Consider the following 71,819-nt stretch of genomic DNA (forward strand, 5'->3'; position numbering starts at 1 on the left):
ACTGCTGTCTGGCTTTGGGACACTGCTGCGGTAGTTGGGCCGTTGTTGGGCTGTGGCTGGGGTGGCACAGTGCTATGGGGCTGTCCTACCGTGTCCCAGGTTGTCGTTCCCCGCGGCGTCCACGGTGCAGAGGAGTAGGCTTCCATGCCCCGGTAGGCTGCGTCCAGCGTTAGTGCGATTTCGGAGGCTTTGTCGAGGGTGAGGTCACTCTGCTCCAGCAGTCGCTGTCGGGTGTAGTTGGACCTGTGGCCCGCTACGAAGGCATCCCAGATCAGTTCCTCCGTGTACTTAGCGGGCGTTACCGCCTTACACCCACAGGCCCGGCCAAGCACGGACAGTGCTTGGAGGTATTCCTCAGTCGATTCCCCAGGTTGTTGCTTGCGACTCCCCAGAAGGTGCCTGGCGTATACTTCGTTCACAGGGTGCGTGTACTGGGTCTTGAGGAGCTGGAGGGCGGCTGTGTACGAGGTCGCTTCCCGGATGACTGAGTACACTCGGTGGTTCACCTTGGAGATCAGGACAGACAGTTTGTCCGCATCCGTTACGACCGCAGTGGAGGCAGTCAGGAATGTCTCGAAGCACGTGAGCCAGTGAGCAAACTTGGTGGAAGCGTCCGCTTCCCGACTGTCCAGGTCCAGGCATGCTGGTGTGAGGATCTTCTCCATTATAAAAAATTTAGTTAATAAAATTGATGCGCCATCAATTACTCAAAAGACTGAGGTTAATCGAGTAACAACCAGGCTTTTATTAACTAAAGAATGAAGGTCTTGTCTCGAGTGGTCGACCCGTCCAGAATACTAAGGGACTGGGAGGTAGTCACTTATATACCTGGAATAGTGGGAGGAGTCAGCCGAGGCATGTCCAGACCTGTACCCAGTGGATTACACATATACATACAGACAGGTATAACAGTGGTTTACCACACAGTGTGAACATCTGTGAGGGATGCACACTCAGTGCTTATGATCCCGATCATTGCGTGCCATAGCAGTTGGCACTTGCTGCCCGTAGACTAGAGAAGCGTTCTTCATTACCCTGTCATTCAGGCTGCACAAGATGCTACACATGGACCATTCACAGCATCCAGACCATGACACATCCCAATCGAGCACCTGTCCCCAGTGGACAACCGATTGTTATAATGTTATTGTGCAGTTGTCAGTACACACTGTAAGGATCTTTCTTTACTGCCTGGGTGTCGAGATAGTTCCCACACAGATGTAACATGTTCAGCACATGACAAGTGAGTCGACATGCACATACCCTCTGCGGTTGTGGCTGTCTAACTTCTGGAAGAGCCTTACGGCCAATTAGCTAAACTAGATGGCTCTCCCAAGGCAGCAGGGTCTTCTCCCATAACCTTCCCCTTTCAGTGCTATTTTTCATTCTAACATGTTAAGTCAGCTTGTCTAGAAGAAGCAAAATATTCCATTTTGATAAAGGAAGGTGCACAGATGGAGCTGTTTTATCTGCATGGGTGAGTCAAGAATGCTACTTTCAAAAACAAGCACAATATGCATTAATTCCCAGTGCATCAAAACACATGAGGTGCATTCCAATTCATTCATTCCAGTTCAAGCACCGCGCATTAATGAACGCTGATGTATATATTTCTTGCTCAAGTAAGACCTCCCTCTCCATTTTCAAAGAGCTACCTGCCTTTAATAAACTGTCTTTCTTTCTTTATAAATATGAATTGATATTAACAGCTAGGTTGTTTCCCACATGTAGGGAGGGGTCTGCACAATCTGTTGCTCATTTGCACATTCATTTCAACTGTTGACATATTTGCCTTATGTTGTGATGGCAACATGCCACTTGCACTACAAACAACTTGCCATAGGTGGTATCACAATTCATATCTATCCTTGCCCCTTCTTTTATATATTAGCGCTGGCTCACCTTGAAGCTTCTCCTGACTTCATCCATGGCACAGGCAGGTCGGGGATTTACCCTGCTGGTCATCTCCTGCCAGGCATGTTGACACCAGGCCTTGGCGGTGTTAACACTCTCAGAGTGAAGCGGGTCTCTTTTGTCTCTCGGACCATACCTACAAATTTGGACAGAATTCCTCCTGTGTGTGGTTGCGATACAGTAGCCCTGGAATCACACGCTCCGCTGCCTGGTTTGATATTGCCAGGTGTTACACATACAGTTATGAGCCCGCTAAACCATTTCTGAAGTGCGAGACCAGTACCAGTTGCGATTGGCCCAATTTGCTACATTAACACTAACACCAAAGATTAATCCCTCAGGCAAACAACAACAACTTGCATTTATACAGAACCTTTAACATAGTAAGACGTCCCAAGGTGTTTCACAGGGGCGTTATCAAACACATTTCGCACCGAGCCACACAAGGAGATATTATTACAGGTGACACATCGGATTTGTCATGGACGAATGTCAGCATGAGTAAATCCCAGAATTAGCAAGATGAATGCACCAAGAATTAAAAATCATCTAACTTTGTCTTCTTTCAGTGTGCACAATGGAACTACTTGTGTTATTATTTGCCCCACCAGAGATGTTCCCAGAGATGTGTTTTCCATCATCTAGTCACTTCAAACACTGCCATTCTGTGGCTGTTCTAATACAGATTGCAAAGTAGAATTCCAGCAATGTGCAGAAGTAAAGCTGTTATCAGCAGTGGTTCCCTGACTGAAATGTAGAATTTTTGACATAAATAAATCTACCAAGGAACTCTGAACATTTTGTTCAGTAAGATTTCTGTTGGAGCCATTATAAGTAACATGATTTATATTACACCACTCTGTCAGGCGAAGACATTATCAGACCACAGAGACAAGCCTGGAAACAGCACATCGAGAAAGCCTCACATTCAATCTATTCATATAGATCCAATGTAAAGAAATATTGCTTGGAAGAGTTTAATCAAAAGTGCATTGGTTGGTGAGATGGCGGGGGTGGGGGGGGGGGTACGATGGGGGATGGGGTGGAGAAGCCTTCCTCATTCAACCTCCTCCCAATACAGGTGCACTATCACACAGAATCACACAGAAACCCCACAGTGCAGATAGAGGCCATTTCGGCCCATCGAGCCTGCACCGACACATATCCCACCCGATCCCCGTAACCCCTACACCAACACATATCCCACTCTATCCCCGTAACCCCACGTATTTAATCCCCCTAACACTAAGGGTCAATTTATCATAGCCAATCAACCTAACCCACACATCTTTGGACTTATCCGAAACCCTTGGGGCCAGATGTGTTTCGGAATTCGGAATTTTTCAGATTTCAGAACGGATGATGCTAATAAATGGACAAGAGGCAGCCGTCGGGTTTACCCTACAACTACACCACTAGTGATGGATGCAAACCTGGCTAGGTAACCAGATTACTATAAAGAAATAGTTAACAGCAATGTTTCCTCAAAGTTGCACACGGCCACGCAGTGATCTGCAAACTCCCGTGCAAGCTGCTCAAGCTTTTACACTGGAAATACCGCGCATTGAAAGAAACAAGCCACATCGAACAAAATATACAATATTTCAGTGCAACAATTTATACAAAGTATGAATACAACAAGTATTGTGAACATTTAAGGGTCAGTTTTTTTAAAGCACAAGAAATCTCAACCATTTTCCTATCCGTTTAAGTATCTCCCCACTGAGTGACGCTCCACGAAAAAACTTTCGGTTTTCAGAGCTTTTCGAATTTCAGAATTGCGGATAAGGGATAGTTGACCTGTACATAAAGTTGCTGATTCAACACCTCATAGTTCAAAAACTTAGATTGTCACAAAAGGGAAGAAATAATTTTAATATTTAGTACAAAAACAAAAGGAAAGTGCTGAATTACTGATATATATATATAGGGGTAGAAATTGGACCTCATTGCACTCGTTTTACAGGCATAAGGTCCAGTTTTGGGGTCCAACAATCTCCGAAATTGCATGGCCACTTTTCAGGCATCTGGGCAGTTACCTAAAACAGACATTAGGCCCCTTGCCGATGTTAATGATGGGCCTGATGCCTGATTTAGGACACCTCTGCCAAATTTGGCTGCCCTGAGGGGGCGAGCTTGCGGCTTAGCCAGTGCTCACCACCGAAAAGGTAAGTTTAATTAGTATTTTTTTTAATTGATGTAGAGCCAGGAGGAGCAGGAATGCTCCTCCCATCACACAGCACGCCTGCCAGCCATCTCCCGCTGTCATCCCTCCCACCCCAGGAATTATCTGAGAGGTGCTGTCAGCAAGGACCGCAACCTGAAATTAAATTCTTTAGCTGGGCGAGCTGCCTTTCAAAGGTGCAACAGACATCGGCAGCCCGCCACAATTATGCAGATGAGGCCCGAGGAGCAATTTAGCTCTATCCTTGGGCCGCCATCTTCGGGTACGGGAATCTTTTCCAGTGCCCACTTAGCGCTTCAAAACTGGCCTAAACTAATTTCTAGGCCATAGAGTCTTAAGTTGGTTTAGGTCCAGAATGGCAAAACCACTCATGCACCAACAAGCCTTGAACCAATAAGAAGCACTGGCATAGATGTAGAATTTACCGCCTCACTATCTGGGCGTGGTTCTACACACAAGGAGTTTGAGTAATATGGCCAAAAGGGAATCAAGGAAAAAGTGACCAAGGTGACGTCATTGGTAATGAACAACAATGGGCTTGTGATATTGGAAATACTACATTTACAGAATAATCTGCATCTTCTGATGTTTGAATGTTCTGCTTACAACTAGATCTTCGCAAAATATCTAAAATCACTTATACCACAGCATAGTACAGTGGATGAGAGCTAATTGAATTAAATTGTTGAAGCAAGTTGCATAGCCAAAATCACATGTAACTTATTCTCCTTGCTCTCAATGGTCATTTTCATTTAGATCCTCGGTTAAACATCACTGAGTAGAATGTTATGCAAAAAAGAGAACAGCATCTTTTCGGCAAAACTCAGAAGTATGGATTCAATATTTTGAACATCTGGGCACTTGGTTTGAGTCGGAGTAACTATTATGAGAACGGAGTGACGCAGTGGTTTAGATAATGGCCTTTCACCTCTAAGGCCTGGGTTCAAATCCAGTTCAAAATGGTGGGATGACTTCAATGGGAAAGAAATATGGGATGCTGATTCGCAATCGCCTGTTTTGCGCTACCATCCAAGATTAATTTTTACCCCAATATCTCGTCTGAAGGACCACATCTCTGACACTGCAAGCACTGTACTCATCTGTCAGCCTGGTTCACGTGCTCAGATCCTGGAGTGGGGCTACAGCTCATACCTTCCTGACCTAGAGGCACGTGTGTTACCAACTGAGCCAAGTCGAGGGAAATTATTTGTGCACGCTAAAACTAGCACAGAAAAAGTGGCTCAAATACTCACAGTTGTGGCATATTGAATATCCTTCCAGATGGAGGTATCCCTGGAGAGATCTGAAACCTCAAACAGGTTCTCTAAAATCACCTCCCCAATCATGTCATGTCTAGAAAACCTGTCAAAGTCATACACACTTAAGTGTAGCTTCCTGTTGGTGAGTTCATCATATGATACAGGAAATTGGAAGCTTTCATCGAACGTAGGATTGAGTGTCTTTCTGTGCACTCGGGTCTGAAACTTTCTTTTCCGATCGGGGAGAAGGTAGATTTTTACATATGGGTCCGAGCTTCCACAAAAGTCTTTCGCAGGCAGGTCAAAAGCCTTGAGGATTGTAACAATCAACATTTCGTTCTCATAGTCGTATTTTAGCATGAAGTTGATTTTCCCACACGTTTTCCCGGCTTCCTTCTTTGTGTCTTCCGAATCCACGGATTTCTGTTTGTAGAGCTCTGGTTTGATCCGCCCGATGCTCGTGGCTTGTTCTTTGTGCAGTAAGGAGTCTGTGCTGAAGTCAACACTCGACACGTGCATCTGCCTTGGCAAGTGTCTCTTAAAAGAGCTGTGCCTAGAGCAAATAATTAAAAGAAAATTAAATCGAGATGTGCACTCAGTGGTTTCAGGAATGGATGGCACTTGGGAAGAAAAGAGAAAAGAATGATGAATGAATTGCATTTATATAGCACCTTTCATGACCCAAAGTGTTTTACAACCAATGAAGTACTTTTGAAGTGTAGTTACTGTTATACTGTAGGAAAAACAGCAGCCAATTTGAGCACAGCAAGGTCTCAGAAACAGCAGCGAGATAATAACCAGATAATCTGTTTTACTGATGTTGGTTGAGGAATAAATATTGGCCAGGACATTGGGGAGAACTTCGCTGCTCTTCGAAATAATGCCATAAGATCTTTTATGTCCACCTGAGAGGAGACATCTCATAACGACGGTTTAACATCTCACCTGAAACACAGCATCACTGACAGTGCGGCACTCCCTCAGTACTGTACTGGAGTGTCAGCCTGGGTTATGTGCTCAAGTCTCTGGAGTGGGACTTGAACCCACAACCTTCTGACTCAGAGATGAGAGTGCTACCACTGAACCAAGGCTGACACCTAAAGTGAATGGCAGTAACTACTTTCTTGCATACTTTTAGACATTTTGATTTAAAATGTCAACTGAGTGACTGAGAACCAGATGTTTGGAATGTAATAGACATTACCCACTGGAACATCCCATTAACTGCTCAATGTTACTGTCATGCGGTCTATTGAAAGCTGAGGGTTTCATTGATCTCTGAATTCGCTGACCTACATTGACTCCCGGTCCGTCAATGCCTCAATTTTAAAATTCTCATCCTTATTTTCAATTCTCTCCCTGGCCTCGCCATTCCCTATCTCTGTACCCTCCTCCAATCCTACAACCCTCATGAGATCTCTGCGCTCTTCCAATTCTGGTTTCTTGAGCATCCCTGATTTTCATCGTTCCACCATTGGTGGCCGTGCCTTCAGCTGTCTAGGCCCTAAGTTCTGGAATTCCCTCCCTAAACTATTCTGCCTCGCTACATTTCTCTCCCTCTTTAAGACACTCCTTAAAACTTACCTCATTGACTAAGCTTTTAGTCACCTTGCATAATAACTCTTTACATGGCTCGGTGTCAAATTTTGTCTGATAACGCTCCTATGAAGTGCCTTGGGATGTTTTACTACATTAAAGTCATTATATAACTGCAAGTTGTTGTTGAACTGACCTACAAAAGTGTTTTTATTCTATAAAATGTTCTCCCTTCTGTCTCATGAAGGCAAATAGAAGAATGTTCATTAATAATATTTCAGGAAATGCAACCTGAGAGATGTCATTAAGTGGCTGAACTGTGTAACCTTTATAGAGCGAGATCAAATGTGCAGTAAGGTATGCCAGCTTCTCTCTCTCTCTACTTTTCTGAATCATTCATTCTAAGCATGCTACAGAAGAAAATGGGCTTGGTCAATAATAACGACTCTTAGATTTATATGGCACCTTACCACACAAAACATCTTAAAGCACTTCACACATAATTAATTACTTCTGAAGTGCAGGAAATGTTTATAGACAAATGTGCACACAGCAATATCCCACTAATAGCCATAAGATGAATGGACAGTTAATCTGTTTTTGGTGGGATTGGCTGAGGCAGAAATGCCGGCCAGAACACAAGGGGAGCTCCTGAGCCTTCTTCGAATACTGGCTGGGTGGGAGGACATTCACGACCACCTGCTAATCCCTGTCACCAGAGATCCAGCTAACCAGCACATCCTTGGAGTAGAAGATTCTGAGAGTGTTTATGGGTTGCTGTTTGCACAGGTTAGAACTGGCAGACAAGTTTTCATTAGTTGTTGCTATTCATCACCCTCTTTAACAATCAACACAGAATTAAATCACAAAATCCTGGCCAAAAGAAAACATTGCGCTTTACTTTAAATTAAAGTATTGGTTTAAATGAATGTTAATTCCAAAGCTCAGACCCATCCATAAGCTCAGATTCCAAAGCGTCCAGTGCAACCTCCATATGTGCATACTCATTACCTGCTGTCCTCATTAGCTGCCAGAACTCTGCTAGAATAATGAATTGCTAAAACCACATTTCTTTTTATTTGTACTTGACCTCCTTTTCTTGGTGGATAAAACTACACCTACTGGTCTCCATCTAATGATGCACCGTAAAAATAAGAAAAATATCTGGAGCTTCTCGCTTCTCCGCCACCCTCCGTTATCCACCGGGAAGGAGGGGTGGAGAGGCTCCCATTGTAGACGACAGTGGAGCTTCCATGTAAGGACTTGCTTTTAAAACACTGCTGGCATTTGCCTTGTAACACAGATTGATCATTTCTGACAGCAGGAATAGACTTTCAATTCTCAGTTATGAGAAACCACCCACCATCCACGCAACATTTTCATGCCAGCAGTGTTCAAAATGGGTCAGAATTTCTCTCCTGGCTGGAAGAAATCCAATCTGTGACACTCCAGACAAGCTTGGCAAACTGTAATAACTTAAATCAAAATGGATCTCATAAAATGCATTTCATTTTTTTCTTTTTCTCTTTAAAATGATTTCAGTGGAAAAGAATTGACAGAGCAAGGGCACAGAAAATGTTTTTGCCAAATTTTTGTGCGTGAAGTTGAGAATGATATTCTGAACTAATAATGTAGGGGGTGATTTTCTCAGCCCCAAGGAGGCGGGTTTGGAGGCGGGAAAGGCAGGAAAATCGGAAAAAATGTGTGTGGGTTCACAAACTGCCTCCACGGGATTTTGCCGGTGCCGGTTTGCAGGGTGGGAAATGGTTCCGCCTCCAGCTGGCCAGAGAAGTTGTTTAGAGGCTTAAATGGTCGTTAAGGGCCTCTCTAATCCTATTCTGAGAGGCCCTCGTTATTTTTTGACCATTTCAGCGTGTTCCACGACCCACCTAAACCACGCCAGCTAAACCTGGCAGGTTGACAAGTGGGTGGCCTCCTCACAGCTGCAGCTCCACCGTTAAATCGGAGATTTCATCAGGGATTAGTTGCAGGCAGCAGAACTTTGCTTTAAAAGGTCTTATGAGCACTTTTAACAGGCCTTCCAAAGTTGGAGGTGCTGCAGCTTGAATCTATCAACTGTGGGACCTTCTTGGAAGACCCTCTCCCCGCTTGCAATGAGCGCTTCCCCAATGGAGGCATCTGCCAGCAGCATGGGAACCGTTAATTTTCTTTCACCATGGACCTCAGATTCGGATGAGGAGCATCCACGGCAGCAGCAGAACCAGGCAGTTCAGCAGCAACAGCAGCAGGAGCCCAACCTCCTGCTCAGGGCAGAAGGCGCCAGCACATCGAGGCACCTCGCCGCAGGAGATACCCCCGACAGAAGGTTTACAGACAGAGGATGAGCTATTTCAACATGAGTGAGCAGCAGTGCCAAAGGAGGCTGAAACTTTCGTGAGAGATCTGTGGACTGCTGCAGCAAGACCTGGTGCCCAGAGGAATGGGTGGACACCCCTTACCAGTGGCTGTCAAAGTCACCACTGCACTCAACTTCTTTGCTTCAGGCTCCTTCTAGGGATCATCAGCAGACATCAGCAGCATCTCCCAGTCGGCCGCCCACAGTTGCATCACGCAGGTTACCGATGCCCTTTTCACAAAGGCCCACAATTACATCCAGTTCTCAAGGGATCAAGCAAGTATAACCGCCCGTTCGGTTGGCTTTGCAAATATGGCAGACATGCACACTTGTGGCCCTTAGAGCACCCCATCACAACCCAGCTATCTTTGTCAACCGAAAGGGCTTCCACTCCCTCAACATACAGCTGGTGTGTAACCACAAGGAGTTTTTGCATGTTTGCGCCAAGTTCTGTGGTAGTTGCCATGACTCTTTCATCCTGCGGCACTCGTGTTCCTCTGCTCTTCAATCCACCAAACCAACTGAACAGATGGCTCCTTGGTGACAAGGGCTACCCCTGAAGTGGCTAATGACGCTGATCAGGAGGCCAGCTAACGAGGCTGAGGAGCGCTACAACGCCAGCCACATTTTGACCAGGGCCATCACTGAGCAAACCATTGGGTTGCTGAAGATGCGATTCCGATGCCTTGACCGATCAGGTGGAGCCCTGCAGTGTACACCATACAGGGTCTCCAGAATGGTCGTGGTCTGCTGCGCACTGCACAACATGGCACAGTGTCATGGCTTGCAACTTCCTGATGAGGGAGTGGCTCAGTTCCAGGCCTCCGCAGATGAGGATGAGGAGGAGGAGGAGCAGGAGGAGGAGCTGGAGGAGGAGGAGGAGGAGCAGGAGGAGAGAGCGCCGGTCTATCGACCAGCAGTAGCGGCAGCACGCGAGCACATGGCTGCCCGTGATGCAAAGGATGAACTTATCCTGGCCAGATTTGCATAGGTTGCCCAAGTTGGCACATGTCCTTGGCTCCATCTTAAGACAACATAGACAATGGACATGACTCTCTGGCCTCCTTTCGCTCTGGCCACCAACCTGACAACACAAGTGTCATGGAGCCTGCAATGTAGAGCTGCCTAAGGCAAAAGAACAGATGCCATGACGCCAACATTTTGCCATCAAATCATTTTAATGCTTTCCAACAGGGATGGCATTTCATCAATACACAGAAACATTCACCCAATCTGCACACAGATCTGGAGGTTATATCCATTGCCAGCTGGACCCAAACAGCCTTGGTTTTTTTGGGAGGCCTCTTCCTCCCAGATGAGTGGAAGAGCACCTCCCTGCTAGCTCTCACCCCCTCAACCAACATTTGCAGCACTTCATCTGATAACCTCAGGGAGGCTCTTGCCTTGGAATTGGACATAGTGGTTTCTCAAAATATGTTGCAGGTGGTGCAGCATTGGCAGAAATCCAGTGGAATGATCCAAGGCAGCAAGCAGCCCCTAAATGAGGCTGGAAAAGTGATGTCAGCAGAGGCGAGTTTCAGTCCCAAAACACTAATTGACTAAGGGCATCCCACACCTCTGAAATCAAGTGGCCAATCAGGGGAAAATCGTAATTTCATCAAAACTATCAGTGGAGGCGGGTTTCAAACCCACCCAAACCAAAACCCGCCTCCAGTGAGAAAATTGCCCCCTTAGATTCTGAGGACCAAGGTGAGAGAGTATAAACGGCACCGATGCTGATGGAATAGATGGCAGGTCAAGTAGAGATGACAGAAGCAATCTGTCAATGGTGAGAGAGGTTCTTCCAATCAGGTGACACTGGATGGAGACTTTGCTGGAAACACTTGCAGCCTGCAGAAAGTTAAATTTGTGCTGGCAATGTAGTCAGCAACAGCTTCTGCCTGAGGAAAGTGATCAGCTGTGAGGTGGGAGCTTTTAAACTACATTTGATGCTGTCAAGTAATCAGCTGGAGCAATGGCCACTCATCTCCTGCCTCAGGTTGAAAGTGTTTAGCCATGATGCACCAGCCCTCATGAATGTGACTGATGAGATTGATGAACCAGCTGGTCTTTTCCTGCCCATCACTTTTGTATGTTCGTATTATAGCACCTATTGTCTAAACAGTTTACAAGTTAGAGGTGCAGTCTAGAGCAAGAGACACACCTTATCACATCTTGAAAATATTTCAAAGTGCTTCTCATACGATAATATTTGAAGTGTTTATGTAGTTGTGTAGGCAAAAATATCAGCAATTTTGCACACAGGAATCCCATAAACCATAAATGAGTCACAATCATAGAAACACACAGCACAGAAGCCTTCGAGTTCAACAATTTCAGATCATAAGCTCGGCCCCCATTTCATTTTCTCTTGTAATTGTTCCACTCCTTTCCCCCCCCCCTTTTCCTTTTGTTTCTCTCTCACACCTGGCAGCTATCTTTTGCCCTGCCAGTACACTTTACACCTAATCCCAGCCTATTACTATCTCGTCTAGCTTCTAATCTCTTTTACTTCTTTTGTTTCTTTTATTCTTTTGTCCGATCGCAGCCCTGCCTCCGATCTAGTTTCTTTTCTTTCCAGTTTTGAAGAAGGGTCCAACCCGAAACGTCAACTCAAATTTCTCTCCACGGATGTTGCCTGACCTGCTGAGTTTTTCCAGCATTTTCTGTTGTTATTTCGGATTTCCAACATCTGCAGTATTTTGCTATCGCACAGAAGGAGGCCATTCGGCCAATCGTGCCTGTGCCCGCTCTTTGAAAGAGCTCTCCAATTAGTCCCACTCCCCTGCTCTGTCCCATAGCCCTGCAATTTTTCCTTTTCAAGTACTTATCCATTTCCCTTCTGAAAGTCACTATTTAATCTGCTTCCACCACCCTTTCAGGCAGTGCATTCCATATCACAACAACTCACTGCGTAAATTACCTTAAATCTGTGTCATCTGACCCTCCTGCCTGCGGAAAGTTTCTCCCTATCAATACCCCTCATAATTTTGACCCTTCTATTAAATCTCCCCTTAAACTTCTCTGCTCTAAGAAAAGCAATCCCAGCTTCTCCAGAGATGATTGACCAGTTATTGATTTTGTTGGTGCTATTAGTTGAGGAGGACTGTTGACAAGGAACCAGGAGAACTCTCTACTTTTCTTGAAAGAGTGCTATAGAGTCTTTAACCCCCCACCTGAACCACCAGAGCAGGCAGATAAGACTTAAATTTAATGGCCTGGATTTACCTCTTGAGGTTGGCTCAGCTCGCTAGGTCAGGGGTCATTAGTATGCAGGAAGGGGGTTGGGGGGGAGGGGGGTAGGGTCTCCCAATGTGATTGCTACCACCGAGAGCACCACAAGAGGAGGAGCCAGAATGAAAGGGACAGAGGAGCCCCAGAGATCGGCCAGAAAAGTATATTTTAGGACTTGGACTGAGCTGAGGTCTAAAATAAGGTTGAATTTTGAGGGAGAAGTGCCCACTACTGCGCTCCTCAGGCCTTCCACTGCTGCCCCAGGGTCTACTGCCACCCTTCTCCTGGCAGCCCCTGGCACTGGTGGCAATAGCAGCGGAAGGTAGGAAAATTGGGCAGGTTTCTGGAACCTGCCTTCCCACTGCCACTTACATGCAGCAGGGCGGTCAAGCGGTGGCTGGCTGCCTTCCCTGCCGCGGTGAGAGAAGGAAAATCCACAGCAGCGCCAGGAGGGATGGGATACGGGCGGTAGCCCTGTCCGCCTGATTGGCATTGGCCCTCTGCCACTGGACCACCCAATTTCAGGCAGTGGAGGGAAATCCAACCCACTGTCTAATCCAAAAGGACAGGACCTCCATCAATGCAGCACTCCCTTAATGCTGCACCAGCGTGTCATCCTAGATTATACGTGCAAACCCTGATGCAGGAAGGTTTAATTAATTGCAAATCGAAAGACAAAGTTATTCTGTTCTGTGGTGAATGGATAGCAGAAATAAAACAGAACAAAGTTAAAATATTATAAATAGGAGAGAGAGAAAATGTGGAAGGAGAGAATAAAGGAACACAAGAACAGGATTAGGTCATTCAGCCATCAATGTTCTACCAAAGATGAAAATGTGAAAAAATGAGCAAATGTAACTATATAAATGGCATTTTTAGTGTATATTTTAGTCGTACAAGGTTAGTTTTATAGTAGTAAAGCCAACCTCTTAGTAACCTTACCGCTGTAACATGAACAACAACAACGTGCATTTATATAGCGCCTTTAACATAGTAAAATGTCCCAAGGCGCTTCACAGGAGCGATTATCAAACAAAATTTGACACCGAGCCACATAAAGGGATAGTAAGGCAGATGCTTGGTCATAGAGGTAGGTTTTAAGGAGTGTCTTAAAGGAGGAAAGCGAGGTAAAGAGGCAGAAAGGTTTAGGAAGGGAATTCCAGCGCTTAGGGCCACAGCAGCTGAAGGCGCGGCCGCCAACGGTGGAGCAATTAAAATCGGAGATGTGCTGAAAACTTAAAAACAAATGGCTGGGCCAGGAAAACTAAAATTGCCCAGAGTTGCTGGGAGTCAAAGAATTAAGAGATTTAAAATGTTGTCGCTGGAACTAAACTCGGGAAATTATTGCTGTATTTGGATACAGATCTGAAAAGCATGGAGGTTGTCCATGCAATTTCACCCTAATCTGTATCTGTCTCACGTCAACTGAATTGTGAATTTAATTATTTACAGCCAGTGTAGATTTATTGATGCAATGTTCTCATTAGTGAGTGTGGACTGAGTTCTGAAGTAGGACTGGTAGTTCTGCCTTGGGTTCTGCCATTCACACTAAACATCCTTCTAAGGACTGGGGTGGGGTGCGTGGGTGGGAAGCTTCCATGTTAGTCTTGTACTGACAGAACTAATACACGGTGCAGTCAGTGAATATCTACAGTGGCTGGCTGCCTCCTTCAAAGTTTAAACATACTCGCTCGGATTCCTAACCAGTTCCAATTTGAAAGAGCAACCTGGAGGCTAAAATAAATGGGCTTAAGCTGGATTTTCTACCTAAAACTTTTGTTAAAAATGCACTACAGGGAGGACACCGTCTAAGAAGGAGGGGATGGAAATTGCAAAGGGTTGGCCTGCCGGCACGAACTGGGCCACAGGAGACGATCCCCGTGCCTGAAGATGGAGGCTCGAGGATCACAAGAAATTGGTCCACGGGCCTCATCTAAATATTCAGGGCGAGTGCCAGTGTCTGTCGGCCTCCACAGGGAGCTCGTCAGACCGAAGCGTGCAATTTTAGGCTGTCTGCCTCTCAGGCAGCCATCCTCAGGTACGTCCCCAGGAACAACAGTGGAAGGGAGCCACACCTGCTCCATCTGGCGCCACAGAAATTAAAAAAAATAACTTATCTCTTCGGTGGCAGACACTGACTAGGCTGCATTCAGGCTTTGGGCCTGCTCCACCTGGGGCAGCCCAGTTTCTTGTAAGGGTCCATAGTCGGGCGTCAGGCCCCTCATTAGCAAGGGACCGAACGCTAGTTTTATGTGGTTGCCCCGGATGCCTGAAAAAATGGCCCGAACCAATTTCGGGGGTTGGACGTTTTTCAGACGTCCTCGGGGCACAGAACATAGCACCCCAAAATTGGTCCTCTTTGCGCCCATTTTACAAACAGGCAGAAGGACCAATTTCTACCCCAGGATCTTGAAAGGTACACTAAATGGTGAGTGGATAAAAATATCTGCTCTCAGGGGGATGTGGAAGTTGCCAGCATCAAAATGGAATTCAGGTTGCGATTCAAATGAGGTTCCCCTGAATCAATGCAAAGGCCTCTGTGCTGATATGAGTGCAGACCGCACAAGCTCAAAGCATTTATACTGGTCACTATGCACTTGATTAGCACAGATGGTAAACAGGCCCAACTTCTGGCATCTACTGTCACAGGGATCGTCATGTAAGTTTTATTCAGCGTTCATTTATCTTTTTTAATCTTTCCAAGCTGTTAAGTGAGCATGGACCCAGAGCAGAGGGGCATCTTATGTAATACGTTGATCAGCTATTCAGGAACTGGGAGTTGAGGACCATTTTATATCGCGCACAGACCAGTTACTCAGGAGCCCAGGGGGGAATCTTATTCAGTGCAATTGTCAGCTGGTTGCTGCAGGAAGAAGGATGGAGATCACCGGAGCAACAGTCTAAGCACCAGGAGCAGGTACTGAGTGACATGTGAGAAAAATACAGAGAGGGAAAGTAATGAGCACAGAAGAAGACAGAAGCAGAATGAGAACGAGAGAAAGGCAGTGAGTGACTGGGAGCCGGAGGGAGGAGATGGACTGAAATTTCCTGTCACCCTCCAGCAAACAACATTTCGTATTCACAGCTAGAATTCTTGGCCGAAAGGAGAGAACGGAGCAGGAATTGGGATGCAGGCAGAGAGTAAGCGAAAAAGAAACAGAGAGAAAGGGGAGATGTCAGAGATGGGGGGAGAATAGCAGATTATATTGATTTCATTCGGGTGGAAATCGGGCGGGTTCTAAAAGAGGCGGGCGATCCATTCTGCCAGACTACCAACCAGGCGGTGAAGGTGAACATTACACGCGCCACCACCCCCCCGCATCTGACGAAAGGTCATCGACCTGAAACGTTAACTCTGTTTCTCTCTTCACAGATGCTGCCTGACCTGCTGAGTATTTCCAGCATTTTCTGTTTTTATTTCAGATTTTCCAGCATCTGCAACATTTTCTTTTTGTATCAATGTAGAGATTTCCTTGGTTGCACAATGTGAGGTGGCATTGCCATTCTATGAGGCATTACTGGAATCTTGTAGTATGTTCCAAGATAAAAAAAACAAAGGCACATCACCATCATAGGGAAACAGGATATAGGATTTACTGAATATTAATCAGTAACACATAGAGAGGGCAGACTAACATCCCAGAGAATGTCAAAGATAGGGAGAGAACAGGCTACAAGACGCTGCTCATGGCAATAAGATATTTGAAAGGCTTGTCCCAGGAATTACATTTATCTCCTTTTAACAATTAAAACTTCATTTATTTTCACTCTCTTTCTCCTGGAACTCTAACAAAAAACATGAACTAATTTTCCACTTTTCATAAAATTAAAATAAGTCATGTCCCAATCATAATTTGACTGTAAACCAATTTGAGCCTTTACGCCCCCCCCACCGATCCGATCCTAAAGGGGAGAAATGAGTCCTAATTCAGTTTAAAAATTAGAAAGGTCTCGTCCAAAGTATCTAAAGCAATAATCACAATCAAATGCCAAGCACTCAGTCTGCTGGTAGCGCTGCCACAACAATGAAAAGGTTATTTTAATGAGTTCATGTGTATTTGTTTATGGTGAATATTTTATATTGACCTTAACTTGTGTTTTCCTTTCATTGAATTTGTATCTATTGAATTTTTTTCTATGGAAATTGATTATAATTGTAGCTAGTCTGAAGTGGACTCATTGGGGTGGATCTTGCGATAGTGTGAAATGGGCGATAGTAAGTCGGCAGCCTGTTTTACATCTCTCCCAGTTTTTATTTCCATTGAAGTCAACCTGTTTTACACTATTGCACAACGCCAAGATCTGCCCACTGACTGGATTTACAGTGTGAACAGTCGGGTTCACTGAGGCACAAGTGAAACATTGAAACTATGCAGGCAGTGCAGAGAAGGGCGGGCCCCTAGGCCAGAATTTCCCCGGGGGGTCAGTGGGCGAGATAGGTGGCGGGTCAGGTGGGAAAGTGTTTTTTTTGACAGCGGGCCGGGACCCTGCTGTCAACCCGCTGCCACGCACCTTTCCCAATGTCGGGTCTGTCAGCGCTGAGCAGAACCGACAGGCAACGGCGGGCGACTCAATTAATCTCATTAACATCCAGTTGACAGATCATTAACAGGCTTTTTTAACTTACCTTTTCACTTTAGCTTCATGGCCACGGCAACCGCGCTGTTCGGTGACCACGTCTGTCAACTTGAGGCAGGAGTTCAATGGTCATTGCTCCAGCTGATTACTTGACAGCTTCAAATGTACAGTAAAAGCTCCCACCTGACAGATAATCACTTTTCTCAGCCACAAGCTGTTTCTCAGTCCATTTCCAGCACACATTCTGCAGGTTTTCCACTTTCTACTCTCCATCCAGTGTCACGTCATTGGAAGAACTCTCTCACTATTGATGGAATGCTTCTGTCATCTCTACTTCACCTGCTATCTATTCTATCAACATGGGTGCCCTTTATACTGTCTCATCTTGGTCCTCAGAATCTAACCACGATCAGCCCCAACACCAGCAGCACCAGGCACACCAGCAGCACCAATAACACCAACCTTCTCCGCAATCACCTGATGCTACACAGGACATAGGGCATCAGCACCCAAGCACATTGCTACCTGGGAGGCCAGGGATGGCCTCACCATGGACAGACTTACTTCACTTGGTGCTGTACGCCCTGGATGCCCCATGATGCGCCAGGTTGGCACCACCCCACACCAACACAATAAAGCATCCCTGCAATGACCAAGCCATTTCTTTCACACTCATCACCATTGCGGGGTGTACCATTATGTCTCACCAGTCACTGCAACTCACTAAGCCACTTCCAAAGTTGCACACAAATCTGTCTAAGAAGACAAAGTGTTGAAAATAAAGGTTTCAATTTTTGACACCACATTAACAGAAACTTTACATGAACATTGAATAAAACACCCAAGTGCCTACCATTGTGTGTTGTTAGTTGGTATGATTGCACTAGGATGAGGGTGAGTATGAGGGGTGGCTAGTGAGATGGGGATGTGATAATGTAGATAGAGAGCGAGGGATGGGTGGACGTGCAAGGTAAGTTGGTGTGAGTAAAGATGTGCAGGAGTAGGGTAGGGAAGGCAGAGTGATGGGAATGTGATGAGAGGCACAGCAGAATGAAGGTGAGTGTGGCTTTGTCCTAACGTTTTGTGATCTAATGAGATCATTGAAAGGTTTGCGGAGCTGCACCCAGGTCTTCCTGACCACATCCCTGCTTGTGACCTCCTCTGTAATGTGCATCCAAGCTGTGTCGGTGTCCTGGGTGTAGTGTATGTACCCGTCTACCTTTAAGGGAACTATTGAATGTAACCGTTCACCTTTAAGAGGACTACTTTCGGTGTGGCACTATTTGTTTGGCTTCTGTATACTGTAATACCGATAGTGACCACACCAGTATATAAGTGTTGTGGCAGGATTGCTGGGGCAGATTCGCCCGGACCTTCGAATAGTAAAGACCTGTTTGTTTGTTACCTCTGAAGTCTGTGTATTTATTAACTGCACAAACCACAGACTTTACAGTGGCGACGAGTCCGATCGGACCCTGTGGCAAGACTACCAAAAGCAACGAAGAACGTCGAAGAGAGACAACCGCCCTCGTCGTGCTACCAAAAGAAAACACGAGGCTGCAACAACAGAAAGCAGGAAGACTAACAACAAAAGCTGTATCAGCAACAGGCACTGACTACCCTTCTGCCACGGTGCGGAGTGAGCCGACCAGCAAGAAACAAGGCGGCCGAAGGGACTGTGAGTAGGGGAAGGTGTAGAAGTATCCAGAGGGTAAGGGCAGAGCACACGACCTCGGTCGAGGGGGAGCTGTGCCGGCCAAAAGTCGGGTCCAACGGCGTCGGGTGACAGCCGGACCGCGATCGGCGGGAAAAATCCGGGCAGCGACCGCAGCCACGAAGCGCTGAGCCTGCGAGTAGGCGCGGGAAGAGAAACCCAGCCGCAGCCGGGGAGGGAAACACCGGTCTGCGAGAGGGCTGGGGAGGCGAACGGGAACCGTGCGGGTGAGAGCTGGGTGCGGAGAGAGAGACTGCGAGGAGCCAGTCCAGCGGCTGAGCTGTTCTCCACCAACGGGGTACTCAGAGCCGGCAAAACCGAACGTGCGGGAGTGGGAGAGAGACACAGCCGAAAACGGGGTGAGAGACTGCGCGAGAGCCAGTCCAGCGGCTGAACTGTCCTCCGTTAACGGGGTGTACCCAGCGCCGGTAGAGCCGTGCGGGCGGGAGGAAAAGACAGAGCCGGGTAAGGGGAGCTGTGCGGAAGCCAGCCAGCGGCTGAACCTGTCCGCTGTGGGGGAAGCGTACCCCTTCCACCGGGAAGAAACGCGGGAAGCCGCCATTAGGCGGAGAAGACGCCAGAAGCGGGAAACCGCCATTGAAGTGGGCGGGGCGAGAAAGGAAGAGCAGGAAACCGCCGATTTTGCGGGAAACCCGCCATATTAGAAATAAACAAATAAATAAGAATACTAAAGAAATACTGGTGCTGCTCCCAAGGGAAGAAAGATGCCTAAGCGAGGGAATATTAACGACTTTAGTTCTGAAATAGAAGACTGGGCCACGTACGTGGAACGCATAGAGATCTATTGCGAAGCCAACAAAATAGAGGAAGACGACAAGGCGATAACATTGCTAAACTCGATGGGGGCAAAAACATACGGGCTCTTGAAGAATCTAATAGCACCAAATAAACCAGCGGATCAGACCTTCGAAGAGATTGTGGCTGTGCTGAAGGACCACTTGAACCCCACACCGCTGATGCTGGCTGAACGATTCAAATTCTACGCAAGAACGCAGAAGAAAGACGAAAGCAATGCGGAATACTTGGTCGAACTGCGTAGGATAGCGAAATACTGCCAGTTTGGAGGAAATCTGACAGAGGCACTGCGTGACAAGTTCGTATGCGGATTGTCCAAAGAAGGAACGCAGAAACGACTACTGGAAGAAAATTACCTCACACTGGACAGGGCTGTCCTCATAGCTGCATCGCACGAAGCCGCAGTGAAAGGAACGGCGGAAATGCAGCTGAAGGCGGCGGCACTAGGGGTGGACCAAATTACTTCGAGCACAACAAAATGCTACCGTTGTGGGAAGACAACACACGACCAGAATCAATGCTGGGTTAAAAACCAAGAATGCAGGAAATGTGGCAAGATCGGGCACATAGCTAAGGTATGCCGGTCAGGAGCAACGTACAACAATAAGAAGTCACCACAAAAATGGTACGGAAAGGTACAAGAGGTGACTAAGAAGAGTCTGAGGGAACAGAAGTCGGTCTCACACCCCAAATGCAAAGGACTGGACAGTCTGAGAATTCACAACGTGAGCAATGAAGCTGACCGACAAACTATCTGGATAACGCTACAGATTGCAAAGGTCCAAGTAAAAATGGAAGTGGACACCGGATTGGCGTTGACGGTCATGAATAAGCATGACTATAAGAAATTTTTCAAGCATATTCCACTACAGGATACGGAACTAGTACTACAGACATACAAGGGGCACAAAATATTCCCCATCGGAATGATAGAAGTCAAGGTGAGATACAAGGATAAAGATCATCACCGGTTGGACCTGTATGTATTGCCTGAGGGAGGACCACCACTTCTGGGACGGGAGTGGATCTGAAAAATAAAGTTGGACTGGCAGTCACTAAACACCATGACGGTGGATTCTGAAAAAGAGGATGTCAAACCTGAATGGTTGTCCAGAATATTGGACGAAGCTAAGGAGGTATTCCAGCAAGGACTGGGAACACTGCGAGGTATTAAAGCAAAGGTTAAGATTGCAGAAAATGCAAGCCCAAAGTTTTTTAAGGCCAGATCGGTACCTTACGCAATACGACCAGCTGTGGAGGCAGAACTGGAAGAACTTGAACGATCAGGGGTTCTGTCAAAAGTGGACTGGAGTGAGTGGGCCACGCCCATTGTTCCCGTCATGAAGTCCTCACCGAGTAATAAGCCAGGGGGACCGGGGAAGGTCCGTATCTGCGGAGATTTCAAGATTACTGTGAATCCGGTGCTTCGCACGGTACAATACCCGCTTCCGCGGATTGAAGATATCTTTGCTTCGTTGGCTGGAGGGAAGCATTTCACGAAAATAGATCTGGCTCAAGCATATCTACAGATGGAGGTCGAGGAAGAGTCACGCCAGTACCTCACCATCAACACTCACAGAGGCTTGTATCGCTACAATAGACTGGTCTTTGGGGTAGCTTCGGCGCCAGCAATTTGGCAGAGGGCCATGGAACAGGTGTTACAAGGAATTCCAAGCATGCAGTGCTACTTAGATGACATTTTAATCAAGGGAAAAGATGAGGAAGAACACCTCACGAATTTGAAACTGGTGCTCACCAGGTTGAAGGAGTATGGCCTTCGGGTTAATCGCAAGAAGTGTGAGTTCTTCCAAAAACGGATCTCATACTGCGGTCATGTCATTGACCGAGAGGGACTGCATAAGTCGCCTGAAAAGATAGAAGCGGTCGTGAAGGCCCCCGCTCCAGGAAACGTATCACAGTTAAGATCATTCTTGGGGTTGATTAATTACTATCACAAGTTTCTGTCTAATTTATCCACGGTACTGCATCCGCTGAATGACTTGTTGCGGAAAGAAACATCATGGAAGTGGAGTGAAGAATGCAAAGAGGCTTTTCGCAGAAGCAAGGAGTTGATTACCTCTGAAGAAGTGTTGGCTCATTTCAACCCAGCATTACCCCTTCGTCTAGCTTGCGATGCTTCCCCGTACGGAATTGGGGCAGTACTCTCGCACAGGCTACCAAATGGCTCGGAAAGGCCAGTGGCTTTCGCGTCCCGATCATTGACACCCGCGGAGTGAAATTACGCCCAAATTGATAGGGAGGCCCTCAGTCTTGTGTGGGGCGTGAAGAAATTCAACCATTACCTACAATGTAAAAAGTTCACATTGCTGACAGACCACCAGCCGTTGGTGTCCATATTCAACCCAAATAAGGCCGTTTCCACCATGACAGCACAAAGGTTACAAAGGTGGTCCGTGTTACTTGGGGCACACCAATACGAAATTGAGTACAAAAGGTCTAAACAGCATGGAAATGCTGATGGGTTGTCACGCTTGCCATTGCAGATGGTAGAAGAAGCGAGTATAGTGGACCCAGTAGAGTTGTTCCACTCATCCATAGTGGAGTGTCTACCGATAACAAACTCAATGATTGAGAATGAGACAAGGAATGACCCGACTCTTTCACGAGTCTATGATGTAACGGTGGAGGGATGGCCAGCACAGAGCGAACCAACACTGCAAGCATTTGCACAGAGGAAAGAACAACTGTCAGTGTGTCGAGGAACCCTGATGTGTGGATCTAGAGTGGTGATTCCACCCAAACTCCAAAAGAAGGTGCTAAAGGAGCTGCACGAAGGACATCTGGGGGGAGTAAAGATGAAGAATCTAGCAAGAGCGTTTGTGTGGTGGCCAGGCATTGATGGAGACATAGAGGAGATCACGAAGAACTGCCTAGGATGTCAGAGGGTTCAGAACGCGCCACCCCAGGCTCCTCTGCATCCATGGGAGTGGCCCTCATCGCCTTGGCAAAGAGTACACATCAACATTGCTGGTCCATTTATGGACTCGATGTTTCTAATAGCGGTGGATGCCCACTCCAAGTGGCCGGAAGTAATTAAGATGACCACCACCATGACGGAAAAAACCATCACAGTGTTAAGGACTATGTTTGCTCGGAATGGCCTGCCGGAACAGATCTGTTCTGATAATGGACCACAATTTGTGTCCGAAGAATTCAAGAAATTCTTAAAGAGCAATGGGGTTAAACATTACACGTCAGCCCCATACCATTCCGCCTCCAATGGATTGGCTGAAAGGTTTGTCCAGACCTTCAAGAAGGCCGTAAAGGCCATGAGTAATGAAAATATAAGTCTGCAACATAAGGTGGATAGCTTTTTGTTGGCATACCGAAATGCGACACATGCGGTCACAAATCAAACTCCCGCAATGATGTTCTGTAATAGACGCCTAAGATGCCGGCTGGATTTACTAAAACCAAACGTCAGAAGAGACGTAGAGAACCGGCAATTCCAGGGCATGAACGACAGGGTCACTAGATCTTTCCAGATCGGTCAACGAGTTTTGGCCCGGGACTACCGTACTGAGAAATGGCAGCCTGGAACTATTGGGAAAAGGCTGGGGCCATTGATGTACACCGTGGACATTGGAGACAATATAATAAGGCGCCATGTTGACCAAATCATAGGGTCCGCCACAAATGGGCAACCGACTTCACCACCTTATCCGGGTAATGTTGAAACTGAGATACCCAGAACACCTACTTCCGATCTAGTGATACTGGAGTCAGCTGAACCTGACACGGCTTTTCAAGCTGAATCGACCTTGCCAGAAGCACCTCCTAGCCCGCCTGAAATGACGACACCACTGCGGCGTTATCCGGACAGAATCCGGAAACCCCCGGAAAGACTGAATCTATGAACTGTCTTACAGAAACCTGTATATATGTTAGAATGTATGTTCACTATGGACTTAGTAAGTAATAAGCTAAAAAGGGAGGATTGTAGTGTATGTACCCGTCTACCTTTAAGGGAAATATTGAATGTAACCGTTCACCTTTAAGAGGACTACTTTCGGTGTGGCACTATTTGTTTGGCTTCTGTATACTGTAATACCGATAGTGACCACACCAGTATATAAGTGTTGTGGCAGGATTGCTGGGGCAGATTCGCCCGGACCTTCGAATAGTAAAGACCTGTTTGTTTGTTACCTCTAAAGTCTGTGTATTTATTAACTGCACAACCCACAGACTTTACACTGGGGAGGTTTCTTCCACCCATCGGAAGGGAAGAGGACCTCCCTGCATGCTATGACTCCCTCCATAAGCATATGGAGGGAGTCATGGGAGAACCTGGGTGCAGCCATGTACCTCTGTGAAGTCATTGTCAGTGTTTGCAGCACCTCAATGCTGTAGAACACTGACAGCACAAATGTCAAAAGATGGCCATGGTCGCTTTAAGGAAACCGGCTGCTGAGGCATCGTAAATCATGTCACCAGACCCGCTTCCTCTAAATGGACCGGGAAGTGCGCTGGGCAGGCTTAACAAGCCCAATCAAGGGAAAATCATTTTAGACAGCGGGATGGAGCCAGCAGCGGGGCTGCGACCCACCACCAATGTCGCCCGCCCCGGACCTGTCGAGGGGAGCAAAATCCCGGCCTTTGTGTCAGCGGCCTGACCTATGAGGATAGGCTAGAAAAGCTCAGAAAGAAGAGGAATGAGAGATGGGGGGTTATAGAGGAATACAAAGTTCTAAGTGGAATAGATAGGGGTAATATTTTAGGTTAAACCACAATTGTAGGACCAGGGGACACGGGCATTAACTGGTAAAGGGCAAGATTAGGAACCACTGCTTCATGCAAAGAGTGATCAGTACCTGGAATGGTCTTCCTGGTAGAGGAAAAGATATCGCTGGAATCATTCAAAAGGCCTCCCTCAATCTGTACACATCATCATGAGATGGGGAGTAAGCATTCCATTGTACTAGTACATATGGCAAATAAAATTGAATTGAATTGAATTGTAAGGAGACTGTAGCCTTTATTTTTAAAGTGGACATTATACTATGCTACACTTAGAATTTGCTTCCCATTTAGAGAGACTTTATTCCCCTCCTCCCGATAGCTTTTAATAGCACAAAAATCATTCCTCACCAAAAGAGTAAGTAGAACATAGGAACAGGAGTAGGCCTTTCAGTCCCTCAAGCCTGTTACACAAAACAGGCCATTCAGCCCAACTGTTCCATGCCAGTGTTTCTGCTCCACACGAGCCTCCTCCCACCCCTCTTCATCTAACCCCATCAGCATACCCTTCTATTCCTTTCTCTCTCGTGTGCTTATCTAGTTTCTCCTTAAATGCTGCTATGCTATTTGCCTCAACCAATACATGTTGTAGTGAGTTCCACATTCTTACCACTCTTTGGGTAAAGATTATTAATCATTAAAGATTAAAAATTAGATCATGGCTGATCTGTACCTCAACTCCATTTAACCGCCTTTGATTCATATCACTTCATACCTTTATCCAATAAAAATGGAAGAAATGTTCCCAATTCCCTGATTCATTCACGAGTTTGAGGTCAGCCTGCCAATTTCCTTTTCTCATTCACCCCCACTAGGGTTGCTCCTAGACTTGGTTCTAAGTTTTCCTTTGGTAGCACAGTCAAGAATAAGAGCTTGATGTATGAGGAACCAGCTGTCCTACTAGGATATTGGACTACCAATGTGTAACAGCGCTAATCCGCCCCATACGTCAGATCCTTCGGTGAAAAGGATTTTGTCTTGCAGAGGTGCTGATTATCTCTGCTGGCAGCCTTGGAACATGCCAGAGTCTCCGAGGTGGAATCCCAGCTTCTATTATCTTGGAATACTAGAGGGAATGGGCGAACCAAGAGTGGGCCATTTCTGTCCTGCTGAGGAATCCTTCTAATTGGAGATACGGCACTAAGGGTAGCTACAAAAAAGAGACTGCAGTTCAAACCACACCTGCCTATGAGGGAGGGTGTGTGCTGAAGGGAAGCAGCAGTAGGCAAGGAAGCAATTATAATATATGATGATTTTTAAAATTAAAATAAGTTTCATAAATTGCATGCATTTTGCTTCCACCTGCACTTATAAAAACCCGTTTTAGCAGCAGGAAAAACATGGTCACATAAATGACAAACATTTTAACGGGACAACTCGATGCGAGATCTCTCTGCAGAAAGTCTGACTTGTGCTCGTGTCAAACTGACAGCCCAGTCTATCTGACCGCACCTGGATTTTAGAAAGCCAGAGCAAATCTTTTCGGTCCGCGTTTCTTCCTTTTCTCAGATGTGGATGGATGTGCGGTGAGGATCTATTTTTCACATCAGTTCGCAGCTATTGTGAGAAGTGTTTGATGTATTAGGCTGACTGTCTCCCTTCCTGTTAGAAATGAGCAATGAATCACACAAAGCTGGAAGTGGGCCATGATCCAGATACGCTGGTGGTGGGGCACAAGGGCAGGGACGCACAAGAGACCTGTTGTGACAGTTTAGACTCATTATAGATCATTCAGGTGCCAAGCCTGTTTTTACAGGTTTGGTCCCTACTCTGCACCTTAGACCATGTTGTACAAGGTTGTCTTTTTGTTGGTGAATTCAAGAGCAGTTGCCTTGAAAAAAAAATGTTTTGCTCTGAAATCATTTATTTTCCCTCACTAATCTGAGAGGCAGTTTTAACTCGACCTGCCTGGCAGCAACGGTCCGATAGCGGAGTTACAATCGCTGTGGTGAGCTTACCGCCTCATTCCCACGCATCCGCCATATTAAACCGAGCCTTCCGCTGGGCGGCCCAAGCACTTGCCTGAATCAAGCGGGGGCCTCGTTACTGTGAGGTACATAGGACCCCGATGCAAATTGGAGGGACAACTGGCCAGTGTGTGCCTTGCACGCTCCGTCACTTTGAACCGGCTGATAAAGAGGAAGAGGCTCCAAAAAGACAAGTGAAAAATTATTGTTGTGAGGAGCAGAATAATGTGGGTCGCTGTCGCCCAGGCCTCCTTCCCTCCGCAATCAGTCCCCACCATCCCCTTAGGGTCTGGGCCACGAGATATTGCGCAGGCCCAGAGTTAGTGAACTGCAGTGGGACGCTTGTTCAGGGTGTACAGCTCACTTGTGCCATAGCAATGGGCCCCGGCCCTCTCAATAGACTGAGCCTCCTGCTGGCAGGATTGGGCGGCTGGCTGCCCAAGAGTTAAAATCTACCCTTTTCTCTCTTTACCTGCTCTCTTTCTCATCGGGCTACAGTCCCATGAGTGCCAATCACCCTCCAATACTTCACTCAAGTGACCCTTATTCATGTGTGAGTGCCAGCAGGTTATTTGATCATTGGGAAGGCATCACGCCGGGCCGGGGTGGGGGTTGGGGGCCGGAGGGGAATTGGCAGCTGGCGGCCAAGGATCACAGGCCGGAGGGGGGATCAGAGATCGGAGGCCTCGTGAGGAGGGGGCGGGGGAACGGTGTCGGAGGCCTCGGGGAGGTGGTCGGGGTGCAGTTCGGAGGCCTCGGCGGGTTCGAGGCCTTGGGGGGCAGTTCGGAGGCCTCGAGGTCTGGAGTCAAAGGCTATGAGGGGAGACTGGAAGGGCTGGTGGGCTGTCTGATCAGTGCAGGGGGTGGGGGGGGTGTGTGAGTGAGGCAGCGACGCTGGATCCAGCAGTCCTCACCTCCCTTTATCTGGTGGGTGCCCCAAGACCAGGGAAACCCGGTATACCAGAGTTAAATTTATCATGGCGGGTCACCATGAGGCACGGAGCCTGATTATAATATTTAAATGGGCGATCTGCCAACTGGGACTGGGTTGGCTGCACGTCCCCATCCAGCCTCCAGTAAAACCAGAAGAAGCCGGGTTGGAGGCGGGTTGCGGTTGGGATTCAGTTTTTTCACTCTTGAACCTCCCACCCAACCCCAACTCACCTGTTTTTTGGGGTTAAAATCCGCCCCCCCCCCCGATGTTGCCATACTCTTTGGTGGCTCAGAGGGAGAGAGATATGGAAGAAGAATTTATCCTTAACTAACAGCCATACAACCGACCTGATTTCAGATTAAGATGGTTCAAACTGGAGACAGTGGGCTCGATTTTAACTCAGGTGCGGGCTGTTCTCGTGTTATCCGAGTTTCGTGTTTCCTACACGAATCTAAATGGATGTGGGAGATTGATGTAATTTTAACTCAATTGGCCAATTGATTTCCAGCGTGTGGGAAGCCTTTGCAAAGGGGTTTTTTATGACTGAAAGTCCCCTCCGATGACGTCATCGGAGGCATAGTGGTTAGCACTGTTGCCTCACAGCGCCAGGGACCCGGGTTCGAATCCAGCCTCGGGCGACTGTCTGTGTGGAGTTTGCACATTCTCCCCGTGTTTGCGTGGGTTTTCTCCGGGTGCTCCGGTTTCCTCCCACAGTCCAAAGATGTGCGGGTTAGGTTGATTGGCTATGATAATAAAATTGACCCTTAGTGTTAGGGGGATTAAATACGTGGGGTTATGGGGATAGGGTGGGATATGTGTTGGTGTAGGGGTTACGGGGATCGGGTGGGATATGTGTCGGTGCAGGCTCGATGGGCCGAAATGGCCTCTATCTGCACTGTGGGGTTTCTGTGATTCTGTGATTCTGTGATCATTGCTGCTGCATTTAAGGTCCACAGCAAGCTATGCTTCTTCTGCAGGCTTCCAAGCTTCCTCCATTTGGTGTCAGAGGGACCTGCAGGAAAGTTGACAAGCGGGAGGGCAAGAGCAGCCCCTCGCTTTGATGAGGCGGCACTGCAGGCATTGGTGGATGGGGCTAGGGCCAACAGGGAGGTCCTGTTCCCCTCATCAGGGAGGAAGAGGCCTCCCACTCAGACCAAGGCAGTGTGGATGCAGGTGGCTGAGGAGGTCAACTCCTTGGGGGTCACCCGCAGAACCTGGATACAGTGCAGGGAAAGATTTCATGACCTTCAGCGCACTGGAAAAGTGAGTATGAATTTCCCATCACCCTCAATCTGATCCCCATTGCCTTTCCTCACCAGCACTCAGCTTTAGCAATCTCTTCCTCCACATCCCACTTGACACTGACATCCATTCACCCTTACCCATTCCCTCTCTCTCTATGCTCACATTCACATAACTATTCGACCATGCAGCCCTCACACTCCCTATCACTCTGATGCTTTGAACACAACTGACAACACACAGGGGGGGCCCTTGGTCTTGCAACATCACTCCATCTTTGTCTCCTTCAAAGTATCTATGCTATGCAATCTCTACACTCACGCCTTCATTCTCACTCAACCTCCACTTGTCTCCCTCATTGCAGGAAAAGAGAGCTCACAACAAGAGAGAGCGAGCCAGGACAGGAGGAGGGACAGCCTCAATAGCCCACCTGACCCCCTGGGAGGAGGCCGTCCTGGAAATCATGGGCATTGAGGATGATTCATGCGTGGGGGATGGACAGATGGGTGTAACACAGCAAACTGGTGACAGAAAAGTTTCCCATCTCTCTCTTTGACATTGCATGAGTCGCTGATAATGATTGTGAAGCTGTAACAGATGGACTTATGAGCATCTGCAAAAAGCTATGTGCATGTAGCCTTTGCATCACATCTCTGACTCTTTCCTTTACTCCCCCACAGGACCATCACAAGCATCTGTCCCCCCTAGCCAGGAAGAAGAGGCTGAGCAGCCAGACTCCTCAGAGGAAGCTCAAACCTCTGAGGGCACAGCGTCAGCAGAATTCAGCGCACCCAGCACCAGCGCAGACACTCACACCTCAGTGGGACCTTCGGGACATAGAGTAGTGTTGTCACCTGGTGTATCACAGCTCACAAGTGAGCATCAGCAGATTGTGGAGACAGGGACAGCAGTGGAGAGTCCTAGTCAGAGGACGCAGGACTCTGCCAGCTCGGCTCAGCTGCATGTCGACCCTTTGCCTCTGGGTCCATCCATAAGATCAGAGGTGATGGAACTCCAGGCACAGATGCAGGAGTCTCTGGCAGGTTTTGTCTCTAGGGTCGCTGCGAGTGTGGAGTGAATGGAGGAGTCCATAGCGAACATAAGCAGAGCCTTTGTGGAGTTATTGACGCATGAACGCATCAACACGGAAAGGATGGCAACCTCCATGGAAAGGATTGCTACCTCCGTGGTAAGGCTGACTACTGTACAGGAGAGGATGGCTACGGTAGAGGAGAGGAGGGCTACGGCCATGGAGGAGCTTAGTCGTCAGGGTATGGAAAACATGGTCATTGTTCAGAATAGAATGACATCTCTTGCGGAACGATGGGCATCTATTGAACAGAGAAACCAGACCTTCATGGAAATCCTTCTGAGTAGGACTGCCATTGCAGATACGAGTCCCCATGGCCCCCCAGATGTGCAGCAAGGTGCTCTCCAGCCACTTGCAAGCGCAGAGGGGGAACTGACCCATGAGAGTGAGGTTGGTGGCAGACCTCAAGGAAGTGGGGGTTCCTCTCCAAGCGCTCACACTTCCATGCCACTGCAGAGCCCTCGGTCAGAGGCCCACCGGAGTCTCAACCCTTGCACAGCCGCAGGAGCAGCAAACTGTTGACGAACCCGCATAGGCTCGCAACCCCAGAGGACGCCCACCAAAGGTGTCGAGACAGGAGCAGCAGGAAAGTGAGCAAGGGGCCTCCACATCTGCTGAAACCACAGGGGAAGCACTACGTAGGAGCACGCGTACGAGGAAGATAAAGCACAAGTAATAACAAGGTAGTCACTTGGGTGGAATTTTGTGTTTAGTGTAAAAATGCCATCACGTCGTAATTGTGCATAAAAATTCTGATGGCAAATGTTGCAGCTGTGGCGTCTGTCATTTTGCTATTGGGACTTCCACAGTGAGGCCGCAGGAATACTTGCAACTGTCAGTATGGTGGTCAGAGTGCTAGGAATCCGCAGGGTCTTGGACATTGTCAATGCTCTGGTAAGAAACTGCAAGGCAAAAGTGTTTGATTGACTAGGCTAAACAAATCTGGCCAGGATGAGTGCATTCCTTGCATCCCGGGCAGCAATGTTCTCGCGTAATGCTGCCACTGGTTGATGGGTCTCTGCAGGATATTCGTTTTCACCCTCCTCCTCCTCCTCCTCCTCCTCCTCATCTGAGGAGGATATGTGAGGAGCCACTTGCTCCTCAGGAATCTGCAAGCCACGACGCTGTGCCATGTTGTGAAGTGCACAGCAAACCACGACGATTCTGGAGACCCTGGCTGCTGAGTACTGCAGGGCTCCACCTGATCTATCCAGGCATCTGAAGCGCATCTTCAGCAAACCGATGGTTTGTTCAATAATGGATTTGGTGGAAATGTGGCTGGAGTTGTAACGCTCCTCAGCTTCATTGGCTGGCCTCCTGAACGGTGTCATTAGCCACATCCTCAGGGGATAGCCCTTGTCTCCAAGTAGCCATCCGTTAAGTTGGTCTGGCGGACTGAATAGCGGAGGCACACTAGACTGGCACAGTATGAAGGAGTCATGGCAGCTGCCAGGGTACATGGCACAAACATACAAAATCTCCTTATGGTCACACATCAGCTGAACGTTGAGGGAGTGGAAGTCCTTGCGGTTGTCAAAAATACCTGGATTGCGATGGGGTGCCCTAAGGGCCACATGTGTGCAGTCAACGACGCCCTGCACCCTTGGAAAGCCTGCCAGATGAGCTAATCCAACCGCTCGTGCCGTGACACTTGCTTGATCCTTGGTGAAATGGATGTGATTGTGCGCGATAGCAAAGAAGGCATCGGTTACCTGCGTGATGCAAGTGTGTGCGGCCGCCTGGTCCTCTGGGCAGCAGGTCTTGCTGTAGCATTGCGCAGATGTCAGTCACTACCTCTCGCGAAAGTCGGTGTTGCCTTTGGCACTGCTGCTCAGACATGTTGAGATAGGTGACCCTGCATCTGTAGACCCTGTTTGGGGGGGTATCTCTTGCGCCGACTGGCTTCCAGGCACTGGCCCCTTCTGGCCTGTGCAGCCTCAGGCGGGTGAGCAGCAGCCTGTCGCTCCTGCTGCTGCTGTTGTTGCTGGTGCTGCTGTTGTTCCTGGTTCTGCTGCTGCCGTGGCTGCTGCTTGAGCTCCTCTAATGCCCAGATGGGAAGGAAATAAATGGCTCCCATGCTTCTGGTATATGCCTCTGTTGAGGAAGCGCTGAGTGAAGGTGGCGAGAGGGGTTTCCCAGGAGGCCACACTGGAGATGGTTGTGAGGCTCCAACCTTCCACAGCTGTGGTTAAGCCTTCTAAAAGTTGCCCCAGGCCTGAGACCACTAAGTCCTGTCACCTGCAAATGATGGCTGATCAAATCTCCTCTTTAATGGTTGACCTGCCGTTGATAATCAGCAATCCAATGGTGCTCCTGCCAGGCTTCACATTCGTGATTCCCACCAGGCGTGTTTTACGTGGGAAAAGGGTTAAAGTTGCAAGGGCCTGTTAAAATAGGATTATAGAGTCCATTTGGTGGTTATTAAGGTCCTTAAAGACCAGTCCCGCCTGTTGGATGCGGGACGGAGTCGGGACCATCAGACACGCCTGAGTTAAAATTACTCAGAGTCAGGAACCAGGCGGGGGGCGGGGGGGGGTCCTGCCCACCAGTTTTTGCGATTTTAACCCCCCGCACGCCTCCAAGCCCGAATCCACGGCTCAATGAAAATCGAGCCCAGTGAGTTCAATCTCCAAAACATCAAACACTAGTTGCTGTTCCATACTGTGCCCATAGGTGCCACTGTTGAAGCAGAAGGTTTTGTAAATTAACAGACTGGCCAATGATTAAGTGAGAATGGTCTCGAATTAATACCTCTTTTAATAAAAAGAGCATGAGGTAGCAGAAGATGAAAATGGCTACCCAAGATCTTACCTTTTAGCCATTTCTAAAGAAGAAAAGCTAAAGATTGGGACACTAGTCTTTAAAAATAAGGGGGAGAAATTCAGTTGGTTAGCGCCTCCCATTAGCGACTGATGGGGGCGCTAACGGGATGCTAATTAAGTAGCGCTGGGGTGAGGCGAATCCAGCACCACACATCAAATCCAGCTGCCCCTTAGCGCCGCCCCTAACAGTTAACGCCTGGGGCTTTAGCGCCAGGCAAATTGCGACGTCAGTGAACATGCAACACTCACTCAGCGCCCGATCTGCCAAATTGCTTATCACCCCCTGCCTTAGCGCCTCGCCCCTACAATGGCAGGAAAAGGAGGCGTGAAGCAGGTGGATGGCGGCCCCAGGGGCGATATTTAAAGGGAGCAGTCGCAGCTGTCAGGTTAGTGCTGTTTCACTGCTTCCTTGTCAGTTTACGATTGTGCAAGAGTTCAATTCAGTCATTTAAAGGTTCTTTAGTATCATGAGTGTTGTGGCAACTAAAAATGTTACATTTATTCTGACAAAATTTCAACGTGCTACACATCTTTACATTAATGGGGCTGTACTGGCAGTCGACCTCGCCCTCCAGGATCTACTGCGGAGGAAGCGGAGGCAGCGAAAAAGATTCCAAGATGTGGCCAGAGGGAGGAGGAGGGCCATCAGGGCTCTCAACAGGAAGCTTTACTCTCCGAAGGTATTCTGAGAGCACTTCTCCTACCTCCAGTTAAGCGAGGAGCAGTGTATTAGAAGGCCCCACTTCAGCAAGGAGGTGGTCACAGAATTCTGCCACCTCCTGCAACCAGACCTCGAGCCTCAGATCAGGGCGACCACAGCTCTCCCAGTGGCAGTCAAGGTCACCGTCGCCCTCAATTTCTTCGCCAGCATTTCCTTCCAGTCTGCAACAGGAGACATAGCTAACATCTCGCAGTTTGCCATCCATCGCTGCATCCAGGAGGTCACAGAGGCAGCACGGTGGCATAGTGGTTAGCACTGTTGCCTCACAGCGCCAGGGACCCGGGTTCAAATCCGGCCTCGGGTGACTGTCTGTGTGGAGTTTGCACATTCTCCCCGTGTTTGCGTGGGTTTCCTCCGGGTGCTCCGGTTTCCTCCCACAGTCCAAAGATGTGCGGGTTAGGTTGATTGGCCATGATAAAAATTGGCCCTTAGTGTTAGGGGGGATTAAATACGTGGGGTTACGGGGTTACGGGGATAGGGCTTGGGTGGGATGGCTGTCGGTGTAGGGACTGGGTGCTAGGGTTTGGATGATCAGCCATGATCTCGTTGAATGGCGGAGCAGGCTCGAAGGGCCGAATGGCCTACTCCTGCTCCTATCTTCTATGTTTCTATGTTTCTACAGTAGGAGAAGAGACTACATTTCCTTCCCCATCACCAGTGAGAAGCAGGACAAATGTGCATGTGGCTGTGTCAGGAAAGCATGATTCCCCATGGTGCAGGGCGCCATTGACTGCACCCACGTGGCTTTGCGGGCACCACATAATATTCCTGAGATCTTCTGTAACCACAAAGGCTACCACTCACTTAATGTGCAGTTGGTGTGTGACCACAGACAGCGAATCCTCAATGTGAATGCCCGCTATCCTGGAGGCAGGCACGATGCCTTCATCCTGTGCCAGCACTCTTCCAGCCGCCACATCAATATCGTGGCTGGCTGGATGGAGACAAGGGCTATCCACTCTCCACCAGGCTCATGACTCCCCTCCGCAGCCCAGCACTCCTGCTCAGCATTCATATAATGAGAGCCATGCTGCCAACAGGAACATCATTGAGCAGACTATCGGAGTGCTTAAGCAATGGTTTTGCTGCCTTGACTGCTCGGGAGGAGACCTCCAGTACTCAGCTGAGCAGATGTCCCATTTTGTTGTGGTCTGCTGCATGCTCCACAACTTGGCCATCATGAGGGTCCCCTTGCCACCAGGGATTGCGGGACCACCTCAGGAGGAGGAAGAGGAGGAGGAGAACGAGGAGGAAGAGGAAGACGAGGAGGAGGAGGAGTAGGAGGAGCGAGGGAGGAGGAGCAACAGGAGCGAGGGAGGAGGCAGCCACTCATTCGGCCTTCTAGAAGGGCGGTCCGTGACTGCCTCATAATACTGCAGTTCCAATCATTTAAACCCCAGGTCCCCATTGCTCACATCCCCATCATTCCATCCCTGCCGCAGGCCATATCAGAGCACAAAACTGAAATGAGAAACACCACAAAATCATCCAAAGCCAATTAATAAATTTATCAATAATCAGTGAGCACATACTTACAACAATATTAGCTATTCACCCTTGTGCAATCCCTTAGTGCCCCTCGTCACTGTGCCTTTGCCTACTCTAGTGCTTCTACGAAGTGTTGACCCAGTGGCTGGAACAGGGCTGGTGGAAGGCTGCTGAGTGTCAGTGCCAGAGACTACAGATGGCCTTGCAGGACGCCCTCGAGAAGCTCTGGGCCTGGAAGGCCCGGCTGTAGACTGCACTACCTCAGCATAGGCAGCTGCAGTCTGGGCTGGCTGGATGACAGGCAGCGACAAGGGAAATGGCGGAGTGGCAGTGGTGGGAGCAGGAATGCTGTCATCCTGAGAGAGGACAGCAGGTTCCTGCTCCATTGACCCACTGCCACTCCCCTGGGGCAACACCTTAGCATCCCTAGCAATCTGTTGGAGCACAGATTGCTGGCCTGCTGCGACACCATGAAAGCCCCGGTGGACATTGGTAGACCCAGCCACGATGGCAGCAGTCAGAGCTTGCGTGGCATCAAGTTGAGACTGCATGAGAGCAGTCTGAGAATCGATGGCACCAAGCATAGACTGCACTGCAGCACTAAGACGTTGCATGGCTTCTGCCTGTGCTGCAATGGAAGCAGCCAGATCGCCCATCACTCGCAGCATCAGGTCTGGGTCGCCACGGTCTCTCTGGGAGTCCACCATCCTTTGCAGACTGGAAATGATGGGCTCCATGGTGTGCGCAGAGCCTTGTGCAATGTTGGAGGCGGATTCCTCCATGCTCCTTACCTTTGCCGACATGCTCTTGGGCACCCTTGCCATTGCACCTGTCATCTCCGTGTGCATGCACATCACCCTTCTTCTAAAGGCCTCCCCATCGAGGCCCTCATCTGAGTCCTGTGCAGCAGAACTCGTGCGCGAACTCGCCCTCTGGGGAGTTGGCCCCCGAGCTACCCTTTTCCCCTGGACTTGCTGCAGTCTGCTCATCCCTGGTGCATCACCCTATGCAGATCCTGCTACTATACTAGCCTCTAAAGAATGCGTAGTGCCAGTATCTGAGCTGGTGCCTGCAGGTGAGACATGCAGTGACGTGGTGTGTTCTTCCTCTTCCTCCACCTCGCTCTCTATGGTACCTTCAGGGACAGGCTGCTCAGGTGCTTGCTCATTATCTGAAAGCAGAAAGACACAAGAGTCGGGTTAAGGTGAGGGGAGGGTGCAGGAAGGGAGAAAGGTATGCATACAGCATGATTAGCTGGAAAGTGGGGAATGTTTGTGGGGTGAGGGGGAAGTGGGATGTGAGAAGGAGTAGGGATGAACATACCGTCGTTGTCCTCAAGGGGGTCAATGTTGGCGGTGGCCACGGCGCCCACCACCTGCTGCCCAATGAGTTGCAGCACTCTTTCCTCCAGCTCAGAAATTGGTTGGGTGCTGGCTTGCCCCCCGCCTGTGCGCTCCTGCTCCCTCCTGTTGTGAGTAACCTTGGCCTGCAAGAGAAAGGAAAGTGTGTGAGTGAGTGTGGAGCAATGTGTTTGGGTGATGTGCCTTCCATAGTTGAATAGCTGTCATTGTGTGCAAGGTGTAAGATGCGGGTGTGTGTGTTGTTAAGTGGAGATTGTTGGTGGGTGAGTTCTGGGGGTGTGGTGCTTTGGGCAGTGTGTGCAGACTGAGGTTCAGATGATGGTATGTAGCATTTGTTGAGGCATTGACTCACCCTGACCACTCGAGTGAGGTTGTTAAATTTCTTCCTGCACTGTGTGTGAGTCCTGGGGACCACAGTGCTGCCCGAGATCTGCTGAGCTACTTCCCTCCACATGGTGCGGAAGACTTGCAGTGAGGGCCTCCTGCCACTTGCTGGGTAGAGCACCGCCCTCCGTCTCTCCACAGCGGACACCAACTCCTCCAATGCTTGGTCCAAAAATCTACGGGCTCTCTCCCTGGGCCATCGATCTGCCATAATGACACCTCCTTCAGTGATTTAGTTCCTTCTCCTTGGCCTTCTGCTGCTTGCTGAGGCTGCTGCAGAACCAGCAATGCTGAGAATGAAGTTCTGCAGCATTAAACCTCCCCTTTAAGAACTGGAAGGAGCCCGTGGTAATGATGACGATTAGACTGCACCTGAAATTGTTTAGCGCTTTGAGTCTAACACCACTGAGCTAGGTCATTAGCGTTTGATTTAGCGCTCCAGTCCTTTCTTTGAGCGAAGACACTGAATTTTGCGTGCAGCGAGATTCATTAGTACAACAAGAGATCAATCCTGGCAGAAATAATAATCTGCTAATCTGCATGTATGAAATACTTTAACTTGCCTGTATTTTGTTCTTTTCCTTCATTGTGCGTCTTTAAAGAAAACAAAAGCAAACACTGCAACATCCTCTCCAGCAGGCAAAACATTTTCCTGGAAAGTACATCACGCTTAAATCTGGGCAAAGATAAACTGTGTGGGGGTAGATCTGGCAGAGTTCCCTACTTCCCCCCTTTCCAACAAGCTTGTGATAGGTTGTCGCATTGTGTACATATACAGCATTGCTTTTAATTTACTACACAAGTTCATTTTCTAATCTCCTCCCACATTAAATATGAGGCAGTAATATTTAAAGGAGGTAGTCTAAGGGGAGTATATTTTATTCAAGTTATTTACTCCTTCCTGTATTAAAAAATTCAAAGCAAAACAATCTGTGACAATTTAAATAAAGAAGAATCAAGTCATTATCTGGCCGAGAGACTCTGTTAGTCTCCCCCTCACAGTCTCCCCCTCACAGCTTAACTACTCTATAATATCACCAATGGTGAAGCGTACAGACCATCTCCATTGACTTCAGCTGCACTCGACTAAATTTGTGTGGCTGCACCCCAAGAAAGAATAATGGACACTTCCCCTAGACTTCGCTTCCCTTTTAAGCACATAACCAACAGTTTAAAATTAACTGGAACTCTAGTTAAACAGAGATTAGCTTTTAAATCCAGGCAAGGCAACACACGCTTGCTCGAAACACTTCTCGAACCAAAGTTGAGACACTGACCTGGAGGAAGAAGCTGGCTCCGTCGTCTGTCTCTGTATCCGCGTGTGGCGCAGGATGTGGTCTCTCATGGACAACTGGACGTCTGCTGGGATATCTGGAGACGTGTGGCTGATCTTCATGGCTGCTTCTAGGAAGCTCATGGATGTGGATTCCTTAGGTTTGTCCGTCATCTCCTTGCTGTAGTCAGTGCCGGTGATGTTGACCGTGTCAACAGGAACGGAGGTGTTAGAGAGAACCTTGTTCTTCCACGGTACCCAGCACAGCTTCCAGAATACAAAGAGAAAGACCGCCACCAGGGCCAGTCCACAGAAAATAAGTATCACTGCAAGCAAGCTGACCGAGATATCTGCAAACAGAATGGAGGAGGTGCGAGTGACAAGAGAGTGACACATAGACAAAGGACAAAGGGAGAGAAAGAAGAAAAAGCTGTGAGAAAATCCTGAAGTTTATTTCTCAATAACCTGCAAGAAATAGTTTACACTCTACAACTTAAGATGAATGGATGGGCCTATGAACTGGAGCCTAAAGCGAGCCAACTAGCTGCCGATATTCCCCCTCTGTGACAAAATGAACAACATGGTCAGTTCCAATTTTCCATTGAACCAATAAAAATAAGCAAATCGAGTTTTGAGTGCAAAGTTAGATAAAATCTCAGTTTAATCTTGTTTCTACTTGTCAACGCTTAAATAAACAACAGTACACCCCATGTAAAAACTGACCCTGGTACCTGCATTACAGGAGAACTGTACACCATTTTTACACTGTCGTACCCATCTGTGTTACTACGCAAATGAACACTGGCTTGTCCATCACCTTGTCCATCACCTTGTCCATGTCTTAGGTTTTGCTTGATACATAGCTTCATCCAGTTTGCAGTATAGATGAGCCATTCATAGCAGGTACAATGTGAATGCCCACCTTTCACATACTGATTGCTCAGCATGGGCTGTATATACAGTTGGTAAAACATGTGCAAACCATACATTACCAGAGAGGTGGAAATGGACAGCTTTGACCTGGAGTTTACTTTACGAGGCCTGGATTTGAACTCATCACTATCGTACTTTGTTTTATTTATATTTTATTTATATTTTGTTCATTATTCTTTTTACTCACACATAGGGCCAGTCTCTCGGTTGGAAAAGATTTATCCAGGGTTTGTGAACATGGTTCATTCCAACAGTAAGATGACCAGTTGCAAACTAATACGCACAAAATTCCAGACTGACACTCCTAGGGCAGTACTGAGGGAGTGCTACACTGTCGGAAGTGCCGTCTTTCAGATGAGATGTTAAACTGAGGCCCCGTCTGCTCTCTCAGGTGGACATAAAATATCCCATGGCACTATTTTGAAGAAGAGCATGGGAGTTATCCCCGGTGTCCCGGCCAATATTTATCCCTCAACCAACATTGCTAAAACAGATTACCTGGTCATTATCTCATTGCTGTTTGTGGGAGCTTGCTGTGCGCATATTGGCTGCCATGTTTCCCACATTAAAACAGTGACTACACTTCAAAAAGTACATCATTGGTTGTAAAACGCTTTGGGACAGCCTGAGGTCGTGAAAGGCACTATAGAAATGCAAGTCTTTCTTTCTTTCTTCAAGCAGCAGGCTTCACAAAGGGCAATGGACTTCTGAGCACTCTGCCAGTGGACTGGAGTGGGAGTCAACGGTCGCACTCCAATCCATGAGCAGAGCCAGTGGCCACACTGCTGCTAGGTCATTGCTCAGGGACTTCTAGTTTAGTTTTATCCTTTTTTGAGCTTGTTGGGGGTAATTTTGACTTTGGGCGATAGTTGAAGTCAGTGGGAATGAAAATTGGGAGGGATGTAAAACAGGCGGACGATTCACTATCAGCCATTTTACACTATCGCACAAAGTGTGCAAGATGCATGATTGCTATTTTCAGCACCAGTGCACTAAGTATCACTCGATACACACCACATTGTTTAAAAAGCAAATTAAATGAGATGCATGAATGCCTGATGCATTTGACATCTAAATATATACATTAGTTTGATGCTGTGACACAGAGAGACTTTTCCAACTTTGTTTTGGTCAAAAAAACACATATATTTATTTATCTATAATTATTAACAGTGTGCCATTCCTATAACACATTGATCATCACACTTTGCTGATAACACCCTGAATGGCAAAACGGCATATCCTCCAATTCACTGTCAGCAACACCATAGTTACTATATAGAGAAATAGAGAAAGAGAAATAGAGAAAAATAGAAAGAGAAAGAGAGAAAGAGAGAAATAAAGAGAGAAAGTGAAATAGAGAGAGAAATAGAGAAATAGAAAGAGAAAAATAAAGAGAAATAGAAAAATGGAGAAATAGAGAAATAAAGATATATATATATTATGTATATATATATAATATATAATATAGAGAGAGAGAGAGAGAGAAAGAGAATGCAAAAGAGACAGAGAAAGAAGGAAAGAGAGAAAGAAACAAAGAAAGCAAAAGAAGAAAGAAGAAAGGTAAAAGAAAGAGGAATAAAGAGAGGAATATATATATAGAGATAGAGAGATAGATAGAAATCTTCTCTCCCCCTTCTACATTTTAAGCTTCCTATGCGAACATTACAGATGGGTTCAACTGGATTGGCTCAGGGAAGAACGTTATATGGTTTGGCAGCATGTAGTTGTAATTTTTTCCCCATTGCATCAAGTTTACAGTAAGTGCTCTTTTCAGCAGTGAGAGAAAACAAATCTTTATTAATTATTACTAATTCCTTTAAATTCTCTTTCTCAATAACACTCTCCAAAACAAAGTAATCTCACTCCCATCTTCAGATCTACACACTGCTAGGGTATAAGTTAATGGCCAGCTTTCACCAAGTTGCTTTTGTATTGTTCCCACCGCCCCCCCACCCCACCCCCGCCCCACCACCACCAAAAAAAATCATATTTTGTAACAACGCATTCCACACGTTTGGCCCTGGTGCAGAGCCGAGACCACTTTACACCAGCGCTGCTCTTTCCTGTTAGCTAAATTAGCTGCTCTTTTGCTCTTTTGGTTAAAACAAATCGACTGTAAATTAATAAAATTTGTAATAAAACTTAACAAATTAAATTAAAATTGTATTGGCCGGGGTGATGATGCACTCCAATCCCAGTGGCGCCCACCAGTCACGGAAGGCCTCAAGCGTGCTGGCGGACACCGAGTGCTCCATCTCCAGGGCCACCTGGGCGCGAACATAGCTGCGGAGGAGAGGCAGGCAATCGGGCCGAACGACCCCCTCGACCGCCCGCTGCCTGGACTTGTTTATGGCCACTTTCGCCAGGCCCAGGAGCAGTCTTACGAGGAGGCCCTCTGACCCGCCCGCTCCTTTCCGCACCGGGTGACCAAAGATCAGGAGCGTGGTTACACCAGCACTAAGCTTGCAGCGTGCGTCACGTGTGAAAAACGAAATGACTCTGAGGCAAAACACGAGGGAGACTCCCTCTGCCGGGGAATTTCACTGCACTTCACGCTGGTGTCAGTTCGAGCCATTCAGCGGGGTAGGGATTCTTCTGGGCCCATTTTCAGGCCCAATCTCGGCGCTCTCCCAGAGGCAGAGCATGCCTAAAACAAAGAGAAATAAAAGAGGCTGGAGGATGGATGGAAATTCAGCCTCGGACCTCATCGTCATACCTAGGACGAGCTCCTCTCGTGGGAGAATCCAATTTTGGCCCACCTGCCTTGCCAGCAGTGACCCTCAGGAAGGTTCCACGGGGGATGCTAACGGGGCTACAGGTGAAAAATAAAATGTAAAAACGGTAGGCCCCTAATTTGCATATTCAAGCCTGTTTTAGGTGTTCTCCCGGGATGCTTAAAAAATGTGGCCCACGAATTACGCAGTGGGACTAAACGCCTGTACAGAAAAACAGGCGCAATGCATACAAATTACTACCCCAGGGTATACACAGCGACGGTGAGGAATAAAACTGCTTTGCACCAACAATACAGCTGTGGTATAAATGCACCCTTCAATGGCCATCTGAGTAGATTACTGATATGAATCAACTTTTTTGTTCACACAATTGCGTTGCTTATGAAACATTTGGGGTTTTTGTATAGCGCAGCAAAAATATTAATTAAAAATTTTCAGTGAAGCCAGAAAACGGCCGATTCATCCAAATAGTTTGAAGGACAATGAGATAATGTCGACAGTAGGCCACGCGCGTACTGAATTGTAAAGAGGAGGACACACTGCAGACAAGCCCACAGAAAACACACACAATAGATCATCAGCCACGTTCGCCACTGCTATCACATAAGGCTTTGAAGTGTTTTGTACACTGCTGTCTCATGGCCCTCTTATAGCAAACTATTTAAATTAACAAAAGGAAGATGACAAAGTGTGCTGCCTACTTAGGACTGGCAGCTGAAACGAACACCGTCAGGTTTTTAATTTATTCTAAAAACACAATGAAGCCAACAGAAGTTTCCATCTTTCTGTGCAAAGATTATTATGGGGTTGCATGTGGATCCTTTAGGCAAATGGAAGATAAACTGGGTAATTGAAGAGTGGAACTGGGCGTCTGACATAGGGACAATAGTCAGCTACGTGGCTGATTGATTCCTCATTTGGATCAACCCTCACCATCATGACAGTAGTTGTTTGATATTAATGTTATTATTGGGTTGATTGTAGGGTTTTCTCAGATATGAGTCTAGATAGAGCATACGCTCCTACATTTCCAGTGTAGTCTGCCCTTTGGAGGGGGGGGGGTGGGGATATTTGTAGATGGTCCAGATGGGATTACACTTCAGTGGTTAGTGCAAACCATTGCAATTCTTTTCAGCATTTTAAAATCTATGAGGAGAGATTGGGTCGATTGGGCTTATACTCGCTGGAGTTTAGAAGAATGAGAGGGGATCTCATTGAAACTTATAAAATTCTGACAGGACTGGACAGACTAGATGCAGGAAGGATGTTCCCAATGGCGGGGGAGTCCAGAACCAGGGGTCACAGTCTAAGGATAAGGGGTAAGCCATTTAGGACTGAGATGAGGAGGAATTTCTTCACCCAGAGAGTGGTGAACCTGTGGAATTCTCTACCACAGAAGGCAGTTGAGGCCAATTCATTAAATATATTCAAGAAGGAGTTAGATATATTTCTTAAGGCTAAAGGGATCAAGGGATATGGGGAGAAAGCAGGGACAGGGTACCGAATTTGGATGATCAGCCATGATCTCATTAAATGGTGGCGCAGGCTCGAGGGGCTGAATGGCCTACTCCTGCTCCTATCTTCTATGTTTCTATGTTTCTAAGACAAACAAATAAGCAAATCATGGATGTGGCGAAGTGCAAACATCCGGCAGTGCTGAAAATCATTGAGAAATAAGCAACCAAACCACACAAAAGTGCTCGTATCAACATATCTTCCCTAGTAATAAATGTTTTTTTAATTGCAGTGTAATCTCCAGAGTACAGTTGCACATCTATGAGAGAAACAGTCTACAGATTGTTAAACTGTTGCCTGAAGTCTGTAAGGACTATGAATGATTTTTATTTGGATAATCAGCCATGATCGCATTGAATGGCGGAGCAGGCTCGAGGGGCCGAATGGCCTACTCCTGCTCCTATCTTCTATGTTTCTGTTCATGGTGCGAGGAACCCATCAACTGCTTCTTTGTGCAAGAAGTTTGCACGTTCTACTAGGGATCAGCGTCACTGACCGTTCCTGACTTCACTTCCCCTATGACCTGCCCAATGCCCTGGATATAGAAGCACTGGAGAAGGTGCAAAAAATATTTACAAGGACGATACCAGAACTGAGTGGGTACAACTATCAGGAAAGACTGAACAGCTCTTTTCTTTGGAAACGAAAAGGCGGAGGGGTGCCCTGATAGAGGTATTTAATATTAGGAAGGGGCTCAATAGGGTAGATGTAGAGAAGATGCTTCCACTTGTGGGGGAGTCCAAAACTAGAGGCCATATGTATAAAATAGTCATTAATAAATTCAATAAGGAATTCAGGAGCAATCTGTCAACATAACTAGATCCCTGAACACATTTGCTAACTTTCTACATGGGGAAATGCTACTATTGTGCCAACCTAGCCCAGACTGTCTACTAGCTGCGGGTCATAGAAGGACTAGTTGGGGTCAAGCAGCCACAGATAATCTGAGGCCTTCTGGCTACAGCTGGTCATCTGAGGACTACAGCCAATTATTGATAGCAAAATACTACCAATGCTGGAAATCTGAAACAACAGAAAGTGCTGGAAGCACTCAGCAGGTCAGGCAGCATCGAAGAGAGAATGTTTCGGGTCGAACCCTTTGTCAGAACCTGATTGGCCCGAAGCGTTGACTCTGTTTCTCCTCTCTTCGATGTTGCCTGACCTGCTGAGTGCTTCCAGCACTTTCTGTTGTTATAGCCAATTATTGATTCTGCCTCTTCTCACAAGAAGAAAGAAAGACTTGCATTTATATAACGCATTTCACAACCACCGGACATCCCAAAGCGCTTTACAGCCAATGAAGTACTTTTGGAGTGTAGTCACTGTTGTAACGTGGGAAACACAGCAGCCAATTTGCGCACAGCAAGCTCCCACAAACATCAATTTGATAATGACCAGATAATCTGTTTTAGTGAGGTTAACTGAGGGATAAGTATTGACCAGGACACTGGGGATAACTCCCCTGCTCTTCTTCGAAATAGTGCCGTGGGATCTTTTACGTCCACCTGAGAGAGCAGACGGGGCCTCGGTTTAACATCTCATCCAAAAGATGGCACCTCCAACACTGCACTGGAGTGTCAGCCTAGCTTTTTCTGCTCAGGTCTCTGGAGTGGGACTTGAACCCACAACCTTCTGACTCCAGAGGCAAGTGTGCTACCCACTGAGCCATAGCTGACATCCCCAAATCTCAGATACAGCTGTCAATCTCGTGAAGACACACAAAAAACAAACTTACTTTTTAAATTACATAGATTGGCTGCCATTTCACAGTATTCAAACACAGTGAATGCTTTTAAGCTTGAAACCCCTGTAGTTCCGAAGCCATGAATTGAAAAAGTTTTAGGCATTTAAATGATTAACATATTAACTTTGCTATTATCCAGCATGAACCAGAACTCAGGACACACATTAATTGACTTTTGGCCTGTACGATTGATTCGTGTACCTGGCAGAAACAGCTAGCAGAAACCAAAGGTAACTGTCTGTGCGATGTGGTCCACAGGAAAGAAACCAATTGGTAAATTTTACCCCACATCCTAAGAAAGATAAAATCCAGTATATGCCATTTGTGTTACGCTTCTCTTTATTTCCTTGCCGAGGGTATTGCTGCATCATACATGTAAAACCAAATATTGAGGTCTCTCGATTATCTGCTCATTCCCCTCACCTGTGAAAAATGTCCCCTCCGTCACTGCAGATGGCAAAGATTCCACTTAACTGGATTTTTAATCTCAGATTTTAAGGGACATTGTTAATCTCAATGAAAAAAGGTATTCAGCTTCTGAAATATTGGCCCTGAATTCGCGGTCAGTATGATGGCGCTAAATCCTGAATTTGCGATCTGTCAAGTTCTGACTCCACATTGGCTTCACTGCACATTTCACCTACCCATTGAAAGCAACGTGCTGGCGAAAGGTTACTGTGCATTAATTACCCTGGAAATTATTATAGCTGGTGCAAACAGGCGCAGGAGCCTGTTGCACAGCATAATGAGAAAATTATATTAATTTTGAGCTAGGTTTCTGCTACAGCCCCCCAAAAAATCTTAATCGAGTTTTATGGTTTTAAGGACACCTTCAGTAAAAGTGTCTCAAGTCTTTTCCATGTTTGATCGAGTTGTATTAATGTTGAAATCTTGGTTTATGTATTAAATACTATTGCAATGCTAAATTATTTAAAATGAGTTATGGGCAAATCAGCAATCTCCGCTGTTTCCTGATTGGCTAAGAGACAGGAAATGAAAGAAGCACCGCCCCACGTGATCCCAGGTTTGTTTACGCACAACGGTGCGCCCCTGGGATCCGTGGGGCACTACACTGTGTTCAACTCTGCAGCGTTTGACAGCAAGTTTTCGCTTGGGGCTTCACATGAGGTAAGTGCGGATTTTGTTCGGATGTCGGCGGTGTACTCCTTAGCTACGCCGCCGACCGCAAATTCAGGACCATTGTTTCCTGAATAACAGATTAAGAGCTAATAGCTACCTGGCTTCTGTCAATTTCATCCCCTGCTGATACTCCCTGATGTGCTACAAGCAATGGGGTATGGTAGCACAGTGGTTATTAATCCAGCAGGCCGTAAACTAAAGAACTAGACACATGGGGCGGAATCTTACCTTCCAGGCCGAGTTCAAGGCGGGACTGCTGGTTTTCGGGTTCCAGTCCCGCCCCCAGCGATGTCTGAAGAACAGATGCTATTTTGCCCTGATTGGCCTTGTTAAGCCCGACCTGCGGGCTTGCCAGCCAATTAAGGAAAAGCCGGTATCAGATGACGTCAGTTGATGACGCTTCATCTGCCGGTTTTCTTAAAGGCACGTGCACTACACTTGTTTGACAGATGATTTGACAGTGTTTGGCAGCATTGAGGTGCTGTCAAACACTGACAATCACTGTCCAAAGGTGAGCCCTTGTACCCAGGCTCTCCAATTAATCTCTCCTTAGGATAAAACAGATGGCAGCTGCAGCTGAGATTGCAGAAGCCATCTGTCACTTCTCCCGATGAGATGAGGCTACACAAACACTTCACAGTGTCACCTGCAGAAACATCTAACCACATTAAAAATTACTTTCACAACATGTCCTCACCTCTGATACTAACCAGTGTCCCATTGCATCCTTCACACCACTTCTGTCATCCAAACACCAACATAACAACAGACCCACAGCACGCCTCACTTACCCTGGTGGGGTTCGCGGACTTCGGAAAGCCCGCAGCAGCAGTCAAAAAATTGGAAAAAGCCTCTTAACTGCCTGTTAACTACCTGTTATCGGGCAGTTAAGTGGCTATAATCCTCTTCCCACCGCTAGGAGTTGGGTCCCTGCGCAAATCGGGGACCCGACTCCCGGGAAGATTGGTTGGAGGCAGGTTGGGAGCGGGTTTGGGACCCGCTCCCATTTTTGGCGATTTTCCCAGCAGTCCCGCCTCCATACCCGCCTCCTCAGGGCTGATAAAATCCAGCCCTAGAGTTCAAATTCCACCACGACAGATGTGGAATTTAAATTCAGTTAATTAAATAAATCTGGAATTTAAAAAAAAGCTAGTATCAGTAATGGTGACCATGGAGCTACTGGATTGCTGTAAAAACCCATCTGGTTCACTAATGTCGTTTAGGGAAGGAAATCTGCCATCTTTACCCGGTCTGGCCTATATGTGACTCCAGACCCACAGCAACGTGGTTGACTCTTAACTGCCCTCTGAAATGGCAGCTCACCACCACCTTCTCAAGTGCAATTAGGGATGGGCAATAAATATTGGACTTGCCAGCGATGCCCACATCCCGTGAATGAATTAAAAGAGACAGGTGGGTCATAGAGTCATAGTCATAGAGTCATAGAGTTATACAGCACGGATAGAGGCCCTTCGGCCCATCGTGTCCGCGCCGGTGGCACTTGAGAGTTCAGAGTGCATTAGGCTTCATATATTGCACGCGGTACAGTACTATTTACCCAGCTACATAAATCATTACATTTCACCCTCCTTCTGACAAAATACAAGAGTTAATCTTTCTGTCATATGGTGTGATCCACAGGTCGATGGTTGTAATGTAATTGGAAAAATTGGCACCACTGAAGGAAGATAGGAATTCCCACAACTAATAGGAAAAGCTCACAAAAAATATATATATCTACTTTAAGAAGAATGAATATAGCTGGGATCATGCCCAGTACAGGGTGTGGGGTTGGACGGTGTTCAAAAGCTACTCAAAAAGCACTCTCGTGATTTAGAATCTAATCTGAGTGTGGTGTTGCAGCCCTGTTCGTTTGAGTAGCTGTTATGAGGGGAGCTGTTTTCCAATTAAGCTGTAGTTACTGCCCGAACTGATAAACGGAGTTTTCAGCAACACCATAGAGCAACTGCTAATTTGGATTAATTGGCCTCAAACTGAGGGCAGACATGGTTTTATTTATTACCTTTCTTTTGATCTGAAGCTAAGTAGTTTAAATATGCTGCCACTTATCATTAGAAGCAGGAGGTTAATTATTGCAGTTTAAAATATGTGCCTGAAGTAACTTCAAATTCCATTATTCACAGAAATCACAGAAACCTCACAGTACAGATAGAGGCCATTTCAGCCCATCGAGCCTGCACCGACACATATCCCACCCGATCCCCGTAACCCCTACACCAACACATATCCCACCCTATCCCCGTAACCCCACGTATTTAATCCCCCTAACACTAAGGGTCAATTTTTATCATGGCCAATCAACCTAACCCCGCACATCTTTGGACTGTGGGAGGAAACCGGAGCACCCGGAGAAAACCCACGCAAACACGGGGAGAATGTGCAAACTCCACACAGACAGTCACGCGAGGCCCTGTTATTGCCCTGTTAATTTTTAAAAATGTAAACGGATGCATCCATTTATACATACCTATAACCTATTTCATTACAGAGCTACATCGTAAATATTCTAAAGATCCCCTCTGTCACACACCATCTTGTCTTAGATATATATCGCCGTTCCTTCATCGGTGCTGGGTCAAAATCCTGGAACTCCCTACATAGCAGCACTGTGGGAGCACCTTCACCACATGGACTACAGCGGTTCATGAAGAATGCTCACCACCACAAGGGCAACGAGGGGTGGGCAATAAATGTCAGCCTTGCCAGCAACGCCCACATCCCGAGAAAGAATTAAAAAAATTCTAAAGCACAAAGGAGATTGTGGCAAAATGAGCGTACACAAAAGAAGATAAAGTCCCAAGAAACCTGCCAAGTAAACAGAAGAGTTGTCCTTTATGGTGATGTCTCCTCTTGCTATTAGAGGATTAATCCTACGCAGTTTGACTGTTTCTCTGGTCTTTCTCAATCCTATCTAAACCAGAAGCATTATAAAAGGAGCAGCATGATGACATTAAAGAACTACTTCAAGAGGTTTATATGGAGAAAAGGGCACAATGAAACAGTTGTTAATGTAGTGAAGGTCAGTGATAGATACTGTGTGTAGTGGTTTTAATGTACGACATAAAAATAAAGCATAGAGGGAAACAAAAACAACATTTGGCTCAACAAGCCCATTCTTCCCACAGACCGTACAGTTCCCTCAATTACTGGGAATTGGATATGTACTTGAAAAGCAAAAAAATGCAGGACTACAGGGAAAGAGCAGGGAGATTGGGACTAATTGGAGAGCTCTTTCAAAGAGCCGGCACAGGTGACATGGGCCGAATGGCCTCTTTCTGTGCTGTATGATTCTAATGGACTCCACGCAAACTGATTAATCACATAACGAAGGTCCTAGCAAACTTTCTCCCTACTCTCTCCTGAAACGCTGAACGATAGAACATTTGAGTCCAAACTGTTGAGCAGATACATGTAAAGTATAAATAATTGAACTCTGAGGGATCGACTTTGACAGCCTTCCACCGAGGTGATAATTGAGTATCACTGAGAGCAAGATCATCTTCAAATGCTTTCACAACAGCTGCACAAACACTGTTTTGGGGCGATTGTGGACATCGAGATTTTCTTGGGGTTCTGTGGTGATTTTTCATTTCTTTTCATGTAATAACAATATTGATTTACAGATGCTGAACATCATGAACTCCTATTCAAATCCTTAATCTTTCGACTATTCCCCATTGCACCAATACCATTTTTTAATACTTGAACACTAGTCAATCAGTCAAAACCAAGACGCAGGCCGAAGTTTTCATTACCTGGGCGGTTCGGGTGCGGGCGGTCGGCGTGGCGGGTCGGAACCCCGTTCTTCTTTTCATCCCACTCCTCAGAGCGACTTTCCATTAATGGCGCCTATTAAGGCAGGCCTGCGCATTTCCCGGCCCTATTAATTGGTGCGGGTCTGATGATGCCATCGATGAGTCATTTCCAGCGGGGGTCTTTAAAGGAGCCTCGGCCACATTGCATTTGAAGATTCATCTAGGAGTGTGCAGGCAGTACATATCACCATCTGGTTATTGCTCAGCCTTGCAGAGATGGCTTCTCAGAGACAGAGGGCTGCACCCAGGTTTTGAGATGACTCCTTACATATTCTTGTGGAGGGAGTCAGAGCACGAAGGGAGGTCCTCTTCCCTGTTGATGGGCAGAAGAAACTTCCCCAGGAGACTAAAAGAGCCTGGCTCCAAATTGCAGAGGAGGTCAACAGCAGGGATGTGGTCAGGAGGACCTGGGTGCAGTGCCGGAAATGCTTCAATGATCTCATTAGATCAGAAAATGTGAGTACAAAGCCAGACTCATCACATCCCCATCACTCTGCCTTCCCAACCCTACTCCTGCACATCCTTACTCACACCAACACACCTTGCATGTCCACCCATCCCTCTCTATCTATCTACATTATCACATCCCCATCTGACTAACCACCCCTCACACTCACCCTCATCCTAATGCACTCATACTAACTAACACCACATAAGGGTGTCAGTGTGAAAGGAACGGCTTGGTCATTGTAGGGATGCTTTATGGTGTTGTTGGTGGGGGAACCTGGTACAACATGTGGAAGCCATATAGGTGTAATGCATGAAGTTAAATAAATCTGGCCATGATGAGGCCAGACCTGGTCTCCTGGGCAGCAATGTGCTCGGGTGCTGGTGGCATCTGGACCTCAGGTTCCTCCAGCTCCTCCTCATCTTCCAGCTGATGCTCCTCCTCCTCTGAAGAGGCTGTGCGCTCTGTGCCTTGCTCCTCATGCCGTGCTAATCCTCGTTGGTGCACTATGTTGTGCAGCATGCAGCAGACCACGACGATTCTGTGTACCCTGGCTGGTGCGTACTGAAGGGCTCCTCCAGATCTGTCAAGGTATCTGAAGCGCATCTTCAGCATGCCTGTTGTTTGCTCTATGGCACATCTGGCGGAAATGTGGCTTTCATTGTATCTCTCCTCGGCCTCAGTATTTGGCCTCCTCAAGAGTGTCATGAGCCACGTCTCCAGTGGATAGCCCTTGTCTCCAAGCAGCCAGCCAGTATGTGTATTTGGCAGTGCGAAGAGCTAAGGGAGGGTGGACTGGCGCAGGGCGAAAGAGTCATGATAGCTGCCAGGGAATTTGGCACAAACATGCATGACGATCTTCCTATGGTTGTAGACCAGCTGCACATTGATGGACTGGAAGCCCTTGCAGTTGACAATCACTCTTGGGTGATGATGGGGTGCCCTGATGGCCACATGTGTGCAGTCGATGATGCCCTGCACCCGTGGGAAGTCAGCCAGAACGGCAAAGCCCAGCACCCGCTCAGTGACTCTGGTGTCATCAGTCGCAACATTGATATAATTGGCCGACTTGTCAAACATGGCATCGATGACCTGTGTGATGCATCTGTGGGCGTCCGACTGTGAGATGCTGCAAATGTCTGCTGCAGATCCCTGGAAGGAGCCTGAGGCGAAGAGGTTGAGGGTGCTGGTGACTTTGACAGCCACTGGTAAGTCGTGTCCACCAGGACCTCTGGGCAGCAGGGCTTCAAACTGCAAATGTCTGTGATGACCTGGCGCGACAGCCTGAGCCTCCTTTGGCACTGCTGCTCAATCATGTTGAGGAAGCTCATCCTCTGCCTGTATACCCTGTGTTGGGGGTATCGCCTCCGGCGTGGTGCAGTCCTGCGCTGATGCCCTCTGTCCCATGGAGCAGCAGGTCGTTGAGAAGATGGAAGATGGATGTTGGTGTTGTTGCTGCTGGTGTTGGGGCTCATCCTGGTCTGATTCTGAGGACCAAGGTGAGACTGTATAAACAACACCAATGCTGATGTGATAGATGGCAGGTCAAGTAGAGATCAGAGAAGCAATCTGTCAATGGTGTGATAGTTAGTAGCGATGGGGTGAAAGTAGCTTCCTAATTTGCAGAAAATACTTGCAAACTCTAGACATCTAAATCTGTGCTCAAAATGCACTCAGCAACAGCATTTCCCTTAGGTAAGTAAGCAGGAGTCATGTGGGAGTATTTATCGTGCGTTCCATGCTCTGCATTAGTGGCATCGAGCAATGGCCACTGAACTTCCGCCTCAGCTTGACAGACGTGGTTCCCAAGCTGCGTGATTCACGTGGTCATGCAGTGAAATTCAAAAGGTCTGGTTAAAAATACTGTTAAGGGTCTGACAACAAGCTATTAATGAGCTAATTTACGTTGCCCGCCACTGCCGTCTGAGTCCGTGCCGTGCTGGCAAAAGTGCCCAAGTTAAAGGTGCGAGCAGGCGGGATGACGGAGGGGTCCTGACATGCTCCCATTTATTGCAAATTTTACTCCTGATCCGCCTCCGATCCCGCATGCATGGCAGCATGAAAATTGCGGCCAAAGTATTAATAAAATAAATGGTCATGATGGTAGAAAGAAGAGATCTCAGTGAGTGTAATCAGCAGGTGGAATCACTATGGGTAAAACTAAGGAAAATAAAGTGATGCAACTTGCTGACTGTGATACCCTAACAGAAGAATGTATATTTATATATATGCAGATTAAGAAGGAGTGTAAGAAAAAAAATGTGGCAGTAATGGGAGATTTCAACCTACATAAATTGGATAGAAATAGCAGAACAAGCAAGAAAGTACAGGAACAAGGATGTCTTGCTCCAGTTGTACAGAGCCTTGGTGAGACCACATCTTGAGTATTGTGTGCAGTTTTGGTCACCTTATCTGAGGAAGGATGTTCTTGCCATGGAGGGAGTGCAGCGAAGATTCACCAGGCTGATACCTGGGATGGCAGGAATGACGTATGAGGAGAGATTGGGTCGATTGGGCTTATACTCGCTGGAGTTCAGAAGAATGAGAGGGGATCTCATTGAAACTTATAAAATTCTAACAGGACTAGACAGACTAGATGCAGGAAGGATGTTCCCAATCGCCGGGGAGTCCAGAACCAGGGGTCACAGTCTAAGGATAAGGGGTAAGCCATTTAGGACAGAGATGAGGAGGAATTTCTTCACCCAGAGAGTGGTGAACCTGTGGAATTCTCTACCACAGAAGGCAGTTGAGGCCAATTCATTAAATATATTCAAGAAGGAGTTAGATATATTTCTTAAGGCTAAAGGGATCAAGGGATATGGGGAGAAGGCAGGGACAGGGTACTGAATTTGGATGATCAGCCATGATCTCGTTGAATGGCGGAGCAGGCTCGAGGGGCCGAATGGCCTACTCCTGCTCCTATCTTCTATGTATCTATGTAAAGGGAAGATATTTAGTGAATGCTTTCAAGATAGTTTCCTCCAGCAGCAACTCTTCAACCCAACAAGTCAGTAGGTGATACTTGAGTTCATTCTGAATAATGAACCAGAGTTAATTAGCGATCTGATAGCAGGAGACCATCTTTGGAATACTTACCATATATAATTGAGTTTGCCATCAGGATCACAGCAGAGAAAGGAAGACTACAGAACAAAGTTTTGGAATAAACACAGCTAACTTTGAAGGGGTGATTGAGGAGTTGGTTAGGATAGGGTGGGAGAAATTATTAATTGGTGAATCTACAGACCAGCAGTGAAATCTATTCAGGAAGGTCATTTGTCGATTACAAAGCAAGTACATACCTCTGAAAGGCAAAAAGTAAACTTCTGGGTAATGCAACCATATTCTAAAAGAATGGTTAGATCAGTATTAAACAAAGGGAGCTTATATAAGGTCGAAGATAATGACAGGAATGAAGACTGGCAGGATTACAGAAAGCAACAAAAAAAAACCAAGGTAACGGGGGAAATTAAAAAAAACTTGACGATGGAACTAAGGTGACTCGCAAAGATTTTCAGAAGTGGGCCCAAGGTTCCCAACCCTCCCGCTTTGCTCGGGAGTCTCCCGGGCATAGCTGCTGGCCACTTGGGAGAAATGGTCCTTGTCTGCGCGATTTGCACATGCGCAGTACCCTGGCTGTCCACCCCCCCCCCCCCACCCACCCCGCTATTTGGAACTCACCCCTTCATTGCCGGTTGTGAGGATGGTGGCATCGGGGTCAATTAAATCACCTGGAATAACAACAGAAAATGCTGGAAAAACTCAGCAGGTGAGGCAACATCTGTGGAGAGAAATTTGAGTTGACGTTTCGGGTCGAACCCTTCTTCAAAACTGGAAAGAAAAGAAATTAGATCGAAGGCAGGGCTGCGATCGGACAAAAGAAGTGAAAGAAACAAAAGAGCTAGACGAGATGGTAATAGGCTGAGATTAGGTGTAAAGTGTACTGGTAGGGCAAGAGATAGCTGCCAGGTGTGAGAGAGAAACAAAAGGAAAGGGGGGGGGGGAAGGAGTGGAAAAATTACAAGAAAAAATGTGTAATAGGGGCCGAGGTTATGATCTGAAATTGTTGAACTCGATATTGAGTCCGGAAGGCTGCAGAGTGCCTTATCGGAAGATGAGGTGCTGTTCCTCGAGTTTACGTTGAGCTTCCGTGGAACAATACAAGAGGCCAAGGACGGTGAGGTCCGAGTGGCAATGGAGCGGTGAATTAAAATGGCAGGCGACCGGAAGCTCGGGGTCACCCTTACGGACTGAATGGAGGTGTTCCGCAAAGCGGTCACCCAATCTGCGTTTGGTCTCCCCAATGTAGAGGAGACCGCATCGTGAGCAGCTGGAAACTTCGTAAGTCCTGAGAAAGCAACTGGGGGAGGGAGAGAAACAAACAAACAAACAGGGAGAGAGAGAGAGAGAAACAAACGGGGAGAGAGCGAGTCCGTGTCGGCCTGTGAGGTACACTGTTGTATAATGTGTTTTATTCCGGGAGTCGGGCAACGTTGGTGCTTCTCTCTGAGAATGAGCTTCAGCTCCCTTGAGCTGGGCATCAATGGTGGGTGTGGGAGTCAGTGAATTTGGTTTTATTTATTATTTTTATAACTTGCTGTGTGTTGTAAAAAGTTATAAAATACGAAAGCTTTAGTTAGAAATGACTTGTATCGATGATGTTTTTGTTGAATCAGTGATATTTACTTGGTCTTTCTCATAGTGGTCGACACTGTAGAAACATCACAGGGGTAGTTTTTATTTAAACATGACTTATTCTTAAATCTTTCTATTGGTTTGTGATCTTTCTTTGATTTATAAATGTTATTCGCCTCACTATAAAACAAAAAGTCAAATATTTTATTCGGGGCTTGGTGATACTGAGACTAAGGTAAATGCAACAACATTTGCAAACTTGGACAGATGTCACGTGATTGAATCATAGAATGGTTACAGCACAGAGGGAAGCCATTTGGCCCGTCGAGCCCGTGCGGGCTCTCTGCAAAAGCACTTCAGCTAGTCCCACTCCCCCACCCTTTCCCCGTAGCCCTGCAAATTTCTTTCCTTCAGGTACTTATCCAATTCCCCTTTGAAAGCTATGTTTGAATCAGCCTCCAGCATCCTTTCAGGCAGTGCATTCCAGATCATAACCATTCGCTGTGTAAAAAAGTTTTTCCTCATGTCGCCTTTGGTTCTTCTGCCAAACACCTTAAATCTGTGTCCTCTGGTTCTTGACCCTTCAGCCAATGGGAACAGTTTCTCGTTATCTACTCTGTCTAGACCCCTCATGATTTTGAACACCTCTATTTAATCTCCTCTCAACCTTTTCTGCTTGAAGGAGAACAACCCCAGCTTCTTCAGTCTATCCACGTAACTGAAGTCCCTCATCCCTGGAACCATTCTTGTAAATCTTTTCTGCACCCTCTCTGAGGCCTTCCTAAAGTGTGGTGCCCAGAATTGGACACAATACTCCAGTTGAGGCCAAACCAGTGTTTTATAAAGGTTCATCATAATGTCCTTGCTTTTGTGCTCTATGCCTCTATGTCATGTGATTAAGAGCACATGAGCAGTGTCATGTGATTGAATGCCATGTGATCAAATGTCACATGATTAATTCTCTCAGAACATGTCAAACCAGAGTTGGCAACCCTAAGTGGGCCCATTAAAAACAGATTCAAATACAATAATATAATAGAGGCTGGTCTTGGCAATATTTCACTTTGGTCTTCACAGTGGATCCCAGGGTTAAACGGAAGGCTAGAGACTAGCAAAGGGAAGCAACTTTACAGGGATTAATTTAAATAGAAAAATTGTAATGGATAAAATAATGGACACTGAGGCCATAAATACAAGATAGTCACTAATAAATCCAATAAGTAATTCAGGAGAACCGTCTTTACTCAGAGTGGTGAGAACGTGAAACTCGCTACCACATGGAGTAGTTGAGGCGAATCGAATAGATGCATTTAAGGGGAAGCTAGATCAGTACACAATGGAGAAAGGAATAGAAGGATATGATAGGGTGAGATGAAGTAAGGTAGGGAGAGGCTCGTGTGAAGCATAAATACCAACATAGGTCTGTTGGGCCGAAAGGCCTGTTTCTGTCCTGTAAAATTCTATGTAATTCGATTCTATGCAATGAGAATACATTGTCTACTTTTAATACCCTCAGGTGGAAACAATGACATTGAGGATGGTTTAATTGCAATCTTCCAAATCTCACTAGTTTCAGGAAAGTTTCAGTGGAGAGCGGGAGTAACTATAGTGAAATATACATTGGACCTGGGAAAAGTGCGAGAATCTTTGATAAGAGATAGAGTAAGTCAACACTTGGAAAAGCATAAATTGATTAGAAAGAGTCAGCATAGCCTTGTCTAACTAAGCTATTACAGATGGTTGACAGAGTCAGTGAGGTGATAAGTAGGGAAGGATCAATTGATGGTACATCCATCAATTTTCAGAAAGCATTTGATGTGGTTCTAGCTAGCTAAAGAGGTGCGTGGAATTTGAGAGTGATAGATAACTGGTTGGGAAGTAGGTAGTAGAGAGTTGGGATAAATGGGACATTCTCAGAGTGGAGGGCAGTGACAAGCGGTGTCCCCCAGGTGCTAGGACACCAGCTTTTCACTAGATATGACCAGGGAGTGTACCATGCAGGAAGGGGCCCCATACATGAGGGAGAAAGGAATAGAAGGATATGCAGATAGGGTCAGATGAAGTAGGGTGGGCGGAGATTTGTGTGGAGCATAAAGACCAACACACACCAGCTGGGCTGAAAAGCCTGTGCCGTAAATTCTATGTAACTGATTGCTCCGATTAGGGGTGGACAACTATTTGCACTGGAGGGCCACTTTATACGTTTTGGTGAGCTGTTGAGGGCCGGGCACCAATGTTCCCCCTAAGGTACGCGTTCACGCACCAATCGCAAAGTCCCACGCAGGCTGTCCACCAGCTTCTGTCGCTGGAGGAGATACTGCACATTCGCAACTGTGCAGGGTTCTGAGTGAGGGGTGAGTTCAGGGCTCGGAGTGTGGGGTGAGTTCAGGGCTCGGAGTTTGGGGTGAGTTCAGGGCTCAGTGTGAGGTGAGTTCAGGGCTGGGAGTGTGGGGTGAGTTCAGGGCTGGGAGTGTGGGGTGAGTTCAGGGCTTGGAGTGTGGGGTGAGTTCGGGGCGGGGAGTGTGGGGTGAGTTCAGGGCGGGGAGTGTGGGGTGAGTTCAGGGCTCAGTGTGGGGTGAGTTCAGGGCTGGGAGTGTGGGGTGAGCTCAGGGCTGGGAGTGTGGGATGAGTTCAGGGCTGGGAGTGTGGGGTGAGTTCAGGGCTGGGAATGTGGGGTGAGTTCAGGGCTGGGAGTGTGGGGTGAGTTCAGGGCTGGGAATGTGGGGTGAGTTCAGGGCTGGGACTGTGGGGTCAGTTCAGGGCTGGGAGTGTGGGGTGAGTTCAGGGCTGGGAGTGTGGGGTGAGTTCAGGGCTCAGTGTGGGGTGAGTTCAGGGCTGGGAGTGTGGGGTGAGTTCAGGGCTGGGAGTGTGGGGTGAGTTCAGGGCTCAGTGTGGGGTGAGTTCAGGGCTGGGAGTGTGTGGTGAGTTCAGGGCTCAGTGTGGGGTGAGTTCAGGGCTGGGAGTGTGGGGTGAGTTCGGGGCTGGGAGTGTGGGGTGAGTTCAGGGCTCTGTGTGGTGAGTTCAGGGCTCAGTGTGGGGTGAGTTCAGGGCTGGGAGTGTGGGGTGAGTTCGGGGCGGGGAGTGTGGGGTGAGTTCAGGGCTGGGAGTGTGGGGTGAGTTCAGGGCTCAGTGTGGGGTGAGTTCAGGGCTGGGAGTGTGGGGTGAGTTCAGGGCTGGAAGTGTGGGGTGAGTTCAGGGCTGGGAGTGTGGGGTGAGTTCAGGGCTCAGTGTGGGGTGTGTTCGGGGTGGGAAGTGTGGGGTGAGTTCAGGGCTAGGAGTGTGGGGTGAGTTCAGGGCTGGGAGTGTGGGGTGAGTTCAGGGCTGGGAGTGTGGGGTGAGTTCGGGGCGGGGAGTGTGTGGTGAGTTCAGGGCTCAGTGTGAGGTGAGTTCAGGGCGGGGATTGTGGGGTGAGTTCAGGGCTCAGTGTGGGGTAAGTTCAGGGCTGGGAGTGTGGGGTGAGTTCAGGGCTCAGTGTGGGGTGAGTTCAGGGCTGGGAGTGTGGGGTGAGTTCAGGGCTCAGTGTGGGGTGAGTTCAGGGCTGGGAGTGTGGGGTGAGTTCAGGGCTGGGAGTGTGGGGTGTGTTCAGGGCTGGGAGTGTGGGGTGAGTTCAGGGCGGGGAGTGTTCGGTGAGTTCAGGGCTCAGTGTGGGGTGAGTTCAGGGCTGGGAGTGTGGGGTGAGTTCAGGGCTCAGTGTGGGGTGTGTTCAGGGCTGGGAGTGTGGGGTGAGTTCAGGGCTGGGATTGTGGGGTGAGTTCAGGGCTCAGTGTGGGGTGAGTTCAGGGCTGGGAGTGTGGGGTGAGTTCAGGGCTCAGTGTGGGGTGTGTTCAGGGCTGGGAGAGTGGGTGAGTTCAGGGCTGGGAGTGTGGGTGAGTTCAGGGCTGGGAGTGTGGGGTGTGTTCAGGGCTGGGAGAGTGGGTGAGTTCAGGGCTGGGAGTGTGGGTGAGTTCAGGGCTGGGAGTGTGGGGTGAGTTCAGGGCGCGGAGTGTGGGATGAGTTCAGGGATCAGTGTGGGGTGAGTTCAGGGCTGGGAGTGTGGGATGAGTTCAGGGCTGGGAGTGTGGGGTGAGTTCAGGGCTGGGAGTGTGGGATGAGTTCGGGGCGGGGTGTGTGGGGTGAGTTCAGGGCTGGGAGAGTGGGGTGAGTTCAGGGCTGGGAGTGTGGGGTGAGTTCAGGGCTGGGAGTGTGGGGTGAGTTCAGGGCTGGGAGTGTGGGGTGAGTTCAGGGCTGGGAGTGTGGGGTGAGTTCAGGGCTCAGTGTGGGGTGAGTTCGGGGCGGGAAGTGTGGGGTGAGTTCAGGGCTGGGAGTGTGGGGTGAGTTCAGGGCTGGGAGTGTGGGGTGAGTTCGGGGCTGGGAGTGTGGGGTGAGTTCAGGGCTCAGTGTGGGGTGAGTTCGGGGCGGGGTTTGTGGGGTGAGTTCAGGGCTGGGAGTGTGGGGTGAGTTCGGGGCGGGGAGTGTGGGGTGAGTTCAGGGCTCAGTGTGGGGTGAGTTCAGGGCTGGGAGTGTGGGGTGAGTTCAGGGCTCAGTGTGGGGTGAGTTCAGGGCTGGGAGTGTGGGGTGAGTTCAGGGCTCAGTGTGGGGTGTGTTCAGGGCTGGGAGTGTGGGGTGAGTTCAGGGCTGGGATTGTGGGGTGAGTTCAGGGCTCAGTGTGGGGTGAGTTCAGGGCTGGGAGTGTGGGGTGAGTTCAGGGCTCAGTGTGGGGTGTGTTCAGGGCTGGGAGAGTGGGTGAGTTCAGGGCTGGGAGTGTGGGTGAGTTCAGGGCTGGGAGTGTGGGGTGTGTTCAGGGCTGGGAGAGTGGGTGAGTTCAGGGCTGGGAGTGTGGGTGAGTTCAGGGCTGGGAGTGTGGGGTGAGTTCAGGGCGCGGAGTGTGGGACGAGTTCAGGGATCAGTGTGGGGTGAGTTCAGGGCTGGGAGTGTGGGATGAGTTCAGGGCTGGGAGTGTGGGGTGAGTTCAGGGCTGGGAGTGTGGGATGAGTTCGGGGCGGGGTGTGTGGGGTGAGTTCAGGGCTGGGAGAGTGGGGTGAGTTCAGGGCTGGGAGAGTGGGGTGAGTTCAGGGCTGGGAGTGTGGCGTGAGTTCAGGGCTGGGAGTGTGGGGTGAGTTCAGGGATCAGTGTGGGGTGAGTTCAGGGCTGGGAGTGTGGGATGAGTTCAGGGCTGGGAGTGTGGGGTGAGTTCAGGGCTGGGAGTGTGGGATGAGTTCGGGGCGGGGTGTGTGGGGTGAGTTCAGGGCTGGGAGAGTGGGGTGAGTTCAGGGCTGGGAGAGTGGGGTGAGTTCAGGGCTGGGAGTGTGGGGTGAGTTCAGGGCTGGGAGTGTGGGGTGAGTTCAGGGCTGGGAGTGTGGGGTGAGTTCAGGGCTGGGAGTGTGGGGTGAGTTCAGGGCTCAGTGTGGGGTGAGTTCGGGGCGGGGTTTGTGGGGTGAGTTCAGGGCTGGGAGTGTGGGGTGAGTTCGGGGCGGGGAGTGTGGGGTGAGTTCAGGGCTCAGTGTGGGGTGAGTTCAGGGCTGGGAGTGTGTGGTGAGTTCAGGGCTCAGTGTGGGGTGAGTTCAGGGCTCGGAGTGTGGGGTGAGTTCAGGGCTGGGAGTGTGGGGTGAGTTCGGGGCGGGGAGTGTGGGGTGAGTTAAGGGCTGGGAGTGAGGGGTGAGTTCAGGGCTGGGAGTGTGGGGTGAGTTCAGGGCTGGGAGTGTGGGGTGAGTTCAGGGCTGGGAGTGTGGGGTGAGTTCAGGGCTGGGCGTGTGGGGTGAGTTCAGGGCTCAGTGTGGGGTGAGTTCAGGGCTGGGAGTGTGGGGTGAGTTCAGGGCTGGGAGTGTGGGGTGAGTTCAGGGCTCAGTGTGGGGTGTGTTCGGGGCGGGAAGTGTGGGGTGAGTTCAGGGCTGGGAGTGTGGGGTGAGTTCAGGGCTCAGTGTGGGGTGTGTTCGGGGCGGGGAGTGTGGGGTGAGTTCAGGGCTAGGAGTGTGGGGTGAGTTCAGGGCTGGGAGTGTGGGGTGAGTTCAGGGCTGGGAGTGTGGGGTGAGTTCGGGGCGGGGAGTGTGTGGTGAGTTCAGGGCTCAGTGTGAGGTGAGTTCAGGGCGGGGATTGTGGGGTGAGTTTAGGGCTCAGTGTGGGGTAAGTTCAGGGCTGGGAGTGTGGGTTGAGTTCAGGGCTCAGAGTGGGGTGTGTTCAGGGCTGGGAGTGTGGGGTGAGTTCAGGACTGGGAGTGTGGTGTGAGTTCAGGGCTGCGAGTTTGGGGTGAGTTCAGGGCGCGGAGTGTGGGGTGAGTTCGGGGCGGGGAGTGTGGTGTGAGTTCAGGGCTGGGAGTGTGGGGTGAGTTCAGGGCTGGGAGTGTGGGGTGAGTTCAGGGCTGGGAGTGTGGGGTGAGTTCAGGGCTCAGTGTGGGGTGAGTTCAGGGCAGGGAGTGTGGGGTGAGTTCAGGGCTCAGTGTGGGGTGAGTTCAGGGCTGGGAGTGTGGGGTGAATTCAGGGCTTGGAGTGTGGGGTGAGTTCAGGGCTGGGATTGTGGGGTGAGTTCAGGGCTGGGATTGTGGGGTGAGTTCAGGGCTGGGATTGTGGGGTGAGTTCAGGGCTGGGAGTGTGGGGTGAGTTCAGGGCTCGGAGTGTGGGTGAGTTCAGGGCTGGGAGTGTGGGGTGAGTTCAGGGCTGGGAGTGAGGGGTGAGTTCAGGGCTGGGAGTGTGGGATGAGTTCAGGGTGGGAGTGTGGGGTGAGTTCAGGGCTCAGTGTGGGGTGAGTTCAGGGCTGGGAGTGTGGGGTGAGTTCAGGGCTGGGAGTGTGGGGTGAGTTCAGGGCTGGGAGTGTGGGGTGAGTTCGGGGCGGGGAGTGTGGGGTTAGTTCAGCGCTCAGTGTGGGGTAAGTTCAGGGCGGGGAGTCATAGAGTCATAGGCCTAGAAATTGGGTTTTGGCGCAGCCAGGGCTTTAGCGCCGGAAGTTAGTGCCGGCGTTCAGTCCCCCTGCGCGCGCCAAAAATTCAGTAGCGCCACGCCCAAACGGCTGCCGGCGCTACTGAAGGGTCTTAGCGCCTGGAAAAGGGCGCTAACTGCCGTTTAGCGCCGCAATTCCGGCGCTGCGGCACCCGATGCGGTGCGGCAGGCTGGGGAAGTGCAGGCCTCCTCCTTCCGTTAAGGAGGAGCTGCCTGCACCCGGCCGCGGCCCGCGCAAATCTGTTTAAAAATTAGCCCGGCACCTCGGACAAGTGCCGGGCTTGCATCTGTTCCGGGGGGGGGGGGGGAGAAGTCCGGGGAGGGAACTGCGGGCAGGCGGCCGGCGGGAAAGCGGCCGGCCGCCGCGGGGCCTTTAATGCGCCGGCGCAAACACATGTTGGACTCTGTTGCCAGAGTCTTAGTTGCGGCTGCCACGGGCGAGGCGGCCGCAACTGAATTTCGGCGCTGGGTCCCGTCGGCATGGCAACCGGGACGCTGCGCACACCGATGACGTCATCGGTGCCGGCGCAGCGCTACCGGTGCAACGCCGTTTTAGGGCCCCAGGGAATTTTTCAACTGGCCATAACTCTGGCGCTAGTCCCTCTACCGCCTCAAAAGCGGCGCTAAGGCTAGTGAATTTCTAGGCCATAGAATTTTACAGCACAGAAAGAGGCCCTTCGGCCCATCGTGTCCGCGCCGCCCATCCATCCCTGTCCAGTCTAATCCCATTTTCCAGCATTTGGTCCATAGCCTTGTATGCAATGGCATTTCAAGTGCTCTCCCAAATGCTTCTTGAATGTTGTGAGGGTTCCTGCCTGTACCACCCTTTCAGGCATTGAGTTCCACATTCCAACCACCCTCTGGGTGAAAAAGTTCCTCCTCAAATCCCCTCTAAATCTCCTGCCCCTTACCCTGAATCTATGCCCCCTTGTTATTGACCCCCCTACTAAGGGGAAAAGTTCCTCTTTATCTACCCTATCTATGCCCCTCATCATTTTGTACACCTCAATCAGGTCCCCCCTCAGCCTTCTTTGCTCCAAGGAAAACAACCCCAGCCTGTCCAGCCTCTCTTCATAGCTGAGGCGCTCCATCCCAGGTAACATCCTGGTGAATCTTCTCTGCACCCTCTCCAAAGCAATCACATCCTTCCTATAGTGAGGCGACCAGAACTGCACACAGTACTCCAGCTGTGGCCTCACCAGCGTTTTGTACAGCTCCATCATAACCTCCCTGCTCTTATATTCCATGCCTCGGCTAATGAAGGCAAGTATCCCATATGCCTTTTTAACCACCTTATCTACCTGTTCTGCTGCCTTCAGGGATCTATGTACATGTACACCAAGGTCCCTCTGACCCTCTGTACTTCCTAGGGTCCTACCACTCATTGTGTATTCCCTTACCTTATTTGTCCGTCCAAAATGCATCACCTCGCACTTTTCAGGGTTAAATTCCATTTGCCACTTTTCCGCCCATCTGACCAACCCGTTTATATCGTCCTGTAGCCTGAGGCTTTCCTCCTCGCAATTTACCACCCCACCAATTTTCGTGTCATCTGCGAACTTACTGATCATACCTTTTACATTCTCATCCAAGTCATTTATGTAGATCACAAACAACAAGGGACCCAGCACAGATCCCTGAGATACCCCACTGGACACAGGCTTCCAGTCACAAAAGCAACCTTCGACCATCACCCTCTGCCTCCTGCCACTCAGCCAGTTTAGGATCCAACGCGCCAAGGCACCCTGGATCCCATGGGCTCTTACCTTCTTGACCAGTCTCCTATGCGGGACATTGTCAAAAGCTTTACTGAAGTCCATGTAAACCACATCCACAGCATTTCCCTCATCCACCCCCCTAGTCACCCCCTCGAAAAATTCAATCAGATTTGTCAGACATGATTTACCCTTGACAAAGCCATGCTGACTATCCCCGATTAATCCTTGCCTCTCCAAGTGGAGACTAATTTTGTCCCTCAGAATTTTTTCCAATAATTTCCCTACCACAGATGTTAGGCTCACTGGCCTGTAATTCCCTGGTTTATCCCTGCTACCCTTCTTGAATAATGGTACTACGTTAGCTGTTCTCCAGTCCTCTGGTACATCCCCTGTGGCCAGAGAGGTTCTGAAAATTTGTGTCAGAGCCCCTGCAATCTCCTCCTTTGCCTCCCACAGCAGCCTGGGATACATCTCGTCCGGGCCTGGGGATTTATCCACTTTTTGGCCTGCTAAAACCGCTAGCACCTCCTCCCTCTCGATGCTAATATGTTCAAGTATGTCACAGTCCCCTTGCCCGATTTCTATGTCTGCATCGTCTTTCTCCATAGTGAACACAGATGCAAAAAATTCATTTAAAACCCCGCCTACATCATCTGGCTCTACACACAGATTGCCACTTTGGTCCCTAATGGGGCCTACCCTTTCCCTGGTTATCCTCTTGCCCTTAATATACTTATAAAACATCTTAGGATTTTCCTTTATTTTGCTCGCCAGTGTTATTTCATGGCCCCTCCTCGCCCTCCTAATTTCATTTTTAAGTATGCCCCTGCACTTTTTATACTCCTCTAGGGCTTCTTCCGTCTTTAGTCTTTTGTAACAGCCAAAAGCCCCCCTTTTTTTCCTAATGCATTTTTGTATATCAGGGCTGAGAGTGTGGGGTGAGTTCAGGGCGGGGAGTGTGGGGTGAGTTCAGGGCTCAGTGTAGGGTGAGTTCAGGGCGGGGAGTGTGGGGTGAGTTCAGGGCTCAGTGTGGGGTGAGTTCAGGGCTGGGAGTGTGGGGTGAGTTCAGGGCTCAGTGTGGGGTGAGTTCAGGTCTGGGAGTGTGGGGTGAGTTCAGGGCTGGGAGTGTGGGGTGAGTTCAGGGCTGGGACTGTGGGGTGAGTTCAGGGCTGGGAGTGTGGGGTGAGTTCAGGGCTGGGAGTGTGGGGTGAGTTCAGGGCTCGGAGTGTGGCTGAGTTCAGGGATGGGAGTGTGGGGTGAGTTCAGGGCTCAGTGTGGGGTGAGTTCAGGGCTCAGTGTGGGGTGAGTTAAGGTCTCGGAGTTTGGGGTGAGTTCAGGGCTCTGTGTGGGGTGAGTTCAGGGCTCAGTGTGGGGTGAGTTCAGGGCTCAGTGTGGGGTGAGTTCAGGGCTCAGTGTGGGGTGAATTCAGGGCTGGGAATGTGGGGTGAGTTCAGGGCTCCGTGTGGGCTGAGTTCAGGGCTCAGTGTGGGGTGAGTTAAGGGCTCAGTGTGGGGTGAGTTCAGGGCTCAGTGTGGGGTGAATTCAGGGCTGGGAATGTGGGGTGAGTTCAGGGCTCCGTGTGGGCTGAGTTCAGGGCTCAGTGTGGGGTGAGTTAAGGGCTCGAAGTGTGGGGTGAGTTCAGGGCTGGGAGTGTGGGGTGAGTTCAGGGCTGGGAGTGTGGGGTGAGTTCCGGGAGAGGATAGACACAGTACCAGTCTGTTTCTTCAGTAAAACTAAGAATCGTTGAGATGAGCAGCCGTGACTCGATGGAGGATAAGTGTCCAGCACAGCAGTGCTCCCATCAGTCAGTGATGAGCGCCGGGTTAGGTCGGAATTAGAAAAGTGGTTCATGGAGCAAGAGCAGGTGAGTACCACAGACAGATGTTAGTCCGGCTCCAAAACACAAAAGGGAAGCATCAGACATATAGCAGCAGTCCTGGCAGCTTTATTTTATTTTTAATTGCCTGGTTCAGGGTCACAGCCTACTCCCAGGCCGCAGTAACCCTGAGCGAGCTCTCGTCAGGCCCCACATTGCAAGACTCGGACAAATGTGCAGCTTGAGCTCCAGCAGGCCCGATAGAATGACCTTGTTGGCCGGACATGGCCTGTGGGCTGTATTTTGCCCACCTCTGGCTCAGATGGACAGTCAACAAAAAAGCATTTGTACAGAAGAAACTGGGACTGCGTTCATTCACAATATAAGTTTGCAAATCATAATAAGCTCAGAGGCATGGAGAAAAGCAGTCAATTGAAAAAGTATGTAGACTAATAAATGAGTTGGCAGAATGATGGCAGATGCCATTTAATGCAGCGAAGTGTGAAGTAGTACACTTTGGACAGAAGAATGGCAGATGGAAGTACAATCTAATTGGAAAAGCGCTGAGCAGATTAGCTAAACAAAGGGTTAAGGATCGAGGTATGCAAATCACTAAAAGCTGGCTCACAAATACAAAAAGAGATAGAAAGACGAATCGGATGTTGGGCTGCACCACAAGTCGATTAGAATGTAAAAGCAAGAAAGTGCTTTTGGATGCCTCACCTTAGGAAGGATATACTAGCTCTGGTTCACTAGGATGAGAGTGCGGATGAAAGGATGGATTTATGAGAAGAGACTGGTCATGTTCCCTAGAGATAAAGAGGTTAAAGAATGAGGCACCAACTTATCTCTCTAGTAAGGGAATGCAGAATAACCTAAACCTAAGTTAAAAGTAAATTCAGGAAAAAACGTCAGGCAGCATCCGTGGGGAGAGAAACAGAGTTACCGTTTCAGGTCTGGGACCCTTCATCAGAATTTAATGTGATGGAATTTAATTGATAAATTTGTTTTTTGTTCTGGATTTGGTGTTCGTGCTTATATTTGTAGTGAAGGGAGTGCAAGGTTGATAAGGCTGGACTGAAGGAAGATAATCGGATGGTGGTAGTAAAGACAGTGGTGATATGGCTTGTGGGACTGTTGATGTATTGGGGATGGGAGGGATGGTTCACGTGAAGTGCTCCTGGATGGGCTGCCCTCTGAGAGCTCTGGCAGCGAGGGGCACTGGTGGGCAATGCCACTCCTGCTCATCCTCCCCCTCTTCCTGCTCCTCCTCCTGCTGCACTTCTTGTTGCCCAGGTGAAATTAAGTTCTGGCCTCTCATGATGGCAAAGTTATGGAGCATGCAGCAGATGACCACAAATCTGGGCACCCTCTTCGGGGTGTACTGCAAAGCTCATCCCGAATGGTCCAGGCAGCGGACGTGTTGCTTGAGCACGCCAACTGCTCAATGATGGAGGGTCAGAGGACTTCAGGAAACCGGGCACAGACCTGCATGATGCCCTTCCTGTGGTCGTAAACCAGCTGGATGTTGAGGGAGCGGAATCCCTTTCTATTAAGAAAGATGCCAGGCTGGTGATGGGGAGCACTCAAGCCAATGTGGTTGCAGTCTCTGGCACCTTAGACCCTGGGGAAGCCTACAATGTGTGCAAAGCTCTCTCGTCTTGCTTTGCCCCGTCCAAGGGGAAAGAGATGTAAGTGTTCCTCCTGGTGTCGAGAGCCTCAGTGACCTCCCTGATACAATGGTGGACTTGCAGCCTGGAAGGACCCTGTGGCATAAAGGTTGATCATCACAGTGACCTTGACAGTCACAGGCAGGTTTGCCCATGCTCTGGTATGAGGCTTGAGTTGTGGCTGCAGCAGGTGGCACAGCTGGTGACAGCCTCCTTTGTGAGACATTGCTCTTCAGTGAAGTTCAGGTTGGTGAGATGGTCCCTGAAGACCCACGCAGTGCCCTTCTCCTTCCTCTTCTACGAGCTGTACCTGCTTTCCCCTGTCTACCCCCTCATCCTCCAGCCCCAAAGGAAATCTTACCAGACCACCCATGACTGCAGTAAGACTGTTTTCAAGGCAGCCAAAAACAGTCGGGCACCAGCAAAATATTCTTTTCTGGTCAGAATTAAGGTTTCACAGTCAGAAAACAGGCCAAAATACACATCGAAGTGAGCCAGTAGGCTCAAATGACAAAGCAGCAACTAATCTGTATGCAGTGGATGAGCCCTCTACATACCTCTACCAAAAGGTCCTTTTTGCCTGTTAGCGCCACCAGTTACTGGGTGAGTTTATCAGATGGTGAATCACATGCTGGGGCAGCCCAATATCACGAAAGGGTCATACAAGCGTTAAGACTCTAATTTGAATATTTTAATTAGCGACATCAATGGGACTGGGGTGCACCCTGGACACCTACGGAGCTGCCCCATCCAATATTGCAGGTGCACACTACCAGCAGGTAATGAGCGCACCATATTGGATGCTAAGGCACCTGTTTTGCACCTGAAAAAACAGGTGCGGCACCATTGAATTTCTAGGCCAATATTTTCCAATGCTTGAATTACAACAGTTTCAGACAGAATCCCATCTGTCAACACTCTGCAAGCATGCTGTGATGCAGCGGTCAAATGATGTTGATGAATGCACCTGGGCATCCAAGCCTTGCTAGAAGCGGCCAGAGACCAAACCAGCCAGCAGCATAATGAAGACTGCTACTTTTCATGATTATTTAGTTATTTTTCCATGGAAAGGATGTAGATATGAATTCGTTTTTAAAGTATGTTTTGAGCTAAAGCATTCTTTACAGAAAGCAATATCTCAGGACAGCCCCAGGCTTAGTTGTAGATCCAAAGTCAGACGAAAGGTGGTTAATATGTTTTAAATTCACTTGTGCGATGTGGGCGTCGCTGGCAAGGCCAGCATTTATTGCCCATCCCTAATTGCCCTTGAGAAGGTGGTGGTGAGCTGCCTTCTTGAACCGTTGCAGTCCGTGAGGCAGAGGGTGATGGTCGAAGGTTGTTTTTGTGACTGGAAGCCTGTGTCCAGTGGTGTACCGCAGGGATCGGTGCTGGGTCCTTTGCTGTTTGTAGTGTACATTAATGATTTAGATATGAATGTGGGAGGTATGATCAGTAAGTTTGCAGATGACACAAAAATTGGTGGAGTGGTAAATAGCGAGGAGGGAAGCCTTAGGCTACAGGGCGATACAGATGGGTTGGTTAGATGGGCAGAACAGTGGCAAATGGAATTTAACCCTGAAAAGTGTGAGGTGATGCATTTTGGGAGGACTAACAAGGCAAGGGAATACACAATGAATGGTAGGACCCTAGGAAGGGCAGAGGATCAGGGGGACCTTGGTGTGCATGTACATAGATCCCTGAAGGCAGCAGGACAAGTAGATAAGGTGGTTAAAAAGGCATATGGAATACTTGCCTTCATTAGCCGAGGCATAGAATATAATGGAGCTGTACAAAACACTAGTTAGGCCACAGCTGGAATACTGTGTGCAGTTCTGGTCGCCACACTATAGGAAGGATGTAATTGCATTGGAGAGGGTGCAGAGGAGATTCACCAGGATGTTACCTGGGCTGGAGCGCTTCAGCTATGAAAAGAGACTGGACAGGCTGGGGTTGTTTTCCTTAGAGCAGAGAAGGCTGAGGGAGGACCTGATTGAGGTGTACAAAATTATGAGGGGCATAAATAGGGTAGATAGAAAGGAACATATCCCCTTAGTGGAGGGGTCATTAACCAGGGGACATAGTTTCAAGGTAAGGGGCAGGAGGTTTAGAGGGGATTTGAGGAAAAACTTTTTCACCCAGAGGGTGGTTGGAATCTGGAACTCACTGCCTGAAAGGGTGGTAGAGGCAGGAACCCTCACAACATTCAAGAAGCATTTAGATGAGCACTTGAAACACCATATCATACAAGGCTATGGACAAAGTGCTGGAAAATGGGATTAGAATAGACAGGGTTTGATGGCTGGCGTGGACACGATGGGCCGAAGGGTCTCTTTCTGTGCTGTATAACCCTATGACTCTGTGACTCTATGGGGTAGATTTTCCTGAAGCTGTCGGGAAGGAGGCGGGACTACAGCTTTCGGGTTTTAGTCCCGCCTACATCGACGTCCGGCCAATCCGCGCGATTTTCCCTTGATTGATTTTGTTCAGCCCACCCAGCGGGCTCAGCAGGCCAATTAAGGGCCACCCGACAACTGGTGACGTTACAGACTGAAATTTCATCTGTCTAGAGTTCTTGACAGATGAAATATCAGTGTTTCACAGCTGTTTGAAGCTGTCAAACACTGACAGTCTGACTTCTAACCCGAGTCCTGCTACACAGACTCAGTTAGAACTGTCACCGGCAATGAAAGCTGAAGGCTGTCACTTTTGACAGATCGCAGCCATTTTGCTTTCAGTGCCGGCTGAGTGATGGACTCCCGAAACCTAGAGGAAGAAAGGCTGTAAAGGTAAGTACAGGTAATTTAAACTTCTTTACACACTTTAGACACACCAAACACACTTACCTTTACACTTATGCACCCATCACTCATCTGAACACCGACATCTCGACCCCTCCAAGTCCTTCAACCCGACGGCCCGCCTGCTCTAACTGGGCGTGGTTTGGAGCCGTCGGGAATCCCACACGACACCCCTCAAAATAGGGATTAGGCTAAAAACTGCCTGTTAACTACCTGTTAACAGGCAGTTAATTGGCACTAATCCCTTCCCGCTTCGGGTCGGCGGGTCCCAGTGCGGGGTGGGTACCCGCCTCATGTGAAACTTACGCGGAAGCGGGCTTTGGGCGGGATGGTGTTGGGACCCCCGAATTCGGGATTTCCCCCCCCCCCCCACACGCCTGAAACCCTGCCTGACGGCTCCAGGAAAATCTACCCCTATGTGTGGTGAAGGTACTCCCACAGTGCTGTTAGGGAGGGAGTTCCAGGATTTCGACCCAGTGATGATGAAGGATCAGCGATATACTTCCAAGTCAGGATGGTGTGTGACTTGGAGGGGAACTTGCAGGTGATGGTGTTCCCATGCACCTGCTGGTCTTGTCCTTCTAGGTGGTGGAGGTCGGAGGTTTTGCATTAAAATGCTAATCGGAAGTTGTTTTTCCAAACAATAACCAATTTGGTGGTTTGTTGGGAGGGTTTTGATCTCATTCTAATTGTGAATAGTCAAGAATAAAGCAGAACATAGATACCAACTAAGATAATCTGCTCTTTGAAAACAGGGCAGGAGGTCAGGTAGTGAAAGGCTGTGAAGGGAGGATACATTAAATACATTCATGACTTGGACTTGCATGTACAGGACACAATTTCGAAATTTGCAGATGACACGAAACTTGGAAGTGTAGTAAACAGTGAGGAAGGTAGTAGTAGACATCAAGGAGACATAGATAGGCTGGTGCAATGGGCGGACACGTGGCAGATGAAATTCAACATGGGGAAGTGTGAGGTGATACATTTTGATAGGAAAAATGAGGAGAGACAATCCATACAAAATGGCTCAATATTGAAAGGGGTGCAAGAGCAGAGAGTCCTGGGGACATTTGTGCACAAATCTTTGAAGCTGGCAGGACAGGTTAACAAAGCAGTTAAAGCATATGGGATCCTGGGCTTTATAAATAGGAGCTTAGAGTAGTTTAGCCCCAGCTGGAGTATTGTGACCAATTCTGGGCACCACACTTTAGGAAGGATGTGAAGGCTTTGGAGAGGGTACAGCAGAGATTTACTAGAATGGTCCCAGGGATGAGGGTTTACAGTTACATAGATAGACTGGAGAAGCTGGGGTTGTCCTTGGAGCAGAGGAGGCTAAGAGGAGATTTGATCGAGGTGTTTAAAATCATGATGAGTTTCGATAGAGTAAATGAAGAGAAACTGTTTCCAATGGCTGAAGGGTCGATAACCAGAGGGCACAGATTTAAGGTGACTGACAAAATAACCAGTGGCGACACGAGGAAAAACCTTTTTACACAACGAGTGGTTAGGATTTGGAAGGCACTGCCTGATAGGGCGGCGGATACAGATTCAATAGTAGCCTTCGAAAGGGAACCGGATAAATACTTGAAGGAGAAAAAATTGTAGGAATATGGGGAAAGAGCAGGGGAGTGGGACTAACTGGATTGCTCTTCAAAAGAGCCAGCGCGGACTCGATGGGCCGAATGGCCCCTTCTGTGCTGTACTATTCTATGAATGATTCTGGGATTATAGGGCAAAATACAGTGCGGTGATTCTGCTTAAGTAAGACAGCCCACAGATGTAGGATAGTACCACATTTTCTTTATTTTGTATCATTGCGCAAACATAAATTGTAAGATCGAAATAAGTGACTCTGATCATACCTGTTACTGTGGATTATAGCAGTTTATAAATCAAACCAAACCTCGCCTTATCTAGTGTTAATAAGCTCCACCATATTGAAGAGTTATACACAGAGACCCAGTCTAGATCATAAAGGAGTTCCATTGTTACATTCCCACAACCTGCAACCATACTACAAAATTATAGAACAAAGCGAGAGAATGTCCATAACAGTAAGTTCTCTGAAAACCTTATGCAAGTAGCTAACTCCACTGAACCGGAGAAGGCATTCATGGCAGACAGGCATTCGTAACAAAGATCTTGGTGGGGTGATTAAATTATGAGTACAGGTCTAAGTTCTGTAGTCAGTGCTTCTCCTGCATGTGTTTTCTGATGAAGATTGCATCTGTCGCAATGCGTTGGAAGCTGCAAGGCTTCTCGGGGAGGATATAGTCTGCAACAGT

At 48.4% G+C, this 71,819-nt stretch overlaps 1 protein-coding gene across 1 annotated transcript; it reads right to left on the reverse strand.

The window, feature by feature from the left end:
- Positions 1-3,509: 3,509 nt before the first annotated feature.
- Positions 3,510-49,601, reverse strand: LOC147105322 (synaptotagmin-6-like). The gene is made up of 3 exons (XM_086011575.1): positions 49,479-49,601; positions 37,637-37,982; positions 3,510-5,911 (listed from the first exon to the last, which is right to left on the reverse strand). The coding sequence occupies exons 1-3, from the start codon at positions 49,561-49,563 to the stop codon at positions 5,341-5,343; spliced, it is 1,002 nt and encodes a 333-aa protein (XP_085867701.1). The 5' UTR covers positions 49,564-49,601; the 3' UTR covers positions 3,510-5,340.
- Between the last annotated feature and the right edge of the window lie 22,218 nt (positions 49,602-71,819).

Source organism: Somniosus microcephalus, chromosome 18, assembly GCF_052327205.1.
Source record: "Somniosus microcephalus isolate GS21.2 chromosome 18, FLI_Smic_1.0, whole genome shotgun sequence".
Taxonomy (NCBI): domain Eukaryota; kingdom Metazoa; phylum Chordata; class Chondrichthyes; order Squaliformes; family Somniosidae; genus Somniosus; species Somniosus microcephalus.

Excerpts from the sequence above, each read along its gene's own strand:
- LOC147105322 (XM_086011575.1), bottom strand. The coding sequence starts at position 49,563 with ATGGAAAGTCGCTCTGAGGAGTGGGATGAAAAGAAGAACGGGGTTCCG. Across the intron at positions 37,983-49,478 it reads CCCGCACCCGAACCGCCCAG|ATATCTCGGTCAGCTTGCTT; the intron begins GTAATGAAAACT and ends TTCTGTTTGCAG. Across the intron at positions 5,912-37,636 it reads GAGCCAGCTTCTTCCTCCAG|GCACAGCTCTTTTAAGAGAC; the intron begins GTCAGTGTCTCA and ends TATTTGCTCTAG.